At 53.2% G+C, this 56,169-nt stretch overlaps 4 protein-coding genes across 4 annotated transcripts; all 4 read right to left on the minus strand.

Annotated features, from left to right (window-relative positions):
* Positions 1 to 7,997: 7,997 nt before the first annotated feature.
* Positions 7,998 to 14,607, minus strand: ASB10 (ankyrin repeat and SOCS box containing 10; the record flags this gene model as incomplete). Its single annotated transcript, XM_079710990.1, has 5 exons — positions 7,998 to 8,183; positions 8,445 to 8,558; positions 10,642 to 11,161; positions 13,876 to 14,143; positions 14,298 to 14,607. 5 exons carry the CDS (start codon positions 14,605 to 14,607, stop codon positions 7,998 to 8,000), a joined length of 1,398 nt encoding a protein of 465 aa, XP_079567116.1.
* Positions 14,608 to 15,179: 572 nt separating this feature from the next.
* On the minus strand, positions 15,180 to 26,065 carry DRC11L (dynein regulatory complex subunit 11 like; the record flags this gene model as incomplete). Its single annotated transcript, XM_079711886.1, is given in 15 exon segments — positions 15,180 to 15,377; positions 17,118 to 17,221; positions 17,782 to 17,823; positions 18,268 to 18,343; positions 19,074 to 19,098; positions 19,146 to 19,204; positions 19,657 to 19,741; positions 20,349 to 20,409; positions 20,412 to 20,503; positions 21,368 to 21,431; positions 21,569 to 21,701; positions 21,901 to 21,972; positions 24,010 to 24,195; positions 24,487 to 24,606; positions 25,931 to 26,065. Coding segments are annotated over 15 exon segments (1,422 nt in total). The 3' UTR covers positions 15,180 to 15,209.
* A 1,029-nt stretch (positions 26,066 to 27,094) lies between these two features.
* H2BK1 (H2B.K variant histone 1) lies at positions 27,095 to 29,615 on the minus strand. The gene is made up of 2 exons (XM_079710861.1): positions 29,324 to 29,615; positions 27,095 to 27,365 (listed from the first exon to the last, which is right to left on the minus strand). Exons 1-2 carry the CDS (start codon positions 29,453 to 29,455, stop codon positions 27,129 to 27,131), a joined length of 369 nt encoding a protein of 122 aa, XP_079566987.1. The 5' UTR covers positions 29,456 to 29,615; the 3' UTR covers positions 27,095 to 27,128.
* A 2,952-nt stretch (positions 29,616 to 32,567) lies between these two features.
* On the minus strand, positions 32,568 to 47,475 carry LOC307058071 (ATP-binding cassette sub-family F member 2; the record flags this gene model as incomplete). Its single annotated transcript, XM_079711437.1, has 14 exons — positions 32,568 to 33,190; positions 34,106 to 34,309; positions 34,791 to 34,919; positions 35,118 to 35,180; positions 35,826 to 35,936; positions 36,282 to 36,371; positions 36,460 to 36,579; positions 36,747 to 36,842; positions 38,412 to 38,514; positions 39,485 to 39,580; positions 40,637 to 40,808; positions 40,893 to 41,075; positions 41,559 to 41,771; positions 47,316 to 47,475. 14 exons carry the CDS (start codon positions 47,473 to 47,475, stop codon positions 33,053 to 33,055), a joined length of 1,878 nt encoding a protein of 625 aa, XP_079567563.1. The 3' UTR covers positions 32,568 to 33,052.
* Between the last annotated feature and the right edge of the window lie 8,694 nt (positions 47,476 to 56,169).

A 56,169-nucleotide genomic window follows, 5' to 3' on the forward strand; every position in this document is an offset into this window, starting at 1 on the left:
GGCGTGGACTGGGAGCTGGGCCCGGCGTGGACCGAGCGCGGGGCGGTCAGCGAGGAGAGCGCAGCGAGAGCGCGGCGGCGCGGCCGGGCCACAGAGCCCCCCCGCCCCGGGCCGCCGCTCTCCGTCGGACTCCGGGCCAGTCCCCCAGCGTGGCCCCCGCCCTCGACGCCCCCTCCCCGGACCCTGGGGCGGACGACAGGGCGGGCCCGAGAGCAAGGCGCGGCGGGCCGACGGGACCTCGGCGCCCCCCGGGGCGGCGGGGCGGGGACGGCAGGGGGCGCGCTCCTCCGCGGCCGCCGCGGCTCTGGGCCCCTCGGCTCGGACCCTTTTCCTCCGCGGTAGCCCGCATTCACACTCTCCCCCTGGTCCCTCTTGGCACTGGCTTTTCCTCGCTCGCCCTCCGTCGCGCGCTCCCTGAGTCCCTCACTCGGGCCTCTGCGGGTAATTCCCTCGAGTGCCCTCACTGTAAGTCAAGTACTTACCATCCCTCTCGCCCTTCTCCCTCCATCTTCCTCCCTTCCTTTACATCCTTTTCCTTCCTCCCACCCTTTCCTTTCCTGCCCTCGTTTCTATCCCTCTTCCTATCTCATTATTTCTATTTCTCACTCCCTACCCCATCCGCTTTATTCTATTTCCCCCCTCATTTCTCGCCTAAATCTGTATCTCTGTCTGTCTGTCTGTCTATCTCGGTCACCCTCCCTCGCTCTCTCTCCCTCTCTTCCGCTATTAATTTCCCTGATTGGCTCCCCGACTCCAGCGCCGCTGATGAGCCCTATTCATTCCCGGGCCTGACACTCTCGACCTGCCCTGGCTGATTGCTGGGGGCTGGCCCCAGGAGCGCTGATGAGCCCCGAGGGTCAGCAGCGCTAATTAGCCGCTAATTGCAGATGACTCTGCTCACCTCCCCCATTCTCCGACACAGAAATGGCGGCGCCTTTTACCCTCCCCTCCTCCTGATTCCCAGAAGTAGACTTGTCAATCTGGAGGCAAAAGTCATGGGCACTTTTGCTTGATAGCAGCCTCAGGTCAGTGGGCAAGAAAGCCTTAAGACAGGCAAATCAACAGAAGAAGAGTGACCGGAGCTTCAGGACACAGAGCAAGCCTGGCCAGCTAAATGAGGGTCATCTGGTCGCTGGGAAACTGCTATTCGGGTGGGGCCAGGGAAGGCCAAGCAAGTTGAAATTAATAGTAGCAAAGCCAGGCGAGCTTAGGGAGAGGCAATCTAAACAGAAGAAGTTATTTGGTTCAGGTGAGGAGGAAAACCTACACCAGCGTCTCAGCGTCGCAAGAGAGAGCAGGGCAGGTAGGAACTCTGCATCTCAGTGACCTCTGTTCACATCAGGAGTGTTGCGTTGGCCTATGAACACCACTCATGTCAGGCTGATGTATTAAGGTCAGCACCCTGAAAAACACTGTCACCAGAGTGGGACAGAAGAGGGTGGGACCCTAGAAGGAGACCTTCCTTGGTTATGCTTGACTGACAGTGCATCAGAGAAGGTAAAGGGAGAAGACGGTGGTTTCCACGCAGTCCTGATCTATCTTGGGCTCTACACTGAACTCAGTGAAACTTCTGAGAAACAAGTCTGGTGGGAAGATGGCTCCAGGGAGAAAGCAGAGGTGCCTTAACTCAGGTCTGGGAACAGTATCCTAAAGTACTGCGATAAGCCTTGTCCGTCCTCCTAAAGATATTCTTCAGAACCCTTTGTAAAACTAACCAAGCATTGCACGGTACCAGTATGGAAGACCAGACTTCAGAAGTGTATTGTAGGGACTCTCCTGGTGGCACAGTGGTTAAGAATCCGCCTCCCAATGCAGGGGACATGGGTTCGAGCCCTGCGGTTTGAGCCCTGGTCCGAGAAGATCTCACATGCCGCGCAGCAACTAAGCCCGCGCACCACAACTACTGAAGCCCACATGCCACAACTACTGAAGCCCGCGTGCCTAGACCCTGTGCTCCGCAACAAGAGAAGCCACCGCAATGAGAAGCTCGCACACCGCAACCAAGAGTAGCCCCCGCTCGCTGCAACTAGAGAAAGCCCACGCACAGCAATGAAGACCCAACACAGCAACAAATAAATTTTTTAAAAAGTGTACTGTACTGGGGCTTCCCTGGTGGCGCGGTGGTTGAGAGTCCGCCTGCCGATGCGGGGGACACGGGTTCGTGCCCCGGTCTGGGAGGATCCCACGTGCCGTGGAGCGGCTGGGCCCGTGAGCCATGGTCGCTGAGCCTGCGCGTCCAGAGCCTGTGCTCCGCAACGGGAGAGGCCACAACAGTGAGAGGCCCACGTACCACACACACACACACAAAAAGTGTACTGTACTTAAAAAGCGAGAGGTCAGTACTTGGTGTGATGGCTTTACAATGTTGGGTACATAATAGAGGCTTATTGGCTTGAAAAGTTACCAAGGGAACTTTGGGCCACAATCACTGAAATTAAAGCTGTATGAGCAGTAACACCACCAATCAAAGCTGAAGGAAGAGCCATTTTTAAAGCAACTGCATTCACTTTTTGCATAGGTAATAAAATCACCTAGTACAAAATTCCAAAAGCTCAGAAGGATATATATTGAAACATCTCCCTCCCACTAGTCGCCCCAGTAAAAGGCCACTTTAATAGGCCTGTCACTCTTTTGGTGGGATAGAATGGATCGTGCATTGTCAAGGACTCAAGGTTAAAGACCCTCTGATCTTGAAGATGTATGTCACCCAGTTCAAGCCAAGAGCTTATCGCCCAGAACTACACTCAGTAAAGTGGAATTCTCTGCTCAAGCTGGCACACAGAGTACAGGCTTAAAGCTTGTGGCCAACAAATCTCAGTGGGCCACCAACTCTGAAATGAGGCACATGAGACCTCGGGGACTTTGTATTGCCCTGGTGTGGTGTGTGTTTGTTAGACACTGTATTTTATAATCCATTTTTATCCTCCATCTGTTCCCTTGCCATGCTGAGGTCATGAAGTGTGACTTCTGCACAGTCCTTGACATTCAGTGGCTAAACTAGAATAAAACCCTCACATACATAGTGGCAACTGAAGCAGCCCATTTCCTTTCCCTGCCCTTTCATGGACCGTGGAACTGAGGCTGCATGGTAAAAGGAAAAAAGCCTTAGCTGGAGTAAAAAGACCTGAAGTTCAGTTCCTATTCTAACCCCTCTCTGGGCCATGTGACCTTGGTCCCTTTTTGACTTAACTTCTCCATCCATGAGAGAGAGAGCAATTAATATCTACTCTGCCTTGTCAGAAAGCCAGTGCAAGGATGAAGTGAACATGAGGAAATAACCTTCCAGATGAGTTCTTCCTGCACTAAATGGACAAAGAACAGCAGGGTGGTCAATTACGGAAGTTCCCCAAGTCAGCGGCTCTCCAAACACTGCTTCTTACTCTCCCATCAGTACCAAGGACAGAAGCTGTCACTATCAAACCTGAACAGAGCTGGCTCCTTTCTTTACTGAGAAGAAAACTCTGCGGTTCTCCTACTGAAACCCTGAACAGGCCCATGTAGGTAAGCACCTCCCCTCACTGTCTAAAATGGAAGACTGAAAGTGCTTCTTTAACTGCCCACGTGCTGACTTGTCCCGTCTCACTACTCCACCAGTTGGGGAAATGCTCCTACAGAGGAATTTTATCTTGAATCTGCCCTCTCTGCTTGCGCCTATGTCGACCCCATCATCTGGCCTCCCCTTCACAGACTAGAAACCAGCACCCAGAAAGAACTTAGTATTCTTACGTCAAATCCAAATACACCTTCGCCTCACTCATTGGCGGGACAGTGTCCACTTACGGTGGGGAACGTCGGGCTCTGTCCGCGGGTACCCTCTGGTGGCAGCAGCGCGCAACTGCGTCACCTCGAAAGAGGTGCGGCGTGCTGCAGCGCCCCCTGGCGTTAGTCTAGGAGACGCGCCGAGGGCAAAGGAACACCACCAGGTGAGCGGTCCAAGGGCGAGCGCGCTGGGCGCTGCAGGGGACTTAACTGTGAGTGCACTGGTAGGGCAGGGGGACTGTACACGAGAGTCTTAAAGTCTAGTATACACACGCGTAGGTTCATGTATGTTGGTCGTATCCAGGTACTTGAACCGTGTGTATCGTGTTAAATGTGTGCCGATTGTGTGTGCGCACGTGATACACGCGGGTAGGTGGGTGGTGGGGAGGTCCGCGCCTCCAGTGCAGGGCGGAGTCCTCACGGAGGCGTGAAATTGGTTTGGAGCAAACACATTACGGAAAGCAATTACCGGGGAGAGGTTCTGGGCCCGCGGGGACCCGCAGCCAGGAGGCTGAGGAGGAAGCTCCCTGGCTTGTAAGAGTGTCTGGATGTCTAACCCCAGAAGGGATCTTCCTAACACTGCCCTGCTAAGGGGAGAATGCGTGAAGTTGGGCAGCAGCCTCTCGTTGACCACTCCACATTGCCCTTCTCCTCTTACGCCCTCCCTCCTTAAAAAGGCATCTGGCTGGGCTTCCCTGGTGGCGCAGTGGTTGAGAATCTGCCTGCCAATGCAGGGGACACGGGTTCGAGCCCTGGGCTGGGAAGATCCCACATGCGGCGGAGCAACTAGGCCCGTGAGCCACAACTACTGAGCCTGCGCGTCTGGATCCTGTGCTCCGCAACAAGAGAGGCCGCCAACAGTGAGAGGCCCGCGCACCACGATGAAGAGTGGCCCCCACTTGCCACAACTAGAGAAAGCCCTCGCACAGAAACGAAGACCCAACACAGCCAAAAATAATTAATTAATTAATTTTTTAAAAAGGGCATCTGGCAAGGAACCAGTGCTCTCCAGGTATGGTCAGAAATCCTTCCCCCTTCTAATCACTTTTGGAGAGGCACCCCGCCTTCTGTGAAGTCTTCCCAGGCCCCCGCCCCATCCCTGTCTTCCCCCTCAGGCCCTCAGCTCCTGCTACCACATGTGTTTTGCATTCACTTTATTGCCCCCTTGTATTTGAACTCGTTATTCACACACCTGTTTCTCAGACTACATGGAAAATTCACTGAGGGTGGGAGCAGGTCTCATTCATAGCTGTATATCTAGTGCCTAAAACATGGGGCTCAGCAAGCACAAAATGAATGACGTGGATGGGAATTAACCAGAATTTCCATCAAAATGCATAAACAGGACTTTCTCAGGAAAGTCATCCCCTTGAGAGTCAGGATTCTCTTGGGACAGAGCCTTAAACATTTTTCACATGCAAACACATGCATTTTCTCCCTATTTATATCCCCAGGCCTGTCCTTATCCTTGAATGCCAAATTCATAGATCCAAATGACCATGTAACACAGCTTCTTTGAGATGTCTAATAGGCAGCTCCAACTTTACATCTCCCAAACAGACCTTCTGAGTCCCTCACCACCTGCCCTTTTCTCATCTTCCCCACCTTAGTAATTAGCACCACCATCCACCCAGTTTTGCTCCACCAAGAAAAAGGGGAGGGGAGTCATCCTGGATTATGTTTTCCTTCAGCCCCCCAAATCTACTCTATCAACAAGTCCCACTGAGGGACTTCCCTGGCGGTCCAGTGGTTAAGACTCTGCACTTCCACTGAAGGCAGTGGGGGTTCCATCCCTGGTCCAGGAACTAAGATCCCTCATTCTCGCGCGGTGTGGCCAAAAATAAAAACAACAACAAACAAAAACAAAACAAAAAAACAAGTCCCAGTGAGTCTCCAGAAAGAGTCCCAAGTCTCACCCACTGCTTTCCCATCTTTGCCCGGACGGCTGCAGTAGCCTCCCAGCTGGTCTCTGATTCTCCCTCCCCCTCATCCCTCCCTTCCCCTCCCCTCCCCCAAGCCACTCCGAAGCCAGAGCCATCTTTCAAAACAGAAATCAGTTCATGTCACTCCCCTCTCTTCCCCACTCCGCTCACATGGCTGGTTCCTCCTTGTCACTCAGGCCTCAGGTTAAATGTCACCTACTCAAAGAGGAGGCTTCCACAGTCACCTGAACTCAAATAGCTCCCAGTCACTCTTGGTCAGTCACCGGGGAATTCCTCTGCGAAGGGCTTATCACTCTGATACTTTCCCATCCGTTTGCTTAGTGTCTCTGTCCCCACTAGAGTGAACTTTCTAGTGGGGACCAGAGAGCCAGGCCTTTGTGTCGCCGGCGCCCAGGCCACAGGAGGCACTCAAACCTCTGCTAAACAAACGAATGGCCAGGGGGGCATTCTCCCCAGGACCCCGAGCTGGGATAAGACGGGGCTCCCCGGGGGAGGCCCCAAGCAGTGAGTGGAACCCGCGTGACTACAATCCCGGCCAGAAGCCGCTTCCTCACCCCTGTCTCTTCGCCTGCGCCCACTTCCCCTGCGAGGTGGGACTGTGGCGACTGGCCCGGCCTGGAGCGTCTACAAATGAGAGGCCGGGCCTCGGTCGGCCCCCACTGCTTGTGGGCCTGGACTCCAGGCGCAGCCCCTCCCGTCGGGCGGTCCCATCCTCGCCCCGCGCCCTGCGCACCCTACGCGGAAGCCCAAACGGGGCGGTCAGCCCAAGGCCCGTGAGGCCAGGTGGGAATCAAGGTCCGCTTACCTCCGCGGCCCTCTCGACGCCCTCGCGAGCTTCGCGCCGTCAGTCTCGCCCAGGCCCCGCCCCCGCCGCCTCGCACCCTCTCGGCCCCGCCATTTGCCGCCTCGCTCCCAGCGGCTGGTGGGAAAGTTGTGAACTCCGGCGCGTGCGCACTCTGGGGCCCTGGGAAATCCGTCCGGCGACCCTTGACGTCACGGATCACGGTGCACTGGATTGGCTGCTCCGTGGCTCCAAGCAGCTCCACCTCCCTCCAGTGGTTGTAAGCTGTCTCCTGGGTGCCGGGGCTCCTACAAGTTCTTAAAATCCTGGTACTGCAAAGACCCTAAGGGACTCTCTCCTTGTCTCTTGTTTTACACATGCAGAAACTTGGACCCAGAGAAGGGGCGAGACTTCTGTTCCACAAGTTAATGGCAGAGCTGACACTAGAACCCAGGGGTGTTACCTCTCAGCTCCGTGCCTAATTGAAGGAGCAGTTACGAGACAGGCAGGAACCAGGTGTGCTTCTGGTGCTCCCTGACCTACAGGACAGGCAGTAGGCAGAGTTGTTTTGGTTTTTCTAAACCTGGGTCTTTCACTCTCACCTGAACCGTGGTTACCCTGCGGTGCTCGCTGGCCTGTGCACCCACCTTCCTGTTGTCTTCCTGACCCTCACCTCACTGCCCACCCCCAAGGCTGCCTTTACCATCCTGCCCCACTGTCTGCATTGCCTCATTCCGCAGCGGCTCTGCCCTACACAAGCCCCTTTGCTCCCCCGTCCTCTGGTCCCTGTCCTTTTGGCTGGCTCTCCTTCAGCCCTTTTCTGATACTATGTCACCTGGTGGCTATTCCCCCACAGCATGGGCCAGAGGGGCAGGTCTGCCTGGGGTCTCTCAATAGCTAGTGGATGCCATACAGCTGGCACCATGGGGTAGATCCAGGGAGACCCCATAAATCTGCCCATCTCGAGTGCCCTGTGAGCCAGCCAGCTCAGAGGAAGGGCTGTTGGAGACAGCACCAAGTAACACAGGCCTGGAGATTTTTAATGTGCATACAGGGTTTGGACAAGCTGGAGGGGGCCTCAGGGGACCCCCCAAGAGGAGTATATATCATTTGCCATGAGTCCCAGCTCTCTCTCCGTCAGATGTCACCTGTCCACATGGCCCATCTGCCTCTCCTGGTGGGAATGACAGCATCCACATCTGCCTGTGGAGTTGGACCTCCTGTTGAGAGGGCCACCTCCGCCTGAATCCCTTCAACTCAGTCCTGAGTTCCAGGCCCTGTGAGCCATGGGCTGGCATCCCCTAGCGCATGGAGCATCTGCTTTCAGACTCTCTCAAAAGGCAGTGGACATCTGGAAGGAAAGATGTGGATTCAGAGACGGCCGGTGGTCTGGGAATTTGGGTGGTTCTGTCTAGGGCCCTGCCCCCAACTCTTCTCTTGCCTCTGACCCATTCCCCCCACTCCCCCACCCCAGCCCCCAATGGCTGGTACTGTCCACAGAGCCCAGGGCTCACCTAGTAGAGCACATCCTCGAAATCCAGCTGCAGGTAGCGGAGCAGGCGGGCTGGCAGGGGCAGGCGGGGCAGGGCATGGGGCAGGCAGGCTGCCAGGTGAGCACGGAGGGCACAGCGGCTCAGATGCTGCAGCGATCTGGGCTGCCTCACCAAGGCCAAGAGGGAGGAGTAGAAATGGTGGTACTTCTGGGGGCAGAACGAGGGTCTCAGAAGGAGTCTTGGACAAGTGGCACCTACTTCTCCTAAAGAGGGGAGGCTGGTGGCCAGTGGGTGTCTCCAGGAGCCTCTTAGAAGTAGGGAGTGTTTTGGGTGTTCACAATGTGAGTTTTCTTTTTCTGAGTAACTTCTGTGGGGCAGAGTGGGGGGACCCACAGGGCTTCCCTTTAGGCGGTGGAAGTCTCTTGGGGCGGGCTGAATGAGTGTGTGTTCAGGGTCCTAGAATCTGACCTGCAGAGTTTCAGGAGGCACCAGGCCCACGGCCTCCTCAGGAAGCTTCATGATACTGTAGGTGTTCATCAAGACCTCAATGGTCCGCGGGGACGTGCACCAGCGCTCCAGCACCTGCAGGGGGCAGAGCTGCGTCAGTGCTCGAGGGGTTACCACACACTGCTGGTACCCTGTCCGTCCACGCAGGATGACCAGCCAGCCAAGGAACAGCTGTTGTGGGTTGAACTGAGTCCCCCAGACAGTATGTTGACGTCCTAATCCCAGTACCTATAAATGTGACCTACTTAGAAATAGGGTCTTTGCAGATGTAATCAAGTTAAAAATGAGGTCATTGGGGTGAGTCCTAATCCAATATGACTGATGTCTTTATGAGAGAAAACAGACACACAGACACACAGGGAGAATGTCATGTGATGACACAGGCAGAGATTGGAGTGATACATCTACAAGCAAGCCAAGGACTGTGGGCAGCCACCCGAAATTAGGCGATAGGCCTGGGACAGGTTCTCCTTCAGAGCCTCTGGAAGGAGCCAGCCCTACCTACACTTGGATTTCAAATTTCCAGCCTCCAGAACTGAAAGGGAATACACTTCTATTGTCTTAAGCCACCCAGTTTGTGGTACTTTGTTATGGCCACGACAGGAAACCAGCACAACAGCTAGCATTTCTATTGTGCATAGTTTATGCCAGATATTTTCTTAGCACTTCACGTGTGTTGACTCTTAATCCTCGTCCCTACAAGGTTATCCCCATTTTACAGACATGGGAAGCTGAGGCACAGAGAAGTTAAGTAACTTGCCCAAGTTGTAGTTCCAGCAATCCAAGCCTGGAGGTGTGGCCATAGAGGCCTCCTTGCAGGGAGGGGTTCCTCACTGGAGGACAGGCACCCCAGCCAAGCCTGGAGCAGCTGCGGGTTGTGGGAGATGAATGCCGACTTTTTGATCGCTTGGGATGTCATGGAGGCCAGATGAAGGGACGAATGGGGCACCTTGCTGTGCCAGCCTGTCCCCAGGGCAGTGTGGACAGAACACGGCTGGAGGGACAGGCAGTGGGGTCCCAGGAAATCCGTCTGCCGCCCACCCCTTCCCCGAAGGGGAAATCATTAGCTGTCAGAACCACTGTCAGATTACAGGGAATTGCTCGTCTCCTAATTATCTGGTGTTAATAGGAGATTAATTAGTGTTAATTGTTGATTTTCTTGTATTTTCCCAAAGGGGAGACCAGTCTGCCAAACTCTCGGGCTGTTTAACTATTTGGTCTTGCTTAGGAATCTAGACAGATGCTTCTCGGTTTATGAGTGAAGGAGAGAGGCAGGGACAGCAGGGGAGCGTCCAGGACCCCACGGGGCTGGATGGTTCAAGCCCAGGGGCGGGGCGGGGAACCTGCGCCTGCTGCCCTACACCCATCCTGACCCAGCTCCTTGGAGAACGACGGTCCCCACCCCAGGTCCAGCATCCTCCGTGATATTATATAGCCCCTCCAGACACGGCACAGCATGGACAGTGTCCCCTGCCAGTGCCTCGGTGGCACAGGTCTGCAAGCTGAACCCACCTTGGGGGATATTAATGTAAAATAAGACAGAGATTGGAAATTGACAGTGAAAGGTGTTTTTCTTTGGTGCCAGGATAGTAGCTGCTGGTCTCGGTGGTGTATGTTCTGCTAAGCTCTTGGATACAAGGACCATGTCCATCTGCAGATGGTCAGGAGGCCTTGAACCTCATGACCCAGGCTTAGCACTCTGCCCTGGGCGAGTGTCTCCTGTGCCTGGAGTGTCTCATGTTCAGGGTCCCACTGCCAGGGGGAGCTTCCTAAATGCTTCTTTCATCAGCTCTCTCCCCTGATGAAGAAACGACTCCCTGCCACCCGCATCAGCCCTGGCTCCTTCTGTCTTTTCAGCTCCTTTATAATCTGGCCCCAGTGCCTTCATCACACATACATGCAAACACATACGCACATACAAACACGTGTATATGCACACACACACAGTGTATATACATGTGCACACACACACGCGCATACACCCCTCCTGCTGGTGTGCTGTTTGCCCCCTGTTGGGCTTTGCTTGCTTGATGAATGAAAGACAAAGTACTGACCCATGTGCCCAAGTTTGGAGCCGCAACCAGAGCAGCTGGAGCACAGGTCTGGGTCTCCCCACGCCCTCGCTCTCGTGGCCCTCCCTCTGGCCCTAGCCCCGTACCTTGGGGAGAGCCCCAGGCCACACGCGGACGGCACCGTGGTTGAGCAGCGCCCGCACCGTGTGCTCCGGGCCCTGGGCCAGGGCTGCAGCTGGGCCCTGCAGCGCGTAGTGTAGGGCCGTGTGTCCCCCATAGTCCATGGCGTTGGCGCTGACGCCGCAGGACAGGAGCAGCTCCACGGCGTCCGCATGGCCTCGGCGACAGGCCAGGTGCAGGGGCCGCCGCCTGTCCTGATCGGCAGCATCGGCGTCGGCCCCGGCCGAGAGCAGCAAGCGGCACAGCTGGAGGCAGTGGGTGGTGGTGGCCTCGGCGTCAGCGGGGGACGTGCAGCGGGCGTCACAGGCGGCCAGCAGCGGGGTCCAGCCTTCAGCATCACGGGCATTGGAACATGCTCCCCGTCTTAGAAGGAGGTCTGCCAGCTCCACGTGGCCCAGCCGGGCGGCCACATGCAAAGGGGTCTCCTCCTCCTCTTCAGATCGACCATCCACTTTTGCTCCAAACCTCAGGAGCAGCTCTGCACACCTAGTAAGGGCGAGACGGCCGAGGGGAGGAAAACGGGGTGCAGACCTTCACCCCTGTGTTCCTGCCGGTCTGAGCAAAGCAAACCTGGGGGGACCCTTGGGTGGCCCCTGATGCTGTCTGCTCCTCCTCATCTTCCATCCTGCCTGGCACTGGGCATCCAGCAACATCCTGCAGCATCTTTAGTGCCCTCTCTCAAGCCAGGGCTCTGCATGCTGGGACGGGAGGAGGAGGGGGGAAGGGGACCCAGAAGTGAGTACAAATGGAAACTGGGGCAGTGGGAGAAAGACCAAAACCAAAATCGGCCAGCCAGATTTGCTCCAGGATGGTCCTCTCAGAAGATTGTGTATGCCTGCCAAGATGTGTGCCCTGAAATTCAAGGCTAAGAGGACTTAGCGTCTTTGAGTGACACTTTCCTCATCTATAGAATGGGGATAATTGCTGATACCTAGACAGAAGAGGTTGCTGTGAGCGGCATATAAGACAATGCCTGAAAAGCTGTCGGCATAAGAGTTCATAATGGCCGCGTTGGGTGGGGGCAGTGGGTGGCATAGATGGTGGTGGATCATGGGGGCTCATTATATTATCCTGTCCACCTTTCTATATGTTTGAAATTCTCCAAAATAATTTTAAAAATACACTTGCTTATTCAAAACAGGAAAGAATGATTGTCACAAAGTGTGATCTCAGGGAACCTGGGCTGAAACACGGCCAGAACGAAGAACGTGGGATTGCACAGAACAGCATCGTCCAATTCAGTGGCCACCAGCTACGTGTGGCCAGCGGGCCCTTGCAGGATGGCTAGTCCTGATGGAGACGTGCTGTGAGTGCAAAATACACACCAGTTTTGCAGACTTGGTACAAAAAGATAATGTAAAGTGTCTCATATGTTCTTTTTATATTGGTTCCATGTTGAAATGATGATATTTTGGATACATTGTGCTAAATAAAATATATTATTAAAATTAATTTCACTTGATTCACAGATATTTATACACCCATGTCCATAGCAGCATTGTTCACGATAGCCAAAACATGGGAGCGCTCTAAATGTCCATCAATAGAGGAATGGATAAATACAATGTGATCTATACCATGGAATATTATTCAGCCTTTAAAAGGGAAGGAAGTTCTGTTACCTGCTACAGCCTGGATGAACCTGAGGACATTATGCTAAATGGAATAAGCCAGTCACAATAGGACAAATACTGTATGATTCCACTCGTAAGAGGTGCTGAAAGCAGTCCAATTCATAGGGTCAGAAAGTAGATGGTAGTTGCCAGGGGCTGGGGGGGGGAGGGGGAGGGGAGTTATTGTTCAAAGGATACAGAATTTCAGTTTGGCGCCATTAAAAAGGTTCAGGCGTTGGATGGTGGTGATGGTCGCACAGCAATGTGAATGTACTTAGTGCCACTGAACTGTGCACTGAGTAATGGTTAAGATGGTAAATTTTATGTTATGTGTAATTTACCACGATTTAAAAATGAATTTCAGGGCTTCCCTGGTGGCGCAGTGGTTGAGCGTCCGCCTGCCGATGCAGGGGACGTGGGTTCGTGCCCCGGTCTGGGAGGATCCCACATGCCGCGGAGCGGCTGGGCCCGTGAGCCATGGCCGCTGAGCCTGCGCGTCCGGAGCCCGTGCTCCGCAACGGGAGAGGCCACAACGGTGAGAGGCCCGCGTACCGCAAAAAAAAAAAGAATTTCACCTGTTTCTTTTTCATGCCTTGATAGGGCTACTAGAAAATTTAAAATTACATATGTGGCTCATGGTGTATTTGTATTGGACCACGCTGATGTAGAACACATCTCCAACCATAACACGAGGAAGTCAGTAGAATCCTCTGAGGGCCGATGAGGTTACCAGGAGGGAGAAGGTCCACGAAAGGGGGACCCAAGGATCAAATATGTGGTGCCATTCAGGGGAAAGATGTGAAATTTGGCAGGTGTGTAGTCAGTAGAGAGAAGGCCTCTGTCGTATATACAGTTAGTTCATAGATTTGCCAAGGCTCCCTTTGCCGGGCTTCCAGATTCATCAAATAATTATGAGGACTCATTCTCCAAGGTCCCCTACACGTAGGGCACGATTATTTGGGTCACTGTAAAGGAATATCCTCTACAGTAAATAATACATTATTACATTTGGGTATAGCCATTGGTTTCTAATGAGTCTGGTTAGCTGGGCTCAGTCCCCGAGTCCATTTATCTGAGGGTGCCTGCCAATCTGGAAATGCCAGGCCTGCCAAGCTGAGAACAAGACCCTGCCCTCAAGGACCACCACAGGCCCTAACTGGGGGCCTGCTATCCTCGACAGCCTATCTGGATCACTGGACAGTCAGTTCCCTGAGGGCAGAATCGTGCCTTATTTACTGCTGTACCTTGCACAGTGCTTGGGACATAAGCTCAGAAAAATGAAAACTTTACACCACTTCCTCATAAAGGAGCCACAACTTCCCCCACGCCGGCCATGAAGCCGGGCCCTGCTATTGCCCTCCTCCGGCCCTGGGGAAGCAGAAGCTGGTGCAAGTACAGGCCATTCCAAAGCCCACCAGGCCAGTGGTAGGATGGCTTGGGGGGAAATCGCATCCTGACTCCCACCTGAGCCCCAGCTCCTCCATCCCAGCTCACCAGGCCTGCCAGCCCTCGACACGCCCCCTCATCTTGCTCGTCTCTTTGCCTCCCCTACGAGCGGAATGGGGGTTGAGGCGAGGGGTCACTCACTCGAGGCTGCCGGCTGCCCCGCAGAGGTGCAAGGGGCGCTTCCCATCCTGGTCAGGGATGTTGGGGTCGGCTCCCGCCACCAGCAGCACATGCGCGCAGGCAGCGTGGCCTGCAGCACAGGCCTCGTGCAGGGCGGTGCGGCCCCCAGGGGCACTGTCTGGCCTCGCCCTCCGCCTCAGCAGCAGCCGCAGGATCTCCGTGTGGCCCCGGCTGGCCGCCACGTGCAGTGGGGTGGTCAGCTCCTCTTTGTACGTCAGCGACCAGAGTCCTAGGGAGAGACGGGACCTGGGCCTCAGACCCTGGAGGGAGGCAAGGAGCCGCCAGGCAATGGGGGAGGTGGGCCTCCCGGGAAGAGGGAGCCCAGAGCTCCTTCCCCAGGCTTCCGTCTCCCGCTCGGACCCCCCAGTGTCCCTGGCCCGTACTCAGAGCACGGATGTTGAAGCGGAAATCCCTCCATCGCTCTGGGTCGCTGGTATCAAAGACGGAATCCGCAGCCAGGCCAGTGCTGGGGTCGGCGAGGATGCAGGAGACACAGCCCACATCCCCGGCCAGCACCGCCTGCCAGAAGGCCAAGGCGGGTCCCGAGGCCGTGCGGGTGACGATGGGTCCCGGGCCTGACTCCGGGCGCTCTGCGGACCCTCCGCTGGGCTTCTCCACCAGCCTGGCACAGAGGGCATGTCGGTCACCGGGGGGCTCGCCCTGATCCCTGCACTCTTCCGGGGACCAGCTCATGAGGGCAGCGTGGGAGCGTGGGGGAAGGGGGCTGGGGGCTCGGGGAGGAGAGGTAGGGGCCAAAGGCAGAGAGGGGGAGGGGAGGAGGGGAGAGGGACAGACGCGAGGAGAGTGTCTCCGTGTGCCTGAGCCGCGCTGACCTGGCCCCTGGGCTCAGCAGGAGCTATTCTGGGCTCCGCATGACTTCTCTCCCGGGCCAAGGTTTAGGCAAGCCTCAGGGTGCGAGAGAAACAGCCCGGGAGCGCTCCTCGTCCTCAAGCACCTGGTACCTCTGCGCCTGCTGCGCTCCGCCCTCAGCCCCGCGGCCCCCGGCCGCCCCTCACCCCTCTGGTGGCTGCTCCAGCGAGGCTCGGCAGCCCGGCTCTCCAGCAGCAAGTCGGCTGTGCTGTGAGGGGGGAACAGCTCCTGCAGCCGCGCCAGGTCTCCAGTGTACAGGGCGTTCTGCAGAGCCATGTCCCGGCACAGCAGCGGCGAGCGCTGAGGGGCCTCCCAGGCTGGGCAGGACCGGGGCCCCCAGGCCCGGCAGGTTGAGGCCGAGCGGAGGCACCCCAGACGGTGCCCCCAGTGGGGAGGGGAGCTCCTTCTCCCTGGCATGGCCAGTTTCAGGGAGAGAGAGCCCAAGCGGCAGGACGCAGGGCGATGCTGCTGGCAGACTGGGTGGGCAGTTGCTGGACCCAAGCCAGGCGCAGGTCCGGTGTGGGAGGGGCAGGGAGCACACAGAGGCCACGCCATAAATAGCCCTTGAATAGCCCGGACATCCTAGCTGTCAGCTGCAGGGAAGGAGGCCTCAGGCTGGGGCTGGGAGTTAGGGTGGAGCCCTCCAAGCCTGAGCTTCACCCCAGAGCTGCATGCAGCAGGGTTGAACGGACCACCCAGACCTGGTATCCAATCCACAATTTCAGGGGTAAAGGAAAACGGAGCCCAGAGGCGGGGAGGGCTTTGGCCAAGGTGTGACACCTTGTTGCAGGGGTGGGGGTGGGGGTGGGGATGGGGGATGGGGCTTTCAAGCTGCCCTTTTCTCCCTCGTTCTCATCTATCCTGTGCTTCACCACGCTGGCCTCCAGCGGCCGGGGCTCTGATCCCAGAGGGAGGGCGCGTGGGTACCAGATAATTCCTCCTGCCTTCCCAAATGCCACCAATTAGCCCCGTACCTTCCCACTTCCAAACGCAAGGGAGGGGGACAGCAGGGACCAACGGCAGAGAACACCCCACTCTGTGAGGAATCCCCTCCAGGGGTTCTCTGGAAGACGGGCTTCTGTGCAGGGGAAAGAGGGCTTGGCCTACAGGCAGCCCACCTCGGTGCTGACCCCCCCCGTCCCTGGGTGACCCCAGGGTCTCCCATGGCATCGCTACCTGGAGAGTGAGGAGGAGGTGGCTCTGCCCACTGGGGCACCTTAGGCTGATGAGACTACTTCCACTCGGGGAGATGAAAAGGAGAAAGGGGAGAAAGGACATTCAAAACCCAGCCCCTGGGGACCACTGCCCAGCACACGGCCTCCTTGCTCCAACCCAGCGGTCTCCCCTCACCTGGCCCTCACGACACTTAGAACACGCTTTGACCTCAATTCACACACTCCTTACCTGGCTTCTTCGGAGAGAACCCTGGGGCTCCCAGCCCTCAGTGGCATGGTTGTCCCCTGCTCCCCGAGTTCTCCGACTCCAGCTCCCACGACAAGGGGAGCCCGCAGGTGGACCTCCACCGGGGGCAGGAGGCTGTGACCCCTGCAGCCCCCCGCGGGTCAGAGCAAGCAGTGCAGAGCTCGGGCAGGTGGGTGGGGGAGGGCTGGTGTCCAGAGGAAAGTGGTGGAGCATTCGCAGAGAAGGCACTGGATCTCCCCGCAGCCCTTGCTCTGGCCACAAACGCCTGCCTTTCCCTACAGCCTTTTTCCCCAGAACCTTCTCTTCCCACCTCACCCCGCCCAACCGCTGCCCAAGAGCCCTCACCTCCCCGACTTCCCAGACGCTCCTATAGAAATAACCAAACCCTAGAGTAGAAGGGACCTTGTAGATTAGCTGATCCAGCCTCTCCTCACTCTGCAGGCAGGGAAACTGAGGCCCAGAGACAGGAAAGTACCGTGGGAGACCACAGGAGGTTCGTGCCAAGTGGGGCTAGAACCAGGGTCCGCTGGCCCCCAGACTCTGGCTCTTTTCCTTTCCATACTTACTATAGACCTTCTCTCTCCCCTCCCTCCTCTTTCCCTTTCTCTTTCTTTTCTTGTTTTTCTCCCTGAAATACCTCGAGGAGGAAGAGAGCTGGGGAGACAGGACAGAGGAATGACAGGAGGTGAAGACCCAGGTGGGGTCTGGACGGGAGGTCGGGGAAGGGGGGTTGCGAGACGGAGGCTGGGCGCGGGCAGGGGCACAGAGCCAGGGACGGGGAGCACGGAGGTGGACAAAGAGGGCAGGTGCCCGCGGCGTCCGGCCGATTATCCCTCTGCCCCTGGCCCCTTCGCCTGTGGGGTCCCAGCCCGTCCCATCGCTAATCTCAGGCAACCCGGCCTCAGCATCACCTCCTTTTTTTCTTCTCCTTTGCCAGTTTGGCTTCCTCGGTGGCGTCTTGGTCCTTGATAAGGTTCATCCTCTTCTTGCCCAGCGGGGCCTTGAAGCACCAGTCCTGGGTTGGAGGCAGAGGAGGAAAGGTAAGTGCACGGGGTCTGACCCCCGGCCCTGCTTCCTGGCCCTCCCCTTCCCTGGAGTCGAGCAGCTTTCAGTTCAAACCCCAGATCCACTCTTTAAGGTCTGCGTGACCTTGAGCAATTTCATGACCTCTCAGCCTCAGCTTTCTCCTGTATAACGTCAGGAAGATCACGGGGCCTGCCTCACGCGTTGTTGGAAAGATGGTGTGAGTGAACGCTTCCACGGTGCGCGGCACAGGGCCGGCACGTCTCAGGGAGCCCTCTAAGTGTTGGTGAGGAGCATGGAGGGTGTGACTCCGGGCTCAGAGCCACTCCCATTCCCTCACATCAGGGTTGCCTCCACATCCCAGGGAGAAAGGGTGACCAAGGAGGGGCAGAGGAGGATGGGGACCGAGATGGACCAGACGGAGCCCGGACTGCGCAGGGCAGGCCGTGCATAGAGCGCGCTGCAGCGGGTGGCGGGCGGGAGGCTGGTGGCGGTGTTTGAGGACAGAGGGGACGGAGGCTGAGGCGCCTGGAGGCCCGCAGGGACGCTCACCTGTATCCGGATCTCTTGCCCCACTTTCTTCCTCTTCTCCACCTGGAGGATCTCAGAGTCAAAAGTCTGATTGGGATGTAGGCTAGCAAACCGGTTCTTCCACAGATCTGACCGTGGAGAGGTTGGAGTGCAACGGAGTGTCAGGGTTCCAGGTGCACACACGCACTCACACACACATGCACAAATAATCTCACACGTGCGCACACGCACGCTGCTCCACCTCTCCTCACCGAGCTGCCTGACACTTCCACCCAGACCACAGACCAAGGCCTGATCCCAAGGCCTGTGGCCGCAGGATTCAGACCCAAACACATAAGGCCCCCGACCTGGGGAATCACACCTCACACCCCTCTCCCCTCGGCCTCCACACCCACACTCTGACACTGCCACCTCATGATACACGGCACAGGTCCGCTCTCCCCAGGACCAAGGTCACCCCAAGACCCCACAGGCCTGGTCACTCTTCCCCAGCCCCTCCCCTCTCACTTGTGCACTCCTCGTGTCCGGCGTTAATCACAGGGATGGATTTGGAGGACAGCATTCTCAGCATCGTATCTGCTTCCTGGAACAGAAACATCCTTCGGCTTTTTTTTTTTTTAAAGATTTCTTTTTTTTTTAAATTTATTTATTTTTGTTTATGATTCTTGGCTGTGTTGGGTCTTCATTGCTGCGCGGGCTTTCTCTAGTTGCGGCGAGCGGGGCTACTCTTCATTTGCGGTGTGCGGGCTTCTCATTGCGGTGGCTTCTCTTGTTGTGGAGCATGGGCTCTAGAGCACGTGGGCTTCAGTAGATGTGGCTCATGGGCTCAGTAGTTGTGGCTCGCGAGCTCTAGAGCGCAGGCTCAGTCGTTGTGGCACACGGGCTTAGTTGCTCCGCAGCATGTGGGATCTTCCCGGACCAGGGCTCGAATCCGTGTCCCCTGCATTGGCAGGCGGATTCTGAACCACTGTGCCACCAGGGAAGCCCTAAAGATTTCTTTTGATGTGGACCATCTGTAAAGTCTTTATTGGGTTTGTACAATATTGCTTCTGTTTTATGTTTTGGGTTTTTTGGCCCCAAGGCATGTGGGATCTTAGCTCCCCGGCCAGGGATCGACCCCACACCCCCTGAATTGGAAGGTGAAGTCTTAACCACTGAACTGCCAGGGAAGTCCCCCATCCTTCGGCTTTGACGCCCTCACCTCTACGCATCACAAACTCTGGCCCTGATTCTCCCAAGACCAGCCTCCCACTGGGAATTCTCTGAGATTCTGTCCCTGACCGCTTGGTCCATGAGTCCAGGCAGTGCCTTACCCCCTTCCTGGTCATTTCTCCCTTCCTTTTCTTCTTCTTTTTCTCTTTTTTTCTCCTTTTCTTTTCCCTTGCTTTTCTTTTCGTCCTTTTTTTTTGCTCTCCTGGACCTGCACCTCCAGTTCCATTTTCAACTGTGACAAACAAGGGAAGATGTTTCAGAGAAGACCACGGGGAGTTGATAGGAGCAAGAGAACCAAGGGCCTGAGCTAGAGGTGGACCCAGGACCCCAAAGGCCCAGCGTCACTGGTGGGATGCAGGCACTGACTGGGGTCTAGGAAGAAAGGGGTGCAACTGAGGGAGCGCTCTGCTCAGAGCTGCTGCTCTCCCAGCCCACAGGGGCCCTGGAGTCACGGTGCTCTCACCAGACTTGTTTCCTCTCGCTGGCCAAGGGTGTCTTCTCCAGCTTCTTCTGGGTATCCCCTCCTCCCCATGCAATCACACTGGCTACGTACATCTCCTCCACCACATCTGCCTCTACTGAGGGTGGCCTCTCCCCCTGCCACCCTCAGCTTACGCTCAGCACTCTCTGTAACCTCAGATTCCACCTACCATAGAAAGTCTTCTATCCCCAGCTCCACGGTACCTGTTCTGGAGTCTTGTCTGTAAAGATCAGGTAGGATCCACCTAAAGACTCACCTGGATAATCAGGGAATCGGCCAGGAAGGGCACTAAATAAACATAAAATGGTTGGAGACACAGATGGATGGATGAGTGGATAGTTGGATGGATGGATGGATGGATGGATGGATGGATGTGTGGTTGGATGGATGAACGGACAGATGGATGGATGGATGGATGGGTGGACGGGTGGATGGATGGGTGGACGGATGGGTGGAGGAACGGAAGGATAAATGGATTGATGAATGGTTAGATAGATGGGTGGCAGAAAGGGTGGGTGGATGGATGGATAGATGGATAGAGGGAAGGATGGAGAAAGATGAAGGACCAGGGAGATAGAGGGAGAGAGGGAAGGAGTGGATAGTTACAGGATAGAGAGGGGAGACTAGTCAGGGGGCGTCCCTGGATGCTTTTCCCATCTTATTCTGGCATTTTCTCTGCCATCTGGGGAATGGGAAGTCACGTGTGGAGCTGTTCCTGTAGGCTGGGGGCCCCAGGTTTAAACCAAGTGTGTCAGCAGCGTATCGGGGCGTGGGGCGGGAATGGAGAAGAGAATCCAATCTGGACCAAAGGACAAAACAGAAGTGGGGTTAAACGCTGGGGTGAGGAGGGAAGGAAGGATTCAGGGCTGGGTCAGCTGAGGCTGCGGACGCTGACCGGCACCCGATAAACCCCTGTCGGAGTTGCCCCTTCATTTTCTCTTTCATGTCGGGCCCTCCATCTCCCTGCGGGCATCGTGGGTCTTCACCACGGCCGACTGGAACTCCTCCTTCTTCTCCGTCTGGAGGAGTCTCCGGACATCCTCCCCGAGGCTGGACGGGGAGACAGAGGGGCTCAGGGGTGGGAGTGGGGAGGCCCGGCCCCCGGCACACAGCCCCGCACAGGCGAGGCCTCGCGTACACACCCACACGGAACAGCGGGCAGGCCTGCAGCAGGAGAAATTGTGTTTGGAGCCCGAAACGCTCTGCGTAAATTACTCTGATAATGAGTTTGCTAGATGCATCCGGGCCGGCCCCCCTGCCCGCTCCCCCCAGCACACCCTCCCCTGTGAGCCTCCGGGCCCCACCCCCGCACCCCACCCCCACCCCACCCCCACCCCGCCCGGCAGCCGCTCTCGCAGCCACTTTCCCGCCTCATTGGCTCCCAAATGTATTTTAAATATCACTCTGCGCAGAGACAATTACTGAAAACGCTGAGCTCACACTGTTGACGGGCCCGGGCGGCCGGGCTCATTCCTCACCCACCTCCGTGCCACGGCCCCCTGCCCTCGCCCCACCAAGGCCCGAGCCCGGCCTCCCTCTGCCTGCTCTGGCCTCCTGGGGGTCTAGCGCTCCGTCCCCCAACGAGCTCGGACCTCCACTCCCACGCAGCTGCCGCCCGGCCCCTCCCTCCTTCTAAGCCGCCCTCCGCCCTCCTTGGAGTAGCCATCCCAGCCCTTGTCTCCGATTCCTCTGCGCCCCCAGCCCCCTCCCCTCCCCATCAGCCTTTATCCGCCGGGCTTCTGCAGGCTCTGCCCACGGTCAAGCCCCCTCTCAGGGATCAGGCCTCTCACCCCTATCATGGCCTTGCTCTCCTAGGTCAGCAGAGACGAGCTGGGGCAGCCCATCACAGAGCAGAGGACAGACGAGGCTCAGGGAGCGGGTCTGTCCCCCCTGCCTGGACACGCACCCCGCTACCGCCCACACTCCCCGGCATGCGCATTCACGCTCCCGTCACCTTGTTCAGACTTAGCCATCCTGCCTGCACAGCAGAGGAGAAGCGAGTCTGGGGCCCCCAGAGCAAGTGGCCCAGTCTGGTGTGAAAGGGGTGTGTCCTCATCCCAACTCGGCCTCCCGCGCTTCTCCCAGGGGCTGCAAGAGCCTTGGCGGGGCTCCCACTGGCTTCGCGGCCGCCTCCCTCTGCGGGACCCCCCCACGGCAGCCTCTCCTGCCAGCTGGGGGACCAGGGGCCCAGATGCTCTGGGCTACTATCCCTCACGCCGCCCCACGTGTGAGTTCCTTCCAAAGGGCTCTAGAGAGGGAGGGGCGGAAAGGGACGTGGCCTGGCAGTGGCTGCGTGCTTCTCCCTCAACCAAACCCTGAAGGATCCCTCAACCAGGGACACTGGCCCCAGCCTGGCCCCACTCCGCTCATTCCTACCCCAGTCCTGAGTGGAGGGCGGTGTGGGCAGGGAGGGGCTGTACAGGGCCGGGGGGGGGCGGGGCACTCACCATGCCCATGAACTCCATCTCCGTCCGCCGGTCCTGCTGAGTGCGTTTCCTCTGCTGGTGGCCTTTCCACACCTGGGGAGATACATGGTCCCAGACACTCCCCATACTGCATTTCTGCAGAGATGTCAGGGGCAGAGCTCTGGGGAGGGCACCTCCAGAGGACAGCTCACTGGCAACTGCCCCCCTGAGCAGGGAGAGCCCAGAGCGGGGTGGGGCCCGTCTGCACCCAAGGTGTCCAGCTCCAAGGCTTTGTTCCCTCAGCACCCCCTGCCCCGGAATTCCCTCCTTCTCATCTCCACCCTCTAACCTGCTGTATCTTTTGAAGCACAAATCAGAGTTCAAGTACCACCTTCCCCGAGAAGCCCCCCTTAATCTCACTTCTCAGAATGCCCCCCAGCATTTGGAATAAATGCTTGATTGCACCCAGGCACATAGACGTGGGCGCTGTAGGGACTGTGCAGCTCCCCTACATCTTGGGCACAAGGAAACTGAGGCCAGAGCCGGGACGTGGCCTCTCCCAAGTCCAAGGGCCGTTCGGTGCAGAGCTGAGACCAGGGCCAGGTTTCCTCACTCCTCACCCAATGCTCCTCTCCCAGGCTGCCGGCCACTCTCGGACCCGTGGACACCCCAGTGCCATGGGGTGAAGGGTGGGCGCTGGGCAGATGCTGCCCCCGTCCCGCTTCGTCCTCCTGCTCCTGTGACTGTGACTAGCACAGGAAAGGCCCCCGATGACTAAGGGCCTCTGATGAGTGTACTGGGGAACCCGGGGCCTGGAACGCAGTGTTTCCATACCCTTGATGTCTGACAAAAGAGACAAGAGACTTGCTTTGGCTCTCAGGGGGAAGGGAAGCTCTAGCTTTGGGGCTGACCTTCGTTCTCCAAAAGCTTGTTTCTGCGCTTCCTGAGGGCGAGGACCCCCCTGCTCATCCATGGGGGAGCCGGACCTGGGTACAGTCACCCAGATGCAGGGGACTCAGACTGGGGTTCTCTGGGTACTGATTTATAACCTAAAAATCGACCTCATTTGGAGAGGATGTCTGTTCTCAGGGCTGTTGCTTGTTAGTTGCTTGGTTTGCTTTTGCATTCTGGGGGGAAAGAGTTCTAAGTTTCCTGTATTGGACTAGGAAACAGATGCTTCTGAGGCTCTGGGACTTGAGAGACAAGATGGGAGAGGAGATTGATTTAAGAGAGAAAGATCCAGCAGCCCTAGGTCAGCAGTCCTGGGCCCTTTCTGCCCTGGAGTTTTCTAGGCAGCCTCCAATCTCCTCAAGCTGGTAACCACTACCGCCCAGAGTGAGCCGGCTTAACAGCACCTTGGGAGGATGCTAGAGGGGCCACGCCCCCGCGCCAGGGCAGACAGCAGGGCTGCCAGGTGACATAGGAGAGGCACGCCCGCCAGGACAGTAAGAAAGCACTGAGAAATCTAGAGACAGAGCTGGGTTTTCTGTAGTCAGGTGGGATGGGGTGTGATTAACGTAAAGGGTGACCCCAGGTGGCACAGACCCCAAAGACACCGGGACCTCTTCCGTTCTCGATTTCGTTCATCATGTCTCCTTTTGCCTCAGGAGGCTCAGGATACATTTTAGTGACTCATTTTTAAGTCTTAAAAGCTTTTGGAATGATTGTCTACTCTGTTCTGCTGCCGGATTATGGATCTTTCTCCCCTGATTTTTTTATTTTTATTTTTGTATTATTATTATTTTTTAATTTTTTTTGGCCGTGGTGCAGCTTGTGGAATTTTAGTTCCCTGACCAGGGATCGAACCTGGGCCTTCGGCAGTGAGAGTGTGGAGTCCTAACCACCGGACTGCCAGGGAGTTCCCTTTCTCCCCTAATTTTAATGGTCTTTCTGTTTGGGGGGCTTTTCTGGTATCCCACTTCAAGTCCTTTTGGGGATAGAGATGTAGAATAAGTAATAAACAAATAATATACAAGTTTATTGACTGATGAAGGTCTCTAGCTTAATATCTAGTCGTGGGGCAACAGAATCCAAGCACCTACATTTCTGTCATCAATTGCTGAGCCAGGCAGGCTTCCTGGAGGAGGCGACTCTACCCTGACCTTCCTCCTGGGTGCGGGGAGGGTGGGGGTGAGGGCGGTGGGGGGTTACCTTCTGTACGATGATCGCTGCTTCGTCCTGACTGAACCCGGGCCGCCCTTCCTCCCGAATCTTTCGATCTCGCCCCTCCTCTTTCCGAACCTCTCGTGTGAAGGTGGCTCGAAGCCTGCCTTGCCTGGCCCGCTCGGCCCTTTGCGGTAGGATTATGGCCTCCGTCCGGGGTAATATTGGAAAGCTCTGGCCAGAGCAGGGGCAAAGGAGGAGGAAATGAGGGAGGGCTTGCATCCAGGAGGGCAGCTGGGAGACCAGCCCCCAAAAGACATCCCGGGGTAAGGTTTTCCCAGAGCATCTAGGTGCACAAGTCCCATCCCTCTACCTTGGTGTTGGAACGTTACAGGGAGCATAAGAGCAGCCATGAGGGGGCCAGGGATTGCCCAGAGAGCACCCAGAGGTGGGTAAAGGGCAGGGCAGGGCCTCTGTGTCCTGCAGGGTGGCAGCTCTGCTCCTGAGGGCGTCTCCCTGACTTACCTCCTCAGAGAACACTGGCTCTAGTCTGGACAGGAGCTCTGCCAGCATATGCCCTCGCTCCCTCAGGACGCTGGACTGCTCCAGCTGGAAGTATTTGGGAATTGGAACCTCCAGGTCTGCCTTTGGGGCAACATGGGGGAAGGAGGTGGGAATAAAAATCCAGACCGTCGGAGTCCGCAGCTGGTGCCCTCCAGGTGAAGGTGCAGCCCAGGGATGCTGCAACGGTCTAGGGTGGTGGGCGGGAAGGGGGGGTGAGGGATGCGTGTAGAGAAGGGTCCCTTCCCCAGAGCAGAGCCCTGGTTCTGGAATGAAGAGTCCAAGGGAAGCCTGACCACAGGCAGGGGCGGGCAGGGGCGCTGTGTGAACGTCTGGGGCCCAGCCGGGACTGGCCCATGCAGGGGTCCCTCTCCCCACCAGGCCTTCTGCCCGCCCAGTAGCCCCAGCCTGAGAGCCAGGGACGCACTTTGCCCTTTGCCCTCCCATCACTTCACTCACCCCTCAGACGTGGTGCTCACTCTTCACACTGCCCTCTGTGAGCTGGTCGTGGAATCCAAAGAACTTCTGGAGGATCTTCTGGAGGGGGCTGCAGGTACAAGACCGGGGGACACTTAGAGGATGTCCTGGAGGCAGCATGCTTGGGGACACCGGCTCCCTTGTTAGCAAGCCTTGACCAGGGCAGAGTGCAGGTCAGCTGTGGCTACCTCCCTTGTGAGCATCAAATGAAAGAATGGGCTTCATCTGAGGTCACCCTGTAAACTGGGAGGCTCTGGGTGGATAGCAGTCCTAAAGGCGTTACTCCAACTGTACCTCTCAGCTGGAGACCCTGTATTCCTTACTGCAGAGCGAGCCTCCTTACTCTCATATGTGACTGTACCGGGCACATGGCCACCATGAAAGCGCCGAGTCCTAACCACTGGACCACCAGGGAATTCCTCACTCTTCTCCCTTAAAGTGCGCACAAGCACGCCTGTTTCCCTGGGCTCTGACAGTAGTTCACTTGCTTCGAGTAAGCTATACCCTCGTAAAGAATGACATTAGGAGTAGTGTGTGGGGCTCAGTGGTGTTTGGGGCTCATTTTGAGCCCTTGTGGGTTTCCCCATCACTGCTCCAGGCTCATGAGAAGGCTCTTTGGAAAATACGAAACACAGCAGCAGCCCGGTCCTGGCCAGCTGGGGTGAGCTTTTAGCTCAGTGTCCAGTAGGGACTTATGAATAAGTCATATATCATTTATATATAAGGCATGGGGCAAAGGACAGTGGGAGGAGAGAGGCGGCAGCAAAGGGCAGCCAGAGAGGACTCCTCAGGCATAATGCGCCTGCAAATTAATTACCCCAGGATCTTGTCGAAATGCAGGTTCCGATTCTGCACTCTGCGCTGGGGCCAAGATCCTGCATTTCTAACAAGGTCCCCGGCATCACAGATGCTGCTGGCCTCTGAATCACACCTTGAGTAGCAAGGTGTGAAACACAGCGGGAGCGCGGAAGAGCCGAGGTTCCTGGGCCACGTCTCCCGAGCCTGCCCTTTTCTGGCTGTGGGACCAAAGTGTGGATAATTTGTTCTCATCTCTCGGCATCTCCATGGTAGGCTTGACATAGGAAGAAACACGTGTGAAGCATGTAGGGCCACACTTCAGCCATCATTACAGTGAGCCTTTTCAGTACAAGAAGCTGAAATTACAAAGGGAACGTAAGGGATTTTAGACTGTTCACTAAACCCCACCCCTTCACCCCACTGCCTCAGAGGCTGAATGAGAAAGAAAAGGCAAATGTGGCCACATGTTAAGTGGTGAATCTAGGTGCAGGACATACATGGGGTCATTGTACATTTTTGCAATTTTTTTCTATGGATTTGAGATTTTTCAAAATAAAACTGGGAAAGAAAAGTTAGGAGTCTCAAAAACATTCTCACCAATTTGTTCTGAAGTTAAGGGGAAGAAAGCATTAGGGGGAAATAAAAACATCTTAGGGATCCCAATCGGTTATTTAGAAGCTGGTTTGGGCCATTCATTTTTGTGTCTTGAAGAACAGACCTGTGTAGCCCCTGTGCCCGGCACAGGACAAAAATTATGGTGTGCTGGAAACGGCATCACAAAACCATGGCCTGCAAGAGTAACACGCATGGAATTTCAGGCCCAGAGAGGGCATGATGGAAGCAGCTAGCAGTAGACCCAGGATTCTAATCCAGACCAAGTCGGACTTCATCTCACTAAGAATGAGAACGTTGTACATTTACATGTACACTCACATGTCCCTCACGGGGCCCACCCAGAAAGCAGTTTTTTTGTTTGTGGTACGCGGGCCTCTCACTGTCGTGGCCTCTCCCGTTGCGGAGCACAGGCTCCGGACGCGCAGGCTCAGCGGCCATGGCTCACGGGCCCAGCTGCTCCGCGGCATGTGGGATTCTCCTGGACCGCGGCATGAGCCTGTGTCCCCTGCATCGGCAGGCGGACTCTCAACCACTGCGCCACAAGGGAAGCCCCCAGAAAGCAGTTTTTAAAGGTCTGAATAAGTGTTCTTCCACCTTGGGAGCCAAAAAAGTGATGACACCCTTGCCCCCTGTCACACCTTGCCTTCACCCATCCCTTTTTCAAATCAACACAGCACGAGGAAGCAGTTCACCCTTTATTAAGGTCGGGCCCCAGGTCACTTGGAGCTGGTGTACTTGGTGACGGCCTTGGTGCCCTCAGACACAGCGTGCTTGGCCAGCTCCCCCGGAAGCAGCAGGCGTACGGCTGTCTGGATTTCCCGGGACGTCAGTGTGGTTCGGCCCGAGTACTGGGCCAGCCGGGCGGCCTCGCCAGCCAGCCGCTCAAATACATCGTTCACGAACGAGTTCATGATGCTCATGGCCTTGGAGGAAATGCCGATGTCGGGGTGCACCTGGAGAAGCGGCAGGACCAGTCGATTAACACGGGGGCTCTGCCCCAAGCCCCAGCCCCAAGCTGGGGACTGCAAGGCCCCCTTACCAGCCTCTTTCCAGAGGTCGAGAGACATGGAAACAGGGATTTATTTTTTTACTACTATATCCAAGTTAAAAAAAAATTTCTCCCAACTGCAAGAGATAAGCGATGCTACCTCTCTATTTTCATTTAATGCATTTGCAGAGTGTTCCATAGTATGGACGAATCATAGTTTATATTATACATTCCTCTCTTAATGGACATTTAGGGGTTTTGTTTTGCTATTACATTGTGTTATAATAAATATGTCTTTGAACAGTTGTGTGAGCACAATGAGCGTTATTCCTAGAAGTTCCTAGAGGGCTTGTGCACATAACTTGGTAAATCGTGACCAAATTATTTTCCAGAGAGGACACTCATAGGACACAATCTCAGCACCAGACTGGGGGTAAGGAGACCTGGCTTCTGTGGCTGTCCCGTGAGTCACCGTACTACCTTAAATACGGCACTTTCCTCTGGGCCTGTTTCTTCTTCTGTCACAGAAGTTTTTGAACTAGGTGACCTCTAGTAAAACAAATGGTAGGGACCTCGTAACAGTCCTAAAATGTGAGTAGGCGGATTTTTGCTTCTCTGTGAGAGGCAAGTGACTGCCTGATGAGGCACGTCAAGCTGGTGGTGGCCACGGAACTAAGCCCGGGCCCCTGCTCTGCCCACCGCCTCTGGTGCCCCGGACGTGACAGCCGGAAACCTGGGCCTGTACCGCGTGGGTTCAGCCTGACCCCTGCGTGTTGTCTTCACATCCTGTTCCCCTCAGGGTTGCAGAGGAGGGACAGCGGCCTCCCACCACCACACGGGGGACACACGCGGCAGCCCAGCCCCGCTCCAACCCTCCCGGCACGAGCTCTGAGCCGAAAAGTTAGGCCAAGCTGCCAGGCTCACTGATATCTGCTCCCACCCCCGCTTTCTTCAGGACACTGGCGTCTTCTCTGCTGCTGCCCTTTGGCCGATCCACATGGGTGCCGGGCCCACCCCACGAGAGCATTCCAGAGACCCGGGGATTCAGACTGGAGACAGGCTCCAGTCTGCGGTCTCATCTAACAAGGGGTGAGGCTCAGGCAGGTTGGGGAGGCTGAGGGCAGGCAGCCCAGACACCCCTCCCTCCTCCCGGCCCCGGCTCTGCTGAGCAGGGCAGTGTTTGAGGCCAGGTTGCCCTGGATCCTCTAGACACACTGGTTGGGTACATGAGTGCCCCCAAATGCCTGCCAGGGCGAGAGTCCCAGGCGTAGGTCCTCTCACAGGTGCGCTGGGAGAAGCAGGGCACACGTGTGGGTTAGGGGTGGGACTAACCCCCCAGAGCCAGGGGGACCAGACGTCCGCTGCTGTCAGGTCATGGGACTCAGTCACCCCACCGAGCCTTTATGTACCTGGGGTTCCTTATCTATAAGGTAGACCAACCCCTTAGCCCCCCAAAGACTGAGTGCCGCCCGTCTGGAAGGCTTCCCCGAGGCTGTAGTAGTTCACACGCACCGCTCCGTGCTCTAGCCACCAGTAACTAGTACCCTCACTCTAGCCACCACCAACTAGTACTTCTCGTTGTGCCGGCGTATGTTTGGCACCGGGTCACCTTCAGCCCGGCACTCTTTTGTGGTCTTCCTTTAACTACGTTCCACCTAACGCTCCACATAATAATCTGGTCTGTCCAGAAGCCTTGTGAGCCTCTGGACTGTGGTGGGAGCATGTTTGAAGGGTCTCCTGCACATCACAGGTCAGGACAGACACTGAGCGGCTGCAGGGACCTCTGAGATTAAGTGCCACACCCTCCAGAGGGGCTCGGGGGCCTCAGTGCCGCGAGTAAACTGCGCCCCACGCTCTCCATCCGGTGCCCTTTCCAGGCTCTTTTGCCAGCGCCCCTCACATGCTCCTAGCCCCCGCTCTCACCTGCTTCAGCACCTTGTAGATATACATGGAGTAGGTTTCTTTGCGCCGGCTACGCTTTTTGGACTTCTTGTCTCCAGAGCTCCGGCCCCTCCGGCCCCCAGACTGCTGTGGCTGTCCATGCTCGGTGCTCATCCTCCCGGCCCTCCTGGTGGCCTCCTCTTCCGCTCCTTGGGTGAACTTTTAAGAAGTCAGTTGCCCACCAGGTGGGGCTGGGGGCCAGCACCTGGGAGCGGGGGAGGGGCCTGGCCCAACCCTACCCAGAAGGCGCTCTGGGTTAATCCACGGAGCCTGATTGCTCCCTCCTCTCCCCCAGGGATTTCCCATCTCTGAGTAAGAAGCCCCCCACCAGCCCCCTCCCCCACATTATCATCTCCCATCGTATTACTCACCGTCAGAGTTCATGCCCTGCACTCACGGCAGCTCGCTCACGTGGCTGAGCGCTGGGGTCAGGAGGGGCACAATGCACCCCCCAACCCCCACCCCCGCGGGCCCTACAACACAGCTGGAGAGACAAGGCTGGTTCACACGCAATAATCAGGGGAGAGTGAAAGGGCGAAAGTATGTGGAACAGAAAGCTCAGAGGAAACTTAGGGCTACAGCGGCCAGAGAAGCCTTCGGGGAATAAATGAGGATGTGAAGCTGGCCTGGTAGGATGGGTGCAATATAACTGGGGAGAAAGGAGATTTTAGCTGGGAGGAACGGAAGAAAGAAATCAATGCGTGTGGTTACAGGGAGGCTTGGACTGAAGGCAGAAGATGGAGCAGAACCCAAGCCCAGGCTGGGCAGAGGCGGCAGGAGCCACAGCTGGGAGGGCCTGACAGGGAGGGTGTCCAGGTGGGAGGACTGGAGGAAGCGGAGCAAGAAACACGGGCGCTCCCCGTGAGAGCAGGTGTCACGGGGTCCCTGTGGAAGTTAGCTGCGAAGGGAAGGGCAGAAAAAGGCGCTGTTGCATGGAGAAAGCTGTCTCACTTGGCACCTATGCGTGAGCGAGTATTTCAGGTTCTTGAACGCTGTGATTAAAGAAACCATGAGCAAGGTGACAAGTCCAGGCTGTGGGGAAGAGGGTTTCCCAATCAAGAGGTGGGGAGGGAGTGAAGACGAGCATCACCTGTCTGGGGGAAGGTGGGCCTGAGCAACCACCAGCTCACCAAGCCCCCCTTTTCCCAGTTCCAACACCCAGCTACAGCCTAGGGTTTGGAGGACCAGGAGGGCAGTTTTTAATCCAAAATAAGGCCCTAATTTTAGGTGTTCGTAGAAATACGTATTTTTTGGGAGTTTTAAGCATTCTTTTTTTAAATATATAAATTTTTATATAATTAATTAGGTTATTTCTTTCGGCTGTGTTGGGTCTTTGTCGCTGCACGCAGGCTTTCTCTAGTTGCAGTGAGCGGGGGCTACTCTTTGTTGCGGTGCGCAGGCTTCTCATTGCGGCGGCTTCTCTGGTTGCAGAGCACGGGCTCTAGGCGCGCGGGCTTCAGTAGTTGTGGCTCGCAGGCTCTACAGCGCAGGCTCAGTAGTTGTGGCACACGGGCTCTAGAGCGCAGGCTCAGTGGTTGTGGCGCGCGGGCTTAGTTGCTCCGCGGCATGTGGGATCTTCCAGGACCAGGGCTCGAACCCGTGTCCCCTGCATCGGCAGGCGGATTCTGAACCACTGCACCACCAGGGGAAGCCCTTAAGCATTCTTAAAAATCTTTTGAGACTGACTTTTTTTCTGGACAAGCTGACTAGCCTATTATGTCTGTTCCTCTGGTTCTGAAGCCCTCCCATCCCTGGAGACCCTAACAGGCTTCAACGGGCGTTCTTAACATACCCAGACCCGCCCTTGGCCAAAGGAGCAGCTCTCATCTGTTCCCATTATCCTCCTAACCGAGTCTCTGGATACTCAGGACAGACTGACAAGCCATTTTTCTCTGGGCCCCACCTGAGGCACACAGCAGCCAAGCCAGGCCCCTTGGGGTCAGAGGGCGGAGTGGGAGTCCTAGTCTCTTACTCCAGCCTCGCGAATCTCGGACTCAGCTGCAGCTCCTCACTTACTACTGTGCTCCCTCTGCCCAGGGCAGCTCTTGGGACTCCACGGCCATCTGAGAAGATCCTACTCACCTTTCGAGTTAGAGCACCAATCCCACCTTTCTGGGCAGCTACTCACGAGAAACTTCCCTCCCTTTTACAGCCTTCGGTGTATCCTACTAAGTCACAATTTAACATCTGCTTTATGCCCTTTCTGTCTTATTGGCTTTCCCATTAGATCGAGAGCTCCTTGGGGATTTAGACACCATCTGGGACTTTTGTGTTTTACATAGTCTTAGATGTTCTATGATGGGCACTGGAAAATCATGGCTGTGTATGTTTCCCCACAGGGATGGCCGCTGAGGTTTCAGAGACGGTGTGATGAATCCACATCAGTAAGGCTAGAAGCCGGGTGGCACAGAGGCTGGAAGTGCTATTAACTCAGATGGGCTATGCAAAGTCCTGGCTTGGAAATAAAACAGATATAGCGCTAATGAAAATTAAGGTTGTGGACAGATAAAATGATAAAACTTCCTGTATCCCACTAGAAACGGTAGTTCACAAACATCAGTGTGAAAATGCCGACTCCTGACCATTTCTGCATCTCTCCCACCCCACCAACTGAAATCAATAGGCCTGAAGCCCAGGAATCTGCGTTTTTAACCAATGTCCCAAGCGTTGTACAGGTAGCAGCAGCAAAGCCTCAGACCACTCTGAAAAACATGCTCCGGGACAGCACTTCTCAAAGTGTGGCCCCCAGACCAGCAGCATCGGCATCACTTGGGAACTTCTTGGCATTGTTAATTCTTGGTCTCACCCCAGACCTACTGAACCAGAAACTCCGAGGCAAGACCCAGCAATCTGTGATTGAATGAGACTTACAGGTGATTCTGATCCATGTTAATGTTTGTGAACCACTGGCCTAAGAAAAGGCACAATTTCACCTTTCTTTTTTTTTTTGGCCGCACCGCACGGCATGCGGGATCTTAGTTCCCCAACCTAGGATCGAACCTGTACCCCCTGCAGTGGAAGTGCAGTCTCCTAACCACTGGACCGCCAGGGAAGTCCCTGAAAAGGCACAATTTCAGATCAGAAGGGAAGAGAGTTCTTCCAGTGCCCATGGACTAGTCCTCAGGCTGCCTCCAGCCCACCGCCTCCTGCCCTAGCTCGTGCTGAGGCACTGCAGCGAGGAGTGGGAGGAGGGCCTAGAGACCCACGAAGGAAGACAGGGACCACGGCCGCTTCTCTCTTTATTGGACGCTTTGTAGATGTCACACAGGTCTAAAAGTTACACCATTAAATAATTATTTAAAAACCGACCAGGATTAAGGCCCTGGTACAGAGCTCCAAACCAGAAGCAGAAAGGAATGGGGGTGGTGGGCTGGGAGGTATTCCTCCAACATCCCCAAAACCCAGAAAACGAGGATCCTAAGCTCTTTCACAGGCCAACCCAGGGCACGGGCCCTCGGGTTAACCCTCAGATGCCTCTGGCTGCATCACTATCAGGGCCAGAACCAGCGAGGAGCTGGCAGGAACAGCCAGCCGAGTCCAGACATGGACAAAAGTAACTGGAAGGACAGGAGACGGACAGGTACTGTCCAGCTGTAGATAAGATCACAGAGTGCAGCTAAGGCAGGTGGGGGCAGGGGCTGGGGAGCAGTATTGCAGCAATGCAGGAGTGCGGCCCCAGGGGCCTGGCCCAGCCGGCCGGCCGGCAAGGGCTCACACATTGTGGGTCCTCCTGGTGAGCTGGGGCTCCTCGCCCACTACCTTGGACTTGAGGTGCTCCTTGTAGGCCAGGATGTCTCCAGGCCACTTGGTGATTGTCTGCTTCTCACAGACCCAGATTTCTTGTGCAACCTGAAAAGCAAATCCTAGACTTAATAATCCTGACCAGGGCTTCCCTGGTGGCGCAGTGGTTGAGAGTCCTCCTGCCGATGCAGGGGACGCGGGTTCGTGCCCCGGCCCGGGAGGATCCCACATGCCGCAGAGCGGCTGGGCCCGTGAGCCATGGCCGCTGAGCCTGCACGTCCGGAGCCTGTGCTCCGCAATGGGAGAGGCCACAGTGAGAGGCCCACGTACCGCAAAAAAATAAAAATAATCCTGACCAGTGTCCTTCCCATCCCTGCCCAGGAGACTGTTCCCAGGGGATTCTGGGAAGAAAACCCCATAACCTCCTGCCCAGGCCCACAGCCAGCTCAGTTTCACTACCTCAACGTTCTGAGGGCTGGCCTAACCCAAGAGTACCGTAACCAGCAGGTTTTGGAGCCTTCCAAGCCAGGACCTGCTGTGTCACCCCGATTTCCAGTTCCCTAGCAGGACCTAAATCTGTTCAGACGCTTGACTCTCAGCTTCCTTTTCTCCACCCCATCTTCCTGAAAGCCTCAGAGAAGACCAGCAGCTTTTCCACTGATGACTAGCAGGAACCCTCTGTCTAATCCAGAGTCTCCCTAGTATGATACTGCTTTTAGGCTGAAGAATCTTGGAACCACAGAAGCAGCACCCTGTTCTCTACCCAACTCCCTTGCCCATTTTGGCCAACAATGCCAAGTAGGCTAACAGCCCCAAATAGCTACTGAAGAATTCAAGTATTTCCACTAAGGCTTTCTAAGTTTCCCAAAGAACCATGAGATCTGGCCCTGTCCACCCTGTCTGAGCCCACTTTCCAAATACAGTCAACATGAATTACGTGCCCTCCACGTGCCACGACGGTGCTCTACCTAACTGCCTCTGAGATGCCCTCTGCTATGCCTTCCACCCAGCCAGGAGCCTCACCTGCTGAATGAGTCTGAAATCATGGCTGACCAGCATCATACCACCCTCAAAGTCGTTGATGGCGTCTGCCAGGGCGTCGATGGTCTCGATATCCAGGTGGTTGGTGGGCTCGTCCAAGAAGAGCATGTGAGGGTTCTGCCAGGCCAGCCAGGCCAGACACACTCGGCACTTCTGCCCATCAGACAGGTTCCGGATCGGGCTCACCTGCGTGCAACCAGCCAGTTATAAAAGCTGGTGTCACCCTTACCACACATCGCAACTCACATCTCCCCACGGCTCCTCTGTCGTCACCGTTTCATGGAAAGCGGGGCTCAGCAAGACCCAAGGTCACACAGCAAGACGGTGGCATAGCTGCCTGTCTCTCAACACCCAAAAGGGATACATCTGGAAGCCTGAAGCCCTGTCTTGACACAGAATCTTAATAAAGTGGAGCAACCCAGGGGACCCACAGTTGGGATCTGAATCCAGGAATCTGTTTGCTAGGTTTCAGTTTCCCTTGCCTTTAAGCACTATGGCTCATCCTGCTAGTCAGGGAGGCAAGGGCACGTCAGGCAAGACTGGCACGCTATCCTCGCCCCTCCCCCGAGACCTAAGTGCTCCAATGCGTAATAACCCAGAGGAAAGGCGGAGCATCCAGCCACAGCCTCCAGTTACCTGGGGTTCTTCCCACACCCCCTCCACTGACCTGCTGTTTCCCAGTGAGACCGTATCGCCCAATGATCTTCCTCATTTCTTCCTTCTCCTTGATCTCTGGGTAGCATTTCATCATGTACTCCAAAGGCGAGAGGTCTAAGTCCAGCTGCTCTTGTAAATGCTACAGGAAAAAAAGGACCCACCCAGATGTGGCTGGTGTCCCACTTCAAAAGGAAGCCTGCCGGGTTTCCTGCCGAGCACCTCTCTACCTCTACCTAGGGACCTGCTCAAGACTCCAGAGGCAACTAGGAGCCGACCTGGTCACATGCAGCTCCCTCCCACACCCTAGGTAACTCCCCGCTCCCCACCAGGACTATACCTGATGGTAACGCCCTATCTTGACATGAGAGTGTTTTCGGATCATTCCGTCTGTGGGTAGTAGCTAAAAGGAAAAAAAAACAAAAGAGTAGAAAGTGGAAAGATAAGCACACAGAAAAGGAACCCCGGTCAGAAGCAGACATAGGCAGAGAGGGGAAACAAACACATGTTTGCACTGAACAAGACTCATACAGCCTCCTGAACTGAATCCACACCACCACCTCACGAACTGCTATTCTGGCCACTCTAAAAATACCTAGGAAGGTATACTGAAACAGGTGCTTTCAAGAGAGGCACAGACACACGCCACACAATCTACTGAGTAGTCGCTGGATTACTGTACGGCGCACCGACTGTGTAACAAGGGGCTCGGGTATAGGTCCGACATACATTTCCTACAGCAAGAGCATACTTCTGAACGCACAGGCGTTTCTGTGTTCTAACTGCTCTGAATGAAACCACAGAAAGATGCTGAGAGCATGCATGCATTCTCCCTCTCACCCACGCTCTCACACACACAGACACCCACCCCCACGCTCAGGTTTCTCTGAGAAAACTGCCCCAAACTTCAGCACTACCCAGTGAGACCACGCGCCCCGAGGACAGCTCGCTCAGGCCCTCTAGAAGCGGCGCCCCCGCCTCCCCTCCCTCTCCCGCAGATGCACCAGCATCCAATCCTGACGTCCCACACCCCAGCGCGGCACCATACCTCTCCAGTCAGCAGCTTCAGGAGAGTTGACTTCCCTGCTCCATTGGGCCCCACCAGAGCCACTCGTGTGTCGAGATCGATACCAAATTCTAGATTGTTGTAGATGCAAGGCTGAGGTGGGTGTGAGAGAGAAAGGGGTACGGGGCTAGGGTGCTGATCAGTCTGACGGGCAGACTCACCCCGCTGAGTCCCCAGTCACCACTGGAGGAGGGCGGCAGCCCCCAACCCACTGCCTCCACCCACCAACCCGGCTGAGCAGTTTTCCCTCCAAGTACTTGAGTGGGGGCTTCTACTCTAAGTCCCTCAATTAGGTGCTCCAGGCTGCCACGCCTGAAAACTTCCCAGCACCGCATGGGTTAGCGGGCGCGCTCAGCAAAGAACAGGAGACTCTCCTCGGCAGTTGACACTTACCTTGGAAGATGCACCCCAGCTTCCCAACCACACCCAACTACTCACCCCATCTTTTGTGTACTTGAAGCTGACATTTTGCACCATAATAACGGGTGGAGGAATCTTGCCACACGGTGGGAAATAAAATGACAGAGTCTGGGAAAAAGAGAGGGCATTTACCAGGTCAGGTCCTTTCTTACCCACCTCACCTTAGGCCGCCTAATTCCACCCAGTCAGGACCTACCTTGTCACTCACAACCCTCTCTGTCAGGCCTGATGCCATCATTTTCTGTAGCGTCTTCTCCTTGCTCTGGGCCTGCCGGGCCAGCTTGGCACTGCCATGACCAAACCTAGCGATGTAGTTCTGAACGAGACCAGAGAGGGGGCCAGGGGTATGGGTAGGCACCAAATGACTCATCTCAAATGCACGGTAAAAACTGCTGACAACGTCTTCTCTAGCACCCCCCAATCCCCACACACCCTCACCCAACTCCCCCGGGGAATGCGAACTCGACTCTATGATCGCCCTACCTTCATGTGTGCAATCTGATCCTGTTCCCAGTGAAACCTCTTCATCTGATTCTCTTCCAGCTCCAGCCGTGTCTTCACATACTGATCATAATTACCCTGCAGGAAAGTGCATCAGGCGGGACGGGCAGCTTTAGCCCCGGTCCTGGGTTCTCACTCAGGGTTCAGGGGGATGTGAGATGGCATCTCATTTGGCCCTGGTTGTAAGATGGTGCAGTAAGAGGACTTCCCTGGTGGCGCAGTGGTTAAGAATCCGCCTGCTAATGCAGGGAACATGGGTTCGAGCCCATGGAAGACCCGGGAAGATCCCACATGCGGCGGAGCAACTAAGCCAGTGCGCCACAACTACTGAGCCTGCGCTCTAGAGCCTGCGAGCCACAACTACTGAAGCCCGTGTGCCTAGAGCCCATGCTCTGCAACAAGAGAAGCCTCCGCAATGAGAAGTCCGCGCACCGCAACGAAGAGTAGCCCCTGCTCGCTCCAACTAGAGAAAGCCCGCGCGCAGCAACAAAGACCCAATGCAGCCAAAAATAAATAAATAACTTAAAAAAAAGAAAAAAAAAAGATTGTGCAGTAGGGCAAGAGGAAGTGCATTAAAGAAGCATATCCTAACCTAGAACCTGAGGTCTTCCGAACTGTGTGCCTCTCATTCTTAGCTTAGCCGGAGTAGGGCTCCAGATCAAATCCTCAGGTTAGCCATAAAGACACCCACAGCGTTGGCAACAGCCCTGAAAACCACTGTCAAACAGATATCTAGAGGCTCACAGCCTCCCAAGAGCACCTCTTTCTACTCCCCATCCCTAGAGACTGAAGCCCCCATGCAGGCTACAAGAACTTCCTCCAGGTGGGAAGACATCAGACCCATCAGATTTAGGACCCGGCAGACCCTGCACTATGGACCGCCATGGTTTCTATCTGCAAAAAACTAGACTCAACCTAAACATCCATCGAAAAGGGTCTGACAAATGAGTTACAGGATAGCCGCACGATGAAATACTATGCAGCCACTGGAAAAAATGAGTATGATTTATATATACTCATACGGAAAGCAGTCCAAGACAAATAAAAATTTAAACGCAACCTACAGAAGAGAATGATTAAGATTACAACTGTGATAAGTATACGTGAAATTTTCTACAAATGCTGCTTGCAAGTACATGTGAAGTTTCTGAAAGACTATGTAAGAAAACTATTAATACTCCCATGGTGAGTACAACCATGAATAAAGAGAACTTCTGGTTTTCATTTTTTGATATGTTTTTTGAAACAGAAAAAGTGTAAAGGCAAGGCAGAAAAGTGGGCTGTTGAGATCCTGGCTCCCATTCTTCAAGGAAGGAGAGAAGGAGGGGTACTGTGCTGGCTGCCATGAAGCAGATTTAAGTAGCCACTCAAGAAGGCAGAGAGCAGCAAGGCCTGCCCGGGCACCATGAAAAGTCAACCTCTTGGCATAAGGCATCATACACCATATGCACAGGCTGCCAATCCGTGGCCTATGGCCTGAAAGCAATTACTTTGGGACCAAAATAAAACAGGGTGCAGAACTCCCTGTCCACATCTTTTTATAGCAATAGGTAGAAAAGGACTGCTAAGTCTATTTTGTGTTTAAAGGAGAACTTCAGGGAATTGGCAAGCACAGAGGTTACTGCGGAGACGCTGGGGCCCACTCACCGTGTAATACTTCAGTTTCTTGTTGTGCATGTGAATGATGTTGGTACAGACACCGTTCAGAAAGTCCTGGGAGTGGGAGACGAGGACCAAGATACGCTTAAAGCTGCAAAGCCAGAGAACCAGTCAGGGGGGCGCTCAGAATGGTACGTGGTTCACAACAGGCGGGCTGAATGTCAGGCCCAGAACACCTTCATCCCTTCCCATCCTTACGCCTAGGCATCCTTTAGATTTATTCGCCAATTCCCAGTTCTTAGCACCTAAGCCGCCAGTGCACAATCGACCTGTACGAACACTTTGATGCCTTCCAAAGTACGGTGAGACAGTCTGAGTTTCCTCAAACTTTTGTTCTAATTTTCTTTTTCTTTTTTCTTGATAGGTAAGAAGTGGATTTATTTAGAGAGAAACACACTCCACAGACGAAAGTGGGGGCCATCTCAGAAGGCGAGAGCAGCCTGTTCTAATTTTCAAAAGAATTGAGTGGAGATGGCAGTAACAGTGATGGTAAAATCAAAAGTGTATGCGCACAGACACCCATAAACACATCTAAAATCATGGGTGGGAAGAACTGGAATAGGCACAGTAAAAATCACCATGCTCAGCTTTTTAAAGAAGGTGCCAAGTCATTGCAGAGACCATGGAAAGCCTTATTCTAGAACTGGGGCAATATTCCAGGTTATCTGGCTCTCTAGCCATAGGACCACTGCTATATGGGCTATTTTTCTCTTTGTCACTGCATCATGACCTTAGATGGGAATCCCCGTTTATATGATATATATAAATACAGTTAAGAAAAAATATGGTCTTTAATAAAGACATTGTATTTTAAATAATGGGGAAAACCAAAAAAAGTAAAACAAACAAACAAATCCACATATTTCAGACTAAACAAAAACAAAAAGGCCTGCCCTAAAGCTGCCTACCACCTTCTCAATCTGGCCTTCACTCTGGCCCCACTTCAGTCCACTTCTCACTGCTCTAATGTCACTGTGGGTCCTGGGCATCCATCTCCCTGGGACTCTGCTCAACTCCCCCTTCAGGACCTGCCCACATCCACCCCAGCCCCGCCCCCTTACGTCTTTAGCTCTTCTTCCAACCACACGCAAGCATCGAGGTCCAGGTGGTTGGTGGGCTCGTCCAGGAGTAGCATGAAAGGCCGGATGAAGAGGGCCCTGAAGAACAGGAAAGCAGACAGAGCCACTTCAGTGTGATGGGTGCTGCGCAGGAGGGGACAGCCTGCCTGCCCCCTGAAGTTCTGGTCAGGCCTGCACTGAGTCCTGAAATCAACTCTAGGCTCTATACCTCAGGGGAAAGGTGAGAACTAGGAGAGAAACCGGAGATGAAGAGTGGGGGTTAAAGGGCAGGAAACAGCTGAAAAGCAGAGGGAAGATGCTGAACTAAAAAGTATTCAGGTTAAACCTAACTGGTGGGGTTGCCAGACTCTAGCAAGGAGGCCAAAGAATGTTCTTTTCTGAGGTGGCATCTCAAAACAGGAGAAACAAGGGGAGAGCGCTGGGTCCACACGCGGTCACCACATCTGCAGCGCTTGTTAGAAAGAAGATTTCTGGACATCCAACTCCAGCATTCTGACTCCAGCACAGATTGAAGAGGCTAGGAAATCTGTATTTTTAAAAGCTCCCTAGGTGAATCTGAGGCAGCTAATCCTTGCTGGCACGTGAAACCACGGCTCTCATGTTCTACCGCACACAAGCAGTTTGCTAAAGCAGTATATCAAGCCTCACCAATGCACCTGGCAGAGGCTGGTGGGGTAAGCAACCACCTCTTTAACTTGGGACTTTCTGGGGGTTTGGTCGGGGAATGATGATCTACAGAAACTCATTTTGGGTCCAGGTCACAACAGGGTAAGAAGGACAGATATCCTAACAGCTGTCTAACATTTTATCTTTAAACAGCAAGAATTAGAAGGACTGAAGCACAAACAACGGTGGTAGAGGAGTCAAGAGGAAAGAAAGAAACAGACCTACTCTACCGTTTACCTAGGGCTGGCCCCAGATTCCTAAACACTGTGCCAGAAGTCCAACAGTGACCATTCCAGTCAGGAAGCTCACTCCTCAGCTCAGGTGTACCACCCCCGCCCCTCCACACTGTCAACATTTGGCACTTACTGACCATCAACCCTGTTTTAAACGGTTCCACTGGTTTAGAGCCCTGTTCTAAACGCTGAGAGAGATGGGGTGCTACAGAGGGTCGAGGAGGGAGAGACTCACCTGGCGAGGGCAACCCTCATCCTCCAGCCCCCACTGAAGTCTTTTAGCTTCTTGCGTTGCATGGCAGGTGTGAAACCCAGTCCGTGCAAGATCCGTGAGGCTCTCATCTCCGCCTTGTCAGCATCCAGCTCCTCCAGTCGCTCGTAGAGCTCTAAGAGCTTCTCACACTCCGCTGCGGACAGTGCAAGGCCCGTGAGGCTCCTGGGCCTTTCCCGGGAGGAAGCCCACCCCCAGGGCCCTGGGTCCGGAGCCCTACCATCCTCGTGAGCCAGCCGTTCAGCCTCCCTCTCCAGCATGGCCCGCTCTGTGTCGACTTCCATCACGCACTGCAGGGGCGTCTTGTCACTAGGGGGCATCTCCCGAGTCAGGTGGTAGATGTCGATGTGCTCAGGGATGGGCACTTCGCGTTTCCCAATAGCAGACAGCAGCATGGACTTCCCTGGGAGGGGCAGGCAAAGCACAGGAAGAGAAGTGGACGCTCAGCACAGCTCTGCCTGTCATTCTCCTACATCAGCCCCTCCACTCCAGCCAAACCACGACCTCATCATTGTTTGAGTACTTTCCCTCCTTTCATTCATTCAAATCCTATGACTCCCCCATCCCTGCCCACATCCTCGGGACACCTTTCCTCCAGTCCCTGTCCCAGCCCTCCTCTGTGAAGTCTGTTCATCTACAGCCGCCTCACGCACCGCCACTCCCGCCCCTCCCACCCACTTCTCCAGCACCTACTGTCTACAACTACTCACACGGTGCTTATCACGTGACTGCTCTGTATTGCTAGTTCCTCTTCCCTGGGCATACCTGGTCTCCCACCCATACTATAAACTCCTTGCTTTGTACGTGGCTATGCTAAGTAAATACTTGCTGAGTGACATATGAGCCAAGGAGAGATACCTCCCACCTCAATTTCCAAGGGCCTCACCAATTCCATTTAAGCCAATGAGGCCATAACGACGGCCTGAGTTTAATTCCAATTTGGTGTCACTGAGCAGCTCTTGACCATGAAAGGTGAGGGAGAGGTTGATGATGTGGGCATCAGTACTGTTGGGGTGAGAGGCGAGGACGCCAGTGACAGCTCGAGCAGCAGCTTTCTTCATCTCAAAGTCCTCTAGCTCCTTGGTCAGCAAATCCACTTCTGGGGACAGAAAACAAAAGCAGTTTGGGAAGAGGGCTATAACACAAACTAAGCTCTTACACAAAAAGCCATGCCTTAGAGCATCTGGATGGCTCAGTCAGTAGAGCATCAGACTTTTAATCTGAGGGTCCAGGGTTCAGGCCACTGTCTGGGCATTTGTGGCTTTTGCCCTTCCTTAAGTTACCAAATATTAGCATACAAAGATCCAAAGGCTGAAAAAGGCATGCCCTGAAGGATCTGGGCTCAAGATCAGGTTGAGATGACTCAGACGTTTCACAAGCTTTAAACAGGGTGTACACTGCATACAGATCTGCCCCGGTATCCTGCTTCCACGGACATTTTTTACTTCGCAACTTGTCCTTTTAATTCTAACTTTCCTTGTTCTAAGATGATATAATGCATGGTAGGAATGGCAAGAACTCCAAACTGTCCTCCATGAGTATGTGTTAAAGAATTAGTACCAATGCCCAAAATAAAGCAGATGCTATGGAGGTGCAATGCTCTTACTCCACGACCTAGAGCTTCCAGATGGTGCTTCCAAGAAGCTATGCTGCCCAAAAGGGACCAGTAGGAGAAAATGCACAGAGGGATCAAAGGCATGCAGAGCCAAGGCTGGGAAAACCAGAAGTTCCGAGTCTGCAGGGTTCCAGAGACGCAAATGGACCATGAGACAAGAGACCAGCTGTTCTGCCTTTGTAGTTTTTCAGGCATGACTACCTTTTCAGTCTGGGAAGAACTATTAATATATGGCTAACGTTAACTGGCTAATAGTTGTTGAGTTTACTCTGTGCCTGGGACTACATTATCATTCCCCATCTAATTTAATCCCCATAACCCTTATAAGATAAACACTTAGGACCCTCCTTTTATAGATGAAGAGGTTAAATAATATAGCCAAGGTTAAAAAGGCTAGTAAGTGACAGACCCAGAGTTTGAACCAGGCTTTGTCTGACCCCAAAGCCATGACCTTGACTATCTCACTATCCTACCTTTCCGTAAAGGACAAGCGCCCACAAAGTATTATTGCAAGTGGGACAGAAATGGGGGTAGAGGGAGTGTTGGTAAGCTTCTTCCAAAAGAGAGTAAGGTGATCTATTCACCTTTTCAGAAAGGAGTCAAAAACTACACATGAGGATCCGCTACCGTGACAACCTTCTAATTTTACAGTCTTTGTTACCCTTCCCCGTTTTCCCACGGTAACCTTCCAGTAGAACACCTGAGATGAGAAAGCCCACGTGCTTGTCCTCAGGAAGAGTAAAGATGGAGTAGACGGGGGAAGAGAGCTCGGTGCCGTCCTCAGACAGGCAGGCGTGGGGAGAGCAACTTCAAGGGTGTGACGGTTAGTCTCAGGTCACTCTCCAAATACCCCATGCTGTCGGGAGATCATCACTGCGGGCGCCATACCCGCCCTGCTGCTGAACCTGCTCTGCCAGCAAGGAGTCAGAACCGAGGGCAGGGACTGTCCTGCCAGACAGCCGGCAGTCACTCTGTGTCTACCTCAGCTTCCGGTACAGTGTGTTACACGTAACTCCTGGATGAATGCAGGCCTACCTCGTTTTATTGCACTTCACTTTATTGTGCTTCACAGATATCGCAATTTTTACAAATTGAAGGTCTGTGGAAACCCTACATCAAGCAAGCCTATCAGCACCATTTCTCCAACAGCATCTGCTCACATCCTGGCTCTGTGTCATGATTTCAAACGTTTTCATTATTATTGTATTTGTTACAGTGATCTGTGATCTTTGATATTACTACTACGACTCACTGAAGGCTTAGATGACGGCCAGCATTTTTTTAGCAATAAGGTATTTTTAAATTAAGGTACGTACATTGTTTTGTTGTATTTACTTATTTACTTATTTATTTGGCCGCACCACGTGGCTTGCAGGATCTCAGTTCCCCAACCAGAAACTGAACCTGGGCTCTCAGCAGTGAACGCGCACAGTCCTAACCACTGGACCGCCAGGGAATTCCATACAGTGTTTTTTTTTCGTTTGGTTTTTTGTTTTTTATTTTTTTGGCCACACCGCACAGCATGTGGTATCTTAGTTCCCCAACCAGGCATCAAACCCGTGCCCCTTGCATTGCAAGTGCGGAGTCTTAACCACTGGACCGCCAGGGAAGTCCCCACACATTGTTTTTTTAAGACATAATGCTATTGCACACTTACTAAACTACAGTATAAACATAACTTTTATATGCACTGGAAAACCCCCAAATTCATGTGACTCATTTTATTGATACCACAATATTGATATTTACTGTATTATGGTGGTCTGGAACTGAACCCACAATATCTCCAAGGTATGCCTGTACTTTTCAAATGGAGGACAAATTTTTTGACTGATGAGAGAAATTTAAAAAGTCTCTTTTCTACACAGTTGAGTTACCAGGCTTCCCAAAGCCCTGCTTTGTGCCAATCCCTGTTCTAGATGTTGAGAAGAAGATGTACAGAGAGAAGTTTACGCTCTAGATCAGGAGTTCATAAACTTTTTCTTAAAGGGCCAGATGATAAATATTTTAGGGTTTACAGCCCAAGTGGCAAAAATCAAAACTATTATGCAGGTATACACATTAACATTTGAAACGTAACCACTTAAAAAATGTAAACCATTCTTAGCCTGGGAGGGGGGGTGGCTTAAAAAGAGGCTGACCAGATTTGCCCAACTGCCTGTTTCTGTAAATAAAGTTTTATTGGGACACAGCCACACCCATCATTTATATACTGTTACGGCTGCTTTCCACTACAATGGCAAAGTTGAACAGCTGTATCAGAGACCATACGGACCACAAAGCTACAAATATTTACTGTCTGGATCTTTACAGAAAATGTTTGCCAGTCCTTGGTCTATATCTCTATCTGCTCAGGCAAGAAGATCAAAATTAAGGGAAAGCTATACAGCCAACCCTCTACATCCACAGTTCTGCGTCCACAAATTCAACCGAGGATTAAAAACAAGAATTCCAGAAAGTTCCAAAATTTGCCACACACTGGCAATTATTTCATAGCATTTACAATGTATTAGGTATTACAAGTAATCTAGAGATGTGCTAGGTTATATGCAGATACTACATACACTATTCTCTGTAAGGGACTTGAGCTTCTGTGGATTTTGGTATTCACAGGGGTCCTGGGAGCGATCACCAGCAGATACCGAGGCACTGCTGTATACCATTTTCTCTTGATCTCTTCCATTTTACAGCATCTGTGACCTAAGTCATCTCCTGAGCTTTAAAAGTAAGACTTAGACCTCACTGTCCTAGCTTACAGCATCCCACAAAACAGACTCAAAAAGTAAGTGAATAGCACTGAATAAATGCAGAAGGGATTCTGGAAGAAACTTCATCAGAGAGAATACTGTAGACTTCACAAGCAGCCCCTTTCTATTCATTCCCCAAACAAGGGGACCAGCTGAACTCTAGTGCCTGTCTTGAAGAGTCTCACTTTCTAAAGAAGGTTGAACTGTCTGCCAGAAGTCGCTTTCTTTGATATTTATCTTAATCTTTCCGTACCTCACTACCTAAAGAAGGCCACGTGGCAATGGTAACAGGTAAAGGCTGGAGAACAGTGACCTGAAGCATTAAGTAATTCCAAACTCAGAGAAGAGAGAGGACCCAGTCTTGGGAGATGGAACAGATGACCCATTAATTATGAAAGCAGAAATGACCCTGGGTTCCTGGTAATAAGAAATGTTTTGAGAGCTGGAAAGAAAACCAGATTTCATATTTCAGAAGAGTAGCTCCCTGAGGAAGCAGGGTGAAAACCAAAGCTCCCTTATTACTGAGATAGGGATACTATAGCTGGGTTCCCCCTGAGAAATTCTGGTTTCCTAGGGAGAAAGGTGAAGAGGAAATTTGTAATGGGAACAGTGGACAAGAGTCTCAAAGTGGGATTCAGTTTTCTATTTTTCCAATTCATCCAGAAAGTACCTACAGAGCTGATGATAGATACTGCTTAACCATTGTTCCTGAGGACCTAGAGGGAACCCTGTCTACTTTACAGACCACAATTCAGCCTGCTCGTTCACTCCTATCATTCTTAACTTCCCATCCCTCCACCACTCTGGCCAGGAAGAAAACTTCCCCGTGGCCTGACTTTACTGCACTAGCTTTCTCTCATAATTCTTTTTTTGTTTGTTTGTTTGTTTGCAGTACGCGGGCCTCTCACTGTTGTGGCCTCTCCCGTTGCGGAGCACAGGCTCTGGACACGCAGGCCCAGCGGCCATGGCTCACGGGCCCAGCCGCTCCGCGGCATGTGGGATCTTCCCGGACCGGGGCACGAACCCGTGTCCCCTGCGTCGGCAGGCGGACTCTCAACCACTGCGCCACCAGGGAAGCCCACCTCCTAATTCTTATTTTGGAGACAATTCCTACCATTCAACTCTCTCCTCTCAATCATTTTTAACTCTCCCTTTTCTGAATTCCTATCGGTCTGTTGTAACTTGCATTAGTAATTCTCCTCTCCTCTTCAAACATTTACCTAGTATCTCTATCTGCAAGGCTGATCAGGCAAAAAATTATATTACACAAGACATGGTCTCTGCATTCAAAGATCAAGCAATTTAGACGAAGAAACAGAAGGCACAACATAAAAAGGTAACACTGGGACTTCCCTGGTGGTCCAGTGGTTGGGAGTCCACGCTTCCACCACAGTGGGTGTGGGTTCCATCCCCTGGTTGGGGAACTAGGATACTACATACTGTGCAGCTCGGCCAAAAAAAAAAAAAAAAAGTAACACTATAGATAGTACAGGAGTATAGTGAATGGCAATATTATTGAGGTCAGGTTTGATTGGGTAAGATTTTACCATCCTGAGCTGGGCCCTGAGAGAAATGTCAAATGTAGCTAGTACAAAAATTGTGGTATTAGAACCTCAGTGTGTAAATGGACAAATGTGGTGACTGTTCAAGGGACAACAACAGTCGATGGAGAAGACCTCTTTAGAGTGTTTTCAGGGGGCAAGGAAGAAGGCTGGGGTAGACTGCCTAGGGCCTGGGATATTCTTTACCACACGCTGCCCTGTTTCCCCAGCTAGACTGCAAGATATCAGACAGCAGAGCGTGCTTACAGTGCCTCAGTTTCCAGCACAGTGTCTAACACTTGAGAAGCGCTCATAACAGGAAGGCATCTCTCTCCCAGAAGAAACCCATAAAACAACTCATGTGTTTCTGTCTTGTTGGTACAGCCACTACCGCTGGGAGGACAAGGGTATTATGTGGTAAGGAGCCTGGCACACTGACCTTCGTGTGTAGAAATGGAAATTAAGAAAGGGGCAGGGAACTGACCTTCTTCTCCAAGTCTAGAAGACAGAGCAGCAGGGCGGCACAACCACTCCCATATTTGCTTGCCACTGGGTAAGTGAGAACTCTGTGTTCAGTTTCCTTGATCAAGCTCCAACTCTACTGGTTTGGTTCATCATGCAAAGTTTCATGGCACCAGATATATTCTCCAGCGCCCCCAGCATCCGGACTCTGACTCCAGCTGGGGCGTCCTTTACGTCCCGAGCAACCATCCCAGGGACCCACCTCTCCCTCAATTCACCTGTGGTCTCTTGGCCATTGGCCTCCTCATTTTTCTCCTCTGCCACCTGTGGCTCTGTGACAGCATCTCCGTTTTCTTCGTGTCCTTTTCTGGGCCGCTGTCGTGCTTTGGCAGCTTCCTTCTTTTTGGCTGCCTTCTTCTTGGCCAGGTCGGAAGGCATGGTGATGAACCACAAGGGAACGTTACTGTTCTTTCAGGAAGCCTGAAGGAAGGCAAACACCCCCAGGTTCTAAACTTCCGCAGAATGCCTGGGCCTGGCTCCATCCCTCTCAGGAACTGCCTAGCGAGCCCCTGATCCCAGCTCCGTCCCAGACTAGTCGCTCCCAACTCTGTCAGGATCTCTCAAGCCAATTCTGATCCTCGGCCACTCTTCTAATCTCAACAGCTCTTCTCTCGGGCTTTGTCCACCAATCCCCACGGACTGCCTCACTCTGGAAATGCTCCTCCTTTCAGGGCCTCCAGTTAGGGACCGGGTTCGGTCCCTCGGCACAGGTCCCGGTCTCCAGTTTCCCCACAACTTGGCGCTCCACGCTCCAGCCGGCCGCCTCACTTTCCCGGGCTTCCTCCTCCTGTTTGCCTCCGGCCTCCTCCCCGTCGTCCCCCTCCACACCAGCTGACCGTCGGGTCCAGCTTCTTCCCGGGGCGCCCTCGTGCCCCCCCCGAGAGTCCCCTCGGGGTCTCCTCACTCGCCAACCCGCGAACCTCCCCAGCCCCCGCCCGTCACCGTCTCTCCCTTGGCCCCTTCTTCTCCCGCGCAGCCGCCTCCATCCCAGCGCGGTCCTTCCTCCCTCTTCTCGTCCCCCCTCCCCCTCACCGGCCAGCACCCTCCCCCCCAGCGCCCCTTCCCCCAACTCACTGGGCCTCGCCGCTCGGCCTCTGTCGCAACAGAGCAGCTCCTCGAGCTCCTCCGCGTGCGGCCGGCTCACTACCCAATCACGGCCTCGCGCGGCTCTCGTCGCGCCGCCGCGTAGACTCCTGGGAAGTGTCGTCCTCCAGCCGTGGCTGCCGAGCCTGAGACCCTCCTCGAGAACTACCGCGGATTCCAGGGGCCTCGCGGGCCGGCGCGACGTCATCAGGATGCGCGAGGCTGGGGATATTGGAGTCCAAGAGCCCTCTGCCAGCGGCTTGCTGCGGGAACTGGAAACTGCAAATCCCAGCTGGCTCCTCAGATAACCGGCTGGGCCTCCCAGGCTACCCTACCTCGGGAATAACTGAGGAATTATGCGGAGATACGGGGTTTATAAGGCCGCCCAACCAGCTCAGACAGCAGGGCGAGCGACTACACTTCCCGGCAGGCATCAGGCAGGAATGGGTCGAAACAATGGGGAAACGAAGAGGAGGGAGGAGGAGGAAGCGTGAGCCGGCTGGTGACGGGAGGGACGGGAAGACGCTCATCACTACGAAGATGATGCGAAGAACAGAATTCCTCCATGCAAGAAAGGTGTCCTCGTTCCATGAAACTGAGGTTTTAGAGGCTGGTCCAGTGTTAACCAAACTTTAGAAGGTGCGGAACGTTGTTCCTGAACCGTGGCTGCTCAGCCTACCCACTCCAGAATTGTTAGGTTTCCATCCAAGCCATGTAAGTTTGATGGGAAGAGCCCTAAAGTAAAAAACAAGACTTCTTTTCTGAGTTTAGCTTTATCGTCATTTACCAACGTGATCTTGCCCGTTACTTTTCCTTGCCCGTTACTTTTCACTGTTTAAAATTCATCACAGACTTCTCATAGCCTACAGTGCAAACACCAAATGTGTAGCCTCAAATACCTCTCCAGGCTTCTGACCATCAGTGCCTCCAGCAGTGACACGGCTGGAGGGAAGCAAAGGAAGCTGTTACTCCCTCTGAGCACATCCTCCAAAAGTAGCGCCCCTGACCCTTTAAAAAAGTGAGCCCAGGGACTTCCCTGGTGGTCCAGTGGGTAAGACTCTGTGCTCCCAATGCAGGGGTCCCAGGTTCGCTTTCTGGTCGGGGAACTAGATCCCACACGCATGCGCAACTAAGACCCTGCGCACCCTAAATAAATAAATAAATAAATATTTTTTTAAAAAAGCTCGCTCCACGCCCCCCCGCCATAGACCTAGTTTTCCTCCTCAAAGTTGATGCCCCAGTAGACTCTAATTACTTGCATTTCAGAAATATGCCATGCCATTTTACACCTCATGCCTTTGAGCATGCCTTTTCCTAGAATACCCTCCATGAATTAAGTGCCTACTCTATGTCCAACTCAGAGCTAGATGCTAGAGTTTCAGTGGTGGTAAGTCATTCCCGGACCTCACGGAGCTTACAATTAAGAATGCCAAAAAAAATTGTCGCTCACCATCTGGTTCTAGAATAATGAAGTCACTAGCCACTGCAGTCACTGACCTTCCACACACCCTGAAAGGAGTTCAGGGCCGAGATCAGGAATGCGGCACTCCGTGCTCTGGGAAAAACTGGCAGAACAGGCCTTCAGATATTTTCTGGAGAAGATTTTATGAGCCCAATTTCTTGCAGCTCCTCATATCTAGAAATACACTAAAATCATTAACGGAGGCATCTGCTCCTTGTGACTAGCAGTAACCTGCCAAAATGTGTGCTTGATTACAAATAGCCCCCCTTCAGTAAAATCATATATATACTGACATCCTCCACCTCTTCAGAGCAGTTTCTCAGAGCTATCTGAGAGGCTGTCTCCTGGGCTGTAGTCCTCATTAGGCCCCAAATAAAACTTAACTCACAACTCTCATGTTGTGCTTTTTTTTTTTCAGCCGATGAGATGGAAAATTTTCAAATGACACAGATCATGACATTCAGGTGATAAGTGCCATAGGGGCAAAAGCATTGTTTTAGGTAAAGAGATATATAGACAATAGTCAACTGCCTGCAAAGCCCTTCTTTATGAAACAAGGAAGTTATATATTATTGTGGATCACATAAAATTGCTTATCCAAGCACCTAGCCTCCTGGGAGGTCTACAACATGCCTGCCTTTCCCAGCCTCATTAAAATGCGTGGTCACAGGCAGGTTTCAGGTTACAGAGACCTAAAATTAATTATAATCTTTCATTTATGCCATCACATTTAATCCCCCCAACAGACGCTAAGGTGGGTATTAATAGCATTTTACAGATTGGAAATACAGGCATGGCGCTGTTAATAAAACAACACTGCTGAGAGGAAACATGGCCAGGCTTGAAGCTCAAATCTTCCGGTTCTGGGACTCCAGCTCTGTAAAGTGACTTGGGACGGCAAGGGCTAACCAGTTCCTTCTCTGACTCCACCTACGCATCCATGATTTCCCATGAATTGACCGTTGCTGGGCAAAGTCTCCTTCAGCACAGCAAGAGTGGCCTAGAAAAGTAAGAAGTTCTGCCATGCTCATCCAGGGTTTAGGTCTCTTGCAGGGAACAGACCTGGGCATGAAGGGAGAAGAAACGGGGAAATAAGAGGGAGAGAGGTAGGAGAAAAGGACTGGCTATATATGAACAATTACAGAAGATCACTGCTTGGAAGCAGGAAATGAAGAGTCCACACTCTTCATTTAAAATATGAAGAAACTGAGACCCAAGGGAGGAAATGTCTCATCCAGAATTACCTAGAAACTTAGTAACTGAGAAAGGTCTAGAACTTTGCTGTTCAATGTTGTAGCCTCTAGCCAGACGTGGCTACAGAGCACATGAAATGTGGCTAGTCTGAACTGAGATACGCTGTGTGAAATAGGCATTGGCTTTCCAAGATTGCATGTGGAAAAGAAAAAGAATGTAAAATATCTCAATGTTTTATACTGATTACACGTTGAAGTGTTAACATTTGGGATGTATTTAATACTATAAAATATATTATTAAAATTAATTTCACCTGTTTCATTTTGCTTTTTAAAAAACTGTGGTCACATGAAAAGATGCTTAACATCGCTAATTATTAGAGAAATGCAAGTCAAAACTACTATGAGGTATCACTTCACACCAGTCAGAATGGCCACCATTAAAAAATCTACAAATAAGAAATGCTGGAGAGGTGTGGAGAAAAGGGAACCCTCCTACACTGCTGGTAGGAATGTAAATTGGTGCAGCCACTATGGAAAACAGTATGGAGGTTACTTAAAAAACTAAAAATAGAGTTACCATATGATCCAGCAATCCCAATCCTGGGCACATATCCAGAAAAGATGACAACTCTAATTTGAAAAGATACATGCACCCCAATGTTCATAGCAGCACTATTTACAATAGCCAAGACATGGAAGCAACCTAAGTGTCCATCAACAGATGAATGGATTAAAAAAGATGTGGTATAGGGCTTCCCTGGTGGCGCAGTGGTTGAGAGTCCGCCTGCCGATGCAGGGGACACGAGTTCGTGCCCCGGTCCGGGAAGATCCCACATGCCGCGGAGCGGCTGGGCCCGTGAGCCATGGCCGCTGAGCCTGCGCATCCGGAGCCTGTGCTCCGCAACGGGAGAGGCCACAACAGTGAGAGGCCCGAGTACCGCAAAAAAAAAAAAAAAAAAAAAAAAGATGTGGTATATATATATATATATATATATATATATATATATGAATACTACTAAGCCATAAAAAAATGAAATATTGCCATTTGCAGGATAAAGAAGATGGGGTACATATATACAATGGAATACTACTCAGCCATAAAAGAGAATGAAATAATGCCATTTGTAGCAACACGGATGGACCTAGAGATTATCACACTAAGAGTAGTCAGAAAGACAAATACCATATGATATCACTTATATGTGGAATCTAAAATATGACACAAATGAACTTATCTATAAAACAGAAACAGATTCACAGACATAGAAAACAGACTTGTGGTTGCCAAGGGGGAGGGTGGGTGGGGGAGGCATGGACTGGGAGTTTGGGATTAGCAGATGCGAACCAGTATATATAGACTGGAAAAACAACAAGGTCCTACTGTATAGCACAGGGAACTATATTCAATCTCCTGTGATAAACCCTAATGAAAAGGAATATGAAAAAGTATATATATATAACTGAATCACTTTTCTGTACAGCAGAAATTAACACAACACTAAATCAACTATACTTCAATAAAATAATTTTTTTTTTTTTTTTTGCGGTACGCGGGCCTCTCACTGTTGTGGCCTCTCCCGTTTTGGAGCACAGGCTCCGGACGCACAGGCTCAGCGGCCATGGCTCACGGGCCCAGCTGCTCCTTGGCATGTGGGATCTTCCCGGACCGGGGCACGAACCCATGTCCCCTGCATCGGCAGGCGGTCTCTCAACCACTGCGCCACCAGGGAAGCCCAATAAAATAAATTTTTAAAAAATATTGCCATTTGCAGCAACATGGATACACCTAGAGATTATCATACTAAATGAAGTCAGACAGAGAAAGACAAATATCATATGATATCACTTATATGTGGAATAACAAAATGATACAAATGAATTTATTTATAAAACAGAAACAGGCTCACAAACATAGAAAACAAATTTATGGTTACCAAAGGGGAAAGGGGTGGGAGGGATAAATTAGGAATTTGGGATACATACCACTGTATATAAAATAGATAAACAACAAGGACCTACTGTAGAGCACAGGGAACTATATTCATTATCTTGTAATAACCTATAGTGGGAAAGAATCTGAAAAAGAATATATCTATATCTAAAGGAATCACTTTGCTGTACACCTGAAACTAACACAACATTGTAAAACAACTATACTTCAATTAAATAAATAAATACTTTAAACTGTGGCCACCAGAATATTTAAAATTTACATATGCGGCCCACGTTATATTTCTTTCTTTTTAAAATATTTTTATTTATTTATTTATTTGGCTGCATCAGGTCTTAGTTGTGGCACGCGGTATCTAGTTCCCTGATCGGGGATCAAACCCGGGCCCCCTGCATTGGGAGCTCGGAGTCTTAGCCAGTGGACCACCAGGGAAGTCCCTCACATTGTATTTCCATTGGACAATGCTGGTCTGGAACCTGTATCTTTCAACCTCTAGATGAGTGTTTCTGCTATGCTTCCCAGAGTCTTCTAACAAGCCATTCATTTACCACCTATTATGTGCCAGTTGCTGAGGGGAGATCAAATTGCTGTCTGTCTGAGGATAAGACCGAAACACAGTAAAGGGTAAAGGTGCTGGTGCATTCCATCTCATGTGCCTCCTATATGGGTTCTTGACTCTACCAACCCCAGTGTTTCCTTTTAATAACAAACTTTTCAAGGAACACCTCCCTTCCTGTTTTGAAATAAAGTTCGTAGGTCACATAACTTAACTACACACATAAATTTCAAAAAATTACAGTGCGGGGGCTTCCCTGGTGGCACAGTGGTTGAGAGTCCGCCTGCCGATGCAGGGGACATGGGTTCGTGCCCTGGTCTGGGAGGATCCCACATGCCGCGGAGCGGCTGGGCCAGTGAGCCATGGCCGCCGAGCCTGCGCGTCCGGAGCCTGTGCTCCACAGCGGGAGAGGCCACAGCAGTGAGAGGCCCGCGTACCGCAAAAAAAAAAAAAAAAAAAAAAAAAAAAAAAATTACAGTGCAATGACAACAGAAAGAAGGAAAGGAAATTCTTTATAATAAAATAATACTGTTATTTCAGTATGCTAGACAACATCATTAGTCAGACGCTCGTACCTAATGCAGTACCAGCTTGAATGAGACAGTACAAACGCAGACACAACACTGTGAATGACATTGCTGTGCATGATACAGTTCTCCAAAATGTTAACAAGTACATTCCTGGACAAAATGAAAGTACAATGTTCTTTCCATTTTCATGATAGTTCCATTCCTTGAAAATTCAGCACATATTACAACCCTGCAAAATTACTCAATTTTTATATATAAAACACAGGCTCAAGGATTAGATGATGGGAACCTTTTTTTTTTTTTTTTTTCACTAACAAGATTGTTCAGTAGGACATATTTGAAAGCTACGTAGGACAGGGACTTCCCTGGAGGGTCCAGAGGTTAAGACTCTGGGCTTCCACTGCAGGGGGCGCAGGTTGAATCCCTGGTTGGGGAACTAAGACCCTGCATGCCCCATGGCGCAGCTGGAAAAAAAAACAAAAACAAAAACCAAAGAAAGCTATGTAGGACAGATAATTCTTTCTAGTGTGATACGACCTTGCAATGTATAAGATATCTAGTATTCTTGTTCCTCCTCTCAACCATTTGACAACAAAACTGCACTTCCAAATTGCTCCCTAGGGATGTGCCGTCCTGGGTGGGAACCCACCATACTTGTTTGAAGGCCCCGCCTGCCTTCCAGCCTCCCTTGACCTGTTTTCCCCTCACTCACCAGGCTTTAGCGGCTTTGGCCTTCCCAGTTCTCTGGGCCAATCTCTTCCTTGTTCAGGGCCTTCTGCGTTCTGCTCTTTGCCTGGAAAACTCCTCTTCACTTTTTGTCTGGGTAATTTACTGAAACTTTGGATCTCAGGATTCCCAAATTCTCAGTCTAATTCTTCCTGTCCTGTTTCTCCACTGGAGTCTACTTTTCTGCAATCGTTTTTATGACAGTTTGTGACTTCTACCTAAATTTATACTTTTTTTAATCAATGTGTCTTTAATGCCTGTCTCCCGCAACTCTCAGCTACCTGAGGGCAGGGACCATGCCCACCTCGTCTACCACTCCTTTACGATGATCTGGAACGTAGTAGGCAAACAATAAACATTTCTGAAATAACTGAGTGGGTGATGGGGTTCGGGAAGCCCACTGGGAGCAGTCGTCAAGGAGGCAGAAGCGCGTTCACTGAGGGAGGGTAATTTTTTCTAGGGCAGAAGGGAGTTGAGGTTGAAGCTTGCGTCACCTTTGGGTCCGTACTGGGTTCACTCGGATTAGCGTCTGCGGAACGCACGCCTGTTGTTGGGGGGCGGGGGGCTGGCGGGACGACCACGTCACCCCACGGCGGGGACGCGGTGCAAAGAGGGGGCGGGACGACCACAGAGAGGGCGGCGACGGAGCGAGCGGCCGGATGCGGTCACCATAGAGACGGGGACTGACAGCGAGCGGAAGAGGAAGGAACGGGGCAGGCTGTGAGGTGGCAGCGGCTGCAGCGGCGGAGCCGGCGCCTCGGGCCCTGGGGTCTGTTCCCCCTTCCCCGCCCTAGCCCTGCAAGGGGCGTCGGGGGCGCCGCTCCGGAGGACAGGAGCACGTCCCAGCCCCACGCCCTCACCCCCACTCCCCGGGACCGGGCTGGCCGCGGCCGCCATACCCCGGCCGCCCGTTATCCGCCCGCCGCCGCCCCTGGCCCGGCTGCAGGGGACTCCCCCTGGGGGCCTCTGGGTGTCCCTCGTTGTCCTTCGCCCACTGGCGCAGGCAGGGCTTTTGCCCCCGCTGATGGTCCTGAGAACGGAGTCTTTGCCCTCCTCTCCCCGCCGCGACCTCCATTCCCGTCGCCAGAACGAACGGGGTCTCCCTGTCCCTCCTCTACAGCCCCGTGACGCAGCCAGTTTTATTTCTGTTGTGAGACTAACGGCTAACACTCGCTTTGGGCCTTCTTGCTAGGACTAGGGTTGCTCTTTGATTGCTGAGAGGTAGACAGGGGCGCCGGGCTGGACAACGGGCGCACCGGAAGCCAGCCGAGCATCCGTGTGCCTTCACAGGATCCCTGCGTTGTCGCTAGCTGCACCTCTTCTCGGTTCGGTTTGGTTCGGTTTGGGTACCCGGGGCTCTGGTAAAACCAAACACCGAATCGCTCTTACGCGGCCGGGGTTACTGTCATTGGCCTCCCGTCCCTTCTCAGAGGATGGTGGGCAGCACCGGCCTCTCAGCAGCGGGGATTCAGAGAAGAACACCCTGCAGAGTGGCTCCATCAGCCACTGTGCTCCTCTGAGAGGCTCTCCGCGCTGAGTCACCGTATCCTCCGTCCACCTCATTAGGT

The sequence above is a fragment of the Hyperoodon ampullatus genome (assembly GCF_949752795.1).
Source record: "Hyperoodon ampullatus genome assembly, chromosome: 9".
In the NCBI taxonomy this organism is placed as follows: domain Eukaryota; kingdom Metazoa; phylum Chordata; class Mammalia; order Artiodactyla; family Ziphiidae; genus Hyperoodon; species Hyperoodon ampullatus.

Bases quoted from the DNA above. Each gene is read 5' to 3' on its own strand.
- H2BK1 (XM_079710861.1), bottom strand. From the start codon at position 29,455: ATGAGCACCGAGCATGGACAGCCACAGCAGTCTGGGGGCCGGAGGGGC. The intron at 27,366-29,323 runs GTGAGAGCGGGG...CCGCTTCTCCAG, and splicing joins TCTACAAGGTGCTGAAGCAG to GTGCACCCCGACATCGGCAT.